This window comes from Indicator indicator, chromosome 1 (assembly GCF_027791375.1).
Source record: "Indicator indicator isolate 239-I01 chromosome 1, UM_Iind_1.1, whole genome shotgun sequence".
NCBI classification, from domain to species: domain Eukaryota; kingdom Metazoa; phylum Chordata; class Aves; order Piciformes; family Indicatoridae; genus Indicator; species Indicator indicator.
In genome coordinates, this window is record NC_072010.1 from 91,307,110 (window position 1) to 91,377,179 (window position 70,070).

Here is a 70,070-nt window from a genome sequence, read left to right on the forward strand (position 1 = left end):
TAAAACAAATAGGCATTTAAAGGTTTAAAAAAATTTGGTTCTGTGAAGGGGTAAGTTATTGCCTATATATGCATCTGAAGTACCTACATACAGGTGTGTTTTGCTGCACTGCTAACTACAATCACTTGTAAATGGACCTCCTACCATCGTGTCACTTGGGCTTTCTTAGCATGGAATGGAGCTGAACCATGCAGTTAGCTTCACAGAGACCAGTCTGTCTGTTGAGAGCTCTGACAGAGGGGGTCCAAATTACCTACAAGCATCAGAGGCTGTTAAGTGATGTTTCAGGTGGTTAAAAAGACCTGCAAAGGTCAAGTAGTTCTTTACAGCAGAACAGGGAGAGGGTTCTTCCTAGGTTTGCTTTTGAAATGAGGCACGCAGCTGTGTAGTCTCCAACAGTGGAGATACTCTGTGGTGCTTTCCAGCCAACAGGAAGTGCAAGCAGTCACTGATGGCTAATTTAAGCAGCTGCCTTTTAAAGACACAGCATCAGTGGTGGCCATCCTGTGTATGCAAGCAGACACTGATCTGGTGCCGCTGAGGTGGCACAGTGTTTCAGGATGGTGCTCGGTGTCCCGCAGGGTTCTGGATGGAGGAGAGCAGCTTCCATTTCCATGTGCTTGCTTGGCTGGGTAACTAATAGTTCACAGTTTAAGTGATGTTTCTGCCTCCTTTGCAGACCTGGGAAGGCTTCGAGATCTTTGTCTGAGACTCAGGGCACAGCCTGCAGGAGGCATTGGAAGTGGATTGGTTCCTGGTCATGCCCGGTGGAAGGAGGGGACCCAGCCGGCAGCAGCTAAGCCGTTCAGCTTTGCCTTCTCTTCAGACGCTGGTTGGTGGGAACTGTGGAAACGGTACTGGTTTGAGAAACAGGTGAGGACAAAGGTGGGGCTGTTGAGGCACCTGCAGCTAGGTTAGCACTGAAAGCTAGGAGCCTTGACCTGCTCTGAACGCCCTGTGGGAATGCAGTGTCATGGTCAAGGAGAACTGGGAGATGGAAACCTCGAGGCTTCTGATGTAGCATCCCCCCAAGAAGGAACATGCCCTGCATGACAAACCTCTTTCAGTTTCTCTTCCCAGCTCTGCTGTGGTGCACACTTGCCTCTGTGGTTCCTGTGGACTTCATGCATTGTGGGGGAGGACTGTGGAAGTGGTCTCAGCCACCCTACACCATCCAGTGTGGTCACAACAGCCAGAGGTGGAAATGACGCAGTGCTCAGTTTGTCTTTCCCTGCAGCAGTTCCTAAAGCGGCAAATCCTAGCAGATGATGAGTACTCTCTCTCTTGCTCACTTGCCTGCAATGCCACAAGGAGTTAGTGTGACTTGTCAGAGCTCAGCTGTGAGGCCCCCTCCTACGTGATAGAAAGGCAGGGCAGGAGGATGTGCCTATATTCTGTTTTAGACCTGCTGGCGGCAGCAGAAGCTAATTCTCACAGTTGGCAAAGCTCATCTCCGTTTTCTGGGAAGTTAGAGGCTGAAAAAGAAATGCATGGTGACACTTAGATCTCCACATTTGGTGTGAAGACTAAAAGGGTTCAGTGTTACTTCTTTCCATACAGAAGTTAACAGATTAGAGAAGCTATTTGCTGCATGTTGAGGCCCTGATCTACTTTGGTATAGGTTCATCCTTGCAGAGTAGAGAGATCCAAGCCATTTAGCTTTCACAGCGTCACGGAATGTTAGGGGCCGGAATGGACCTCGAAAGATCATCTAGTCCAACCCCCCTGCCAGAGCTTTGTCCTTTAAAGACTTATGTGGGTGGGACAGATGGATGGATGGCACAGTCTCAAATTCTTGAGGAACAAGTTGCTGTTGAGACCATGCAGTCAGTGCCCCAGGGGCCAGGGGGAGCATTGTTTATCCTGGTTTCAGTCAGACACAGCATAGTGTATCTGAACTTCCTCATCAGTTCAGTCTGTTGGAGATTTAGTTGTCCTAGCCTCCTCTGAAGGCTGGGAAAGAAAGAAGTGTGAAAACACTTGAGAGGTAAGCCTCTAGGATGTGGTTGAACTCCTTTGTTCTATTTTTAATTGCCCCTCTTTTTAAGAGAGGAACTGAGAGCAGAAAGATGATGGGCACTTTGCAGTACTGGAGAAGGAGGCTGAGTGCTCCTATAACATCTTAGTGATGGGTGGAAGGAAGCGACATTAGGCACTTGGTCTGGCACAGAGTCCTCAGTGATTTGTGCTTGGAGTTGCTTCCTCGCTCTGTACCTCTGCTCCTCCACCTGCAAGTTTACTGAAATATTGCTGGGCATATCACAGCATCTCTGGTAGACCAATCTGTTGTCTAGAGAAAATGCTGGATAAAGGTTTTGTCTGAGCGAAGAAGATGTTGAAGCTCAGCACCAGTACTGTGCCAGAAATCTGAATGTAAGACTGCTGCCATCTCTCCTAGCACTGCTCAGTCCCAGAATTCACATTGGCAATCACTCTTTGTCCTGGAAAATAGTAGAGATGATGTAGAATGTTTACCAAGGAAGTGATATCTGTCTGCTTCAGGAATGGTAGTGCCATCAGCCTCTCTGCGCCTCTGATCACAGCGCTGATTACTCCAGAGCCTGTACGTCACTGCCGGATCCCTGATCTGCCATTGGATGGGAGCCTTCTCTTTGAATTCCTGTTCTTCATCTACCTACTGGTAGCCCTCTTCATTCAGTACATTAACATCTACAAGACTGTCTGGTGGTACCCATACAATCACCCTGCTTCCTGCACGTCACTGGTAAGTCCTCCAACAAATGCCATCACTCTCATTCTGTCATTACACAGCTTCTTTTCATGCTGCTTCAGTCCAGAAATCACCAAGCATTGGACATAATGGGGTGAAGGGGACTTCACATGCACCCCAATCAGCCAGGGCCATGTCATCCCCCATTTTACAGGAGACAAGTTGAGAGAGAGAGCTGTCAGCAGGGCCCCTTCAGTGGAAATTACCTGAAGATACTTGCATGGCCTAGCTAGCCCCTAGGGTTTGAAATGGAGCTGAGATTCCAAGAGCCTGCTGTGGGTGCCCCCCCCTAGTAGAAATGAAGGGTGGTGATGGAAGTTTTCATAAGGACCTCACAGCAGGTCAGCATCAGAGGAGTTGGGGAGGTGGTCAGATCCTCAGCATATGTAAATGTTCCAGTCTCCTCTGTTCCGGTCGTCTTCCTGACCCAATACGCCACACAACGCGGCAGTGCCCCATACTGGAGTCAGCAAAGCTCATCTGAGTGAAACTAGCCTCTGAAGAGGTCCTTCAGGTTAGGCTGTGTCCTTGCTGCTTGGAAATACAGGGTGGTTCCTCAGTTAACTATGCCGACAGGTGCTGCTGGTGTTCTAGCTGTCCAGCTGTTGGTTTCAAGTTCACAGAATCACAGAATGTTAGGGGCTGGAAGGGACTTTGAATGATCACAGAATCAATAAGGTTGGAAAAGACCTCAAGGATCATCAAAGTCCAACCTGTCACCCAAGACCTCATGACCACTAAACCATGTCACCAAGTGCCACGTCCAATCCCCTCTTGAACACCTCCAGGGATGGTGACTCTACCACCTCCCAGGGCAGGACATTCCAATGTCTAACAACTCTCTCCGTGAAGAACTTTCTCCTCACCTCAAGCTTAAACCTACCCTGGTGCAGCTTGAGACTGTGTCCTCTTGTTCCTGTGCTGCAACCTCCCTTCAGGTAGTTGTAGACAGCAATGAGGTCACACCTGAGCCTCCAGGCTAAACAATCCCAGCTCCCTCAGCCTCTCCTCATAGGGTTTGTGTTTGGGCCTCTCACCAGCCTCGTTGCCCTTCTCTGGATACGTTCAAGTATCTCAATGTCCTTTCTCAATTGAGGGGCCCAAAACTGGACACAGTATTCGAGGTGTGGTCCAACCCCCCTGCCAGAGCAGGATCACCTATACCAGATCACACAGGAATGCATCCAGGGGATTCTTGAATATCTCCAGAGAGGGAGATTCCACAACCCCCCTGGGCAGCCTGTTCCAGTGTTCCGTCACCCTCACAGTGAAAAAAATTTTCTTCATGTTTACATGAGCTATGGACACAGCTTGCTTTGAAGAAAAACCCTGGTTTAGGCTTCCTACCTGAAAGGATTTAATATGTCTCATGTTTGCTCCCATCAGAAGTCAAGCACCTTGGTTACCCAAAATGGCCTTGAGGTCCCAGACAGGGGTATTCAGAGTACACTAACTGTTTTAGCCAGAACACATTGGATAGCTTCACTGGAAAATCACAAGAAGTTCAAGAGCTGTATCTAACTCAATACAGCCAGAGGCAACATTAATTTCTAATACAGATCTGTGGCTCCTGAAGGTGACATCAACCTAATATTCAGGAAGCACTAACCACTAACAGCTCATCTCTGAGACTAAGAGCTAAAGTGAGCTGGTATGCTCACAGTGGACTCCGGCTTGGCTGTCCTTGCTCTGGTTGCTCAGTTGCTTCTCTGAAGAGAACTTGCAAGCTCTTCTCCACAGTAGAATCCTGGTCCTACATCTCCCTTTGAACCCAAACTACTTACCCAAAGTGTGGGTTGTGAGTTTGTTTTGGTCTGTTTCCAGTGGAAATCTGCAGGGGAAGGAACCTCCATGTGGGGAAGACCTTCTGGAGACATTTCCTGCATTATTCCCTTCCCCCTCATCCTTAATAGAGAGACTTAAGGACACAAGGCCCTGATACCCAGCACACATCTTTCCGGTCCCACCTCACCTGGGAGGTTTGAGAGTCCCTTCCCCTGGTGAAGACCTTTTCTTTTTCCTCCTTCAGAATTTTCACCTCATTGACTACCACCTGGCGGCATTCATCACAGTGATGCTAGCACGGAGGCTGGTGTGGGCCCTCATCTCTGAGGTAACATTCCCACTGTTCTTTCTCCTGCCTGTAGTACTCATAGCAGAGCGTGACCGTGACCACAGCTTGAGAAACTTCTGCCATTTGGATAGCTGGAGAGTTTGTTCACCCAGCACAAGTCTGGGTGTGGGTGACTAAGATTTTGGGGATGCCTTTCTGCCTTGGAGATTTTACCTTGAGCTTGTTCATGTCCTGCGCTATTGGATAGCTCTGTTGCCTCTGCAGTTAGAAGGAGATGAATGGTCCCGCTTACTTCTTTGTCCCTGTAGGACCAATACTGTTCCTCACTATCTTGTGCCAGGGAAGCAGCTGTGAGAATTGCAAGTCAGGTAGCAGACAGGCAAACAGGGAGGTTGGCTGAGGCTGGAAGAACAAACAAATTGGAGTGGAAAGGTCAGGGGGATGCCTGAGTGAAATAGGAACTGCCTTTCCAGTCCTGGTTACTCAGTAACTCTGAGACTATCGTCATACCACCTCAGATTTTTAGACCCTGTGTTTGTGAGGTGGAACCAGGCCACATACATACTTAAAGGTCGTTTTGAGGATAATGGAAATTCCATCCTCTGAAACAACTCCAGGCTAAGCAATAAAATCAAAAGGAATAAAATCAAAAGCAATAAAATCAGAAAAGGAACAGTTATGTTCTGTTCAATAGGTGAACAGAGAGGATGGGATCTCTGAAGTTCTCTTTTCATCTCCCGATTCCTGCCATTTCATTTATATTCACATCCTCTATAAAACTTTCCATAGACCAAAATTTCTGCATTGAAACCTTCCATGCAAGTTCTGGCACATCACATCTACTGGCTTTAACCCCTAAGAATCTTTTCGTAGTTCAATTGCCTTCTCCCCTCAGGAGATTGGAACAAGCTTTCTTGCAGTCCTTTTGAAGGTGGTGCCTCCTCACATGACTGCAGTACATCCAATAAAGATGAGTGGTGGAAATCCAGTTTGGGGATTGCTAAAGTGCACCATCTTGTCTTCCCTCAGCTGAGAACTGTGACGTTCCAATTCTTTAGGAAAATGAATGCTGAGACCTGATCATTCTAGAGGGAAGAGCAATAGGCCATATGTTTCAGACTATCCTGGGCTATCAACAGAGCAATAAAACACTTGAGCAACTACATTCTCTGCTTTGTAGCTCTGGAATTGTTTTGAAGGGCCTTGTTTTAATCATGCTGTATGACTTGTGCTTATTTGGGTTTTGTAAGAGAGTCAGTCTCTGAGTTCTGGGAAGAGGGCAACGATCCATCTTACAGTGCCTCTTGGCACCCCTATCTCTGGCTTCTCCTCCCATGTGCTCACATTCTAGCACTACTGTTACAGGGCTGATGAATGTTTCTTCTCCATTTGCAGGCCTCTCAGGTGGGTGCAACATCAGTGGTTCACTACATGGTGCGCCTTGTGCTGCTCACTGTCTGCGGATGGGTGCTCTGCTGGACTTTGGTCAACCTCTTCCGCAGCCATTCTGTTCTCAACCTTCTCTTCCTGGGCTACCCGTGAGTGACATCATCTTGTACCTTCAAGGTGGAGGGAGCATAGTTGCTTGGGGGTGGGATGAACCACCAGGGGAAGAAAAGCTGTTGGCTGTAGCCTGTCTCCTTATCTTATGATTAAAGAGGAAGCAGGAATGGTTGGGGGATGACTTGAGGAGGTGGTGCTAAGCTGATGAAGCAGATTGCCTCAGTATGTGACTGAAGACTGAGCCATTGGGATCATTGGTTCCACAATGATTTAAAGAAGCTTCTCTGCGTGGTTGTTGAAGCTGCAGCCTCTAGCCTTTTATGGGGAAGAAGAGTTGGCCACTAGCTTCTGGAGTGAGGGTTCCCATGTGGTGCCCCTGTCATAAGGGCCAACATCTGTAGAGAATCATAGAATTGTTTTGGTTGGAAAAGACCTCTGAGATCACCAAGTCCAACTGTCAACCTAACACCACCTTGACCATTAGACCATGTCCCAAAGAGATGTGTCTGCAGCCTTTTTAAACACCTCCAAGGATGGTGACTCCACCACAACCCTGTGCAGCCTGTTCCAATGCTTCACCACTCTTTCAGTAAGGAATTTTTTCCTAATACCAAGTCTAAACCTCCTGTGGTGCAAGCTGAGGCTGTTTCCTCTCATCCTGTCACTTGATATTAGGGAGAAGAGGCCAACCTCTCTCAAACTAACCTCCTTTCAGGTAGTGGTAGAGAGTGAGAAGGTCTCCCCTCGGCCTCCTCTTCCCCAGAAGCTGTTGAGAAGGTGCCTCCTGCTTCATGTTGGGATGGTTGTCATTTCAGCCCTTTCCCCCCCCGCCTCTTTCTTTCTTTCCCTGCAGGTTTGGTGTCTATGTTCCTCTGTGCTGCTTCCACCAGGACAGCAGAGCACAGCCCCTACCTGCAGACTGTGATTACATGGTACAGGACCAGATGGTGGATGATGGGGCTTCAGCTGTCAGCAGCCTGGTCAAACCCAAAGATTTCCTCTCGCTTCTGTGGGAGTCCCTGAGAGAACAGTTCAATAATCCTACGTCTATCCCCACCCACAGCTGCCCCCTCTCCCCAGATCTCATCCGCAACGAGGTGGAGTGCCTGAAAGCAGACTTCAACCGCAGGATCAAGGAAGTTCTCTTCAACTCTCTCTTCAGTGCCTACTACGTGGCATTCTTGCCACTGTGCTTTGTGAAGGTAGCTCTTGTCTAGCTCTCTCTGTGCCCCTGCCAGCCGTCTCCTTCTGACTGTTGTGTGACCTGCTGCCAGGCCAGACTCCTGGCTAATACTCCCCTTTTCTCTGTCTCCCCTTTGGCAGCCTGGATAGCGGAGCATGGCTGCATCCGGAGGGCACTAGTACTGCTCCTGGTTGGCGGATAGGTATTGCCATAAATGTGATGCACCTCTAGTCCCATCACCCCACTTACTAACTCCCCTTCTCCCACCCCGTGTCCTAGGCAGATGGATAGTTGTGTTCTTCCTAGAAAAGGGAACCTGTTCTTACCTGTCTCAGATCCAACATCCTGGCCCGAGTGCTTGGATCAGAGGCCTTGGTGGTCAGCCTGTTAGAAAACAAAGCCAAGCAGGATGCTTGGCAAACTAAACCCAAGAACCTCTTGTCATTGTGGGGTTTGTGTTTTTGGGTTTTTTTAATCTGTTATTTTTCTAACTTGAATGAGCTTCAGCTGCTGTGGTGAAATGGGCAGGGCTCCACAATCCATGTAGTAGTCCTGGTGCAATTGGTGCTCTTGGGGCAGTTCTGTTACAAGCAGGCCCCTTTCTTATCTGCTGCTGGGAGAGGAGATGCATCAGCTGCAGCATCATCCCCCTGCTCATCCTCCTTCAGGTCAAGGAGAAGGGAGCCTAGAGTGTTTCCTAAGATGTAATCCTCTGAAATCACTGGTCCAAAAGAGCATGCCTGTGATGTGTGGTGTGGGTCTGCTGGATATACACACAGTACATCCCTTGTCATTCCTTTCTCCACTCTAGGGCAGTGGTGCCAAGTTCTTGTCTGGTCTCTTTGCAGAGCACCCAGTACTATGACATGCGCTGGTCCTGTGAGCACCTCATCATGGTGTGGATTAATGCTTTTGTCATGCTCACCACGCAGCTGCTGCCTCCCAAGTACTGTGACCTGCTTCACAGATCAGCTGCCCACCTTGGCAAGTGGCAGAAACTGGAACATGGTTCCTACAGCAACGCTCCACAGCATATGTGAGTGTGGGGATGGGGAGGGGTTGGCATGCCCAGTAAGGGGCTGAGAAGGCATTCTAGTACATAAAACAACTATCAGCAGTGCTTCTCTACTGAGGACACTTCATTCCCCTTGGAACTCTGCTGGTTTTTCTGTTCCCTAGAAATGGAATTGTCTCCTACAGAGAGCTCTCTGAGCTCCGCTGGTTGGTGCTGGTTCCTAGAAACAAATGCCAAGATCTTGGCCACTGGAGAAGTAGCTTGTCCAGGGGCAGGATGTGGCCTGCTCTGATGCGGTGGGCTAGGCTGGGATCCATTTGTTTGGTCCCTCTTGTGATCACCTCTCTGTGCTTGTCCAGTGGGAACTGGGACATGTGCTTGTGGCAGAGGCTTTGGTATTTTTCGGGATGAACTCTGTTCCTGTGAATCCACGCTCAAGCAGCTGGGAGCACAGATGCTAACACTCTGTCATTCTATCCCCACAGCTGGTCAGAAAACACAATATGGCCACAGGGAGTTCTGGTGCGACGTAGCCGATGCCTGTACAAAGCAGTTGGGCCTTACAATGTAGCAGTGCCTTCAGATGTGTCCCATGCCCGCTTTTATGCAAGTATCTCTTCTCTTGCTTGACATGTTATGACTGTGGGAGGGAGGAAAGGCTCAAACCTAGCTGCAGCAGAGCAGATCATGCAGAACGGAGTTCAGTTCCTGTTGCTGCTGAACAAAACACTGATTGCAGCAGAGGGGCTTTCCTGTTGCAGTATTGTGGTGATGTCATATCATAGAATCACAGAATTGTTTGATTTGGAAAATGCCTCCAAGATCATAGAGTCCAACCGCAACCCAAGATCACCATGGCCATTAAAACACGTCCCAAAGTGCTGTGTCCACACATTTCTTGAACACCTCCAGGGATGGTGACTCCACCCCCTCCCTGGGCAGCCTGCTCCAGTGCCTGGGCAAGGTGGAAGATCCAGCTGCCTTGTTAGTGTTTTCTCATGGTAGTGACACAGCTCTCCTGTCAGGCAGTGCTGTATTCTTAAGAGGGTTCCAGTTAGCATCTTCAAGGGAAATGGGAAAGTATGTCAGCCAGGATAGGTTATTTTATTTCACCTATCCTCCTCAAGTGAAATGACACTTCATAGAATTGCCTTGTTGGGAAAGACCTTAAGAACACAGTCCAACCATAACCTAACATCTCCTTGCACACAACTGTTACACTGTGGTCCTGAGCACCTCATCCAGACGTCTTTTAAACACCTCCGGGGATGGTAACTCCACCACTGCCCTGGGCAGCTTTTTCCAATGTTTGATAACCCTTTCTGAAAGAAATTTTTCTTAATATCCAATCTGAACCTCCCCTGGTGCAACTTAAGTCCATTTCCTTTTGTCCTATCACTTGTTACCTGGGAGAACAGGCTGGCCCCCACCTCGCTACAACCTCCCTTCAAGGAGCATCCTCTTCTCCAGGCTGAACAACCCCAGCTCTCTCAGCTGCTCCTCACAGGATTTATGTTCAAGACCCTCACCAGCTTTGTTGCCTTTCCATGGACCTGCCCCAGCACCTCACTGTCCTTCTCGTAGTGAGGGGCCCAAAACCAAACGCAGTACTCAAGGTGCAGCCCTACCACTGCAGAGTACAGGGGACAGTCACTTCCCTGGTCCTGCTTGTCACACTTTCTGACAGAAGCCAGCACGCTGTTGGTCTTCTTGACCACCTGAGCACATGCTGGGTCACGTTCAGTTGGCCTTATTTCTTACACTGCTTTCCTCAGGTGGCAGCTGGTGGTGGTTGGAGTACAAACCTTTCTTCTGCCCAGCAGAGTGGTCGCTAGGCAGCAAGGTGCACCAGCCTCTGCCCACTTCAACACTGCAATTAATCACAGAAATCTGCCCTTTTTTAACTCTTTCCCTGCAGTTCCTTTTCCACCGTCCGTTACGGCTGCTCAACCTGCTGATTCTCATCGAAGGCAGTGTGGTCTGCTACCAGCTCTACTCCCTGCTGCGCTCAGAGAAGTGGAACCACACCCTCTCCATGGCCCTCATCCTTTTCTGCAATTATTATGTCTTATTTAAGCTCCTCCGGGACCGGATAGTATTAGGCAGGGCATACTCTTACCCACTTAACAACTATGGACTTAAGGCACACTAGGCCGGCCAAGCGTGTACCCCCTTCCTTCTCTTTCCTTTCCCACGGGGGAGGGAGGGGAACCTCAGAAAAAAAAAGAAAAAAAATATTTTCGTACAGTTCTATTTTTTTTCTTGCGGCGTTTATAAATATTTAAAATATTTTATATTTTGTATACTATTGTGGTTTTTTTGGTGGGGTGGGAAGGGAACTGGTGGCAATGAAATGTCGCTTTATAAACAAGGTGTTATTTTATATATATTAAAAAAGAAAAACAACGGTGTGTATATATCTATACCCATACATATATTGATGTGAAGCAACAGGATTGTGTGTGTGGTCACTGTGTCTGCTTTGCTCACACAACTGCCTTGCTACTGCGTAGCATCACAGGGGTTAGAAAAGACCTCTGGAGATCAGTTCATCCAACGCCCTGGCTAGAGCAGGGTCACCTAAAGTAAATCACATGGGAACATGTCCAGGTGGGTTATGAAAGTTTCTAGAGAAGGGGACTCCACAACCTGTCTGTGCAACCTGTTCTAATGCTCCGCCACCCTCAAAGTGAAGAAATTTTTCGCTATTGTTTACGTGGAACCTCCTGTGTTCCACTTTGTGTCCGTTTCGTCTTGTCCCATCACTGGACACAATTGAGAAGAGCCTGGCTCCATCCTCCTGACACTTGCTCTTTAGATATTGATAAGCATTAATGAGATTGCCCACCTCAGTCTCTTCCAGGTTAAGGGGCCCCAAGTCACTCAGCCTCTCCTTGTAAGACAGGTGTTCCTCATCATCCTAAGTGGGTCTCTGATGGATTTTCTCCAGTAGTTCCCTGTCTTGAAGCAGGTAGCCCAGCGCTGGACAGAGTATTCCAGATGAGGCCACACAAGGGAAGAGAAGAGGGGGAAGAGAACTTTTCTCAACCTGCTGCCCACAAATGCACTCTGGGATGCCACTGGCTGTCTTTCACCATGAGGGCACATTGTTGGTTTATGGTCAACCTTTTGCCACCAAAACTCTTTTTCCCCTTAATTATGTACTGTGGGGATAGAACTGCTGTTAATTGGAAACTGGTCTGCTGTAGAATTTGGATAAGCAGACAGCCAGAGGAAGAAAGGAAACCAAGAGGCCTTTCACCAGGATAAGTAAAATTTATCCTGGTAACCTCAGCACCAGGGAAATCTTGCACTGGAGATGTGCAATGATGAGATACCAGTTTAGGGAAAGAGAGGAAGCAATGTGCAGGAAGTTCCTGTCAGTCAGCAAAAGCTCTCAATTCTTCCCACTGTTAGCAGGATGCAAGTATTTTTTTAAAATAGCAAACTCTTTAGCTTCTATCTGTCTTCCTAGTAACTTGAACTCCCTCCCTCTGGCTAGAGAATGAACTAAAAATTATTATTTCAGGGTATTGTATCATTCAAGAGGATTTTTGAAATGAATAGGCTTTACCTAGCAGGACAGTAATTGATTAAACATCCATCTATAATGCCTTGAGTAACAGCATTAAATTAAGGAATATTCAACCATTTCCTTCAAGCAGTAATGTTCTTGGCAGGAATTTATTGTTCTCAAACACTTCTCAACTCCCTTATTGCCAAACAATACATTTCAGCAGTGGCTTGCTCCAAGTACATTGCTAGTGTTTAATAACTTACTATTACTTAGAGGAAACACTTTGTTTTTAAACTGTTCTTCATAAAGCTGGACTACACTAGAATATAGTAGAAAAAGTTCTGGCAGTATCATATAGAGGAACTGAAGATAAAAGGGAACATCAACCATGTGGGTGCTGGTGACAGCTGATGGTAGAAGCTGACACTTGTAACTCAAATAATGAAGGAGACAGCAATGCAATGTTTTTCCAGTCAGGTGCTATCTGACTTAATTTTGGTCATTAGTAAAGTGCTAGCTCTGTTTAAACTTAGGGTGTGTATGTACAGGGGAAAAACAAAACCCAAATTGTATAGAGTTTGGCAGAAGCTGCAGCTACTTTCTGTTCTTTCCTTCTAAGTAATAATACAGTGATCTTCTCTACTCCTGTCTATATAAGACAGCTTCTCCAGCAGCCTGATCACAAGCCCAGGATACCTGCAGAGGTAGGCAACAGGAGAGGCCTCTGAGCATTAACCTCAGGCAACTCCAAAATTAAGAGAAATGCTTAGCTTTGGTTACTCCTAGGTGTCCTCTGAGCTTTCATGTGGCCCTACTGCTGCTGGCAGGTCACAGGTACTCAAAGAGTTTACAGTCTGGGACCTGTGAATGAAACTAGTGCGGCTTGGGGCCTTTGTTGTAGGAGTATAGTGTTCTGTAGCTTCTCCTCTGGCAGAGGAGATGTAGCAGAGCCTCATCTTTAATTCATGTCTTAATTCCCCCTTAGTTACTTAAGGAAGTGCAGTTGGGGTAAGAGGGGATTGGCTTCTTACGTAGAGCTAAAAAGTCTGTCCCCACTTTTCTTCTATGGCCCCTTTAAGTATTGAAAGGGCACAGTAAGGTCTCCCTAAGCTCCTCCAGTTGTTCAGTAGAGCTTTCTACTTTCAAAACTCTGTAATAGTTGGCTCAGCACCTCTTGAGCAGCACTTCACAGCACTACCAGGTAATTTCTTCCGTTTGGCTACTTCAATGACAGCAGACTTATGCTTCAGCAACCAGGCAGGGAAAAGAGGCTCCCCAAGGCTTAGCTTGAGAAATAGAGAGGTGCAACTGAAAGCCAGAATCCTGAGCCAAGGCCCTTGGGTCAGAAAGCTGACAAAGGTTCATGCTCTGCTTTTTCTTCCCCCTGCACATAAAGCTGAAAGGGTAGAGGTAGGACTGTTCATGTAATGAGCAGAGCCGTACTTTGTGAAACAGACCAGCTGACCTTACAGTGATTGCAGCACAAGGGACAGAAGCACAGTGACACTTCTGCAGCTTTCTAGTTTGCTCTGAGGGCTTATCTAAGTAAGGGGCCACAACACACACTACCTAACTTAAGATCATTCTCCTTCCAAAGGAGCCAGGTGTTATTTATTAATGAAAGCTGCCTCTCCCCCTCAAAACAGGACCTTTGTTCTGTCCTGGATCAAAATGAGTTCTGTGAGATGGTTTGAGGTCTAGGGGTTATACCTTTCCATACACAGTCATATGAATTGCTCACATGCAGTCCTGTAGATGCACCTGCCTTCCATCTTTACACAGGACCACTACATGGAAAGAAGTTGCAGAAGATAGATGCAGCTTCCCCTGCTAGCAAAAACACAGCGAGGAACTAGCAAGCACAGTTGGTCTCCCCAGTATAAACTGGACCATCAAATAACAAATGGAGTAAAAATTACGTCTGCGTAGCATCAGTGCCTGCTCAGATCACTGTTCCTCCCCTTCCTCAAATGGTCTGCTACTAAGGCCGTATGCAGATGAACACTGAAAAAAGTCCACTCTAATACTTGGTCAGGTCAGACTAGTACAAAAGGGAGAGAAAAAAAAAAAGTTGTTTCCCATCTTGGTCACATCCTTATACGAGGATGTCATAATAAATGGATGGCTTTTTGGTCTGATAACGAAACTGCTCTAGCTTCAGGCCGACCCTCAGAAGAACAGCTTCGTCCCACCATTTTGCCATGACCTGGGGAAAGATGAAAGAAAGAAAAGGGAAAAAAAAAAAAAAAAAGAAGAGAGAAGAGTAGTATCATCACATATGGACACTCTCAAAAGCCCTGCAAAACAGCTCGTCCCCCTCTCCCCGCAACAGCGCCAAAAGGACACACGCTCTTCCCTTTTACCCTATTAAGTATGGCACCAGTGCAGCTGAGATCAGGAAGACTCATCTCAAGAAGAGCAAGAAAGGACCTAAAGAAGTTACAGAACTGAGAAATGAGGAAAAGAGAGTAAAGAGTAGTGACAAATAGTGGGTCCTGATGCAAGTAGACAGGGAGACAGAGAAATCTATCTCCCAGATACCCAAAGAGTTCCTCGTTCAGGAATGAGTTACCCTGAGTCAAGTCTCTTCACTTGCCAAGTAAAACTTTACCAGCAGTACCTGTCAAATGTGCTGTGTGGAACAGCAGGCTCTGGCTATAGTAGTTCAGGATAAAGCCAAGCTGGAGATTTTGTGACCCAGCATGCACAAAGAGTCAATACTCACCTGGAAGTTGATAGGGAGCCCAGCAGTAGAATATCCAACTGGCACCACAAGGCCTGGAATCCCAGTGAAGTTACCAAGCTGCATGAACCTGGGGGAAAAGCTGTCATCAGTGTTTCTGATTCCTGGCTTGGGACAGCAGCAAAGTCATCCTTTTTTTGGGAAGGGCAGCTAAGATCAAGCTCTCTTGCTCTACAGCCTGAGTTCCTTCACTTAGTACAGCTAGCCTCCAGATGTTCCCAAATTTTTGCTCCCTTAGTGCAAACATCACTCTTCTTACCTCATGGACTGGACTGTGAAGGCCAAATCACTGCTTCCAGTCACAAGGTCAGATTCATAGATTCTTGGGGCAGTGGAAGGAACAGCTGTGGAGGAATCAAAAAACAACTGTGAGACTGAAAAGGACCTCAAAGGGTCATCTTGTGTAACCCTCTGCCTCAAGGAGAGTTAGCTAGATCAGGCTGCCTTAGACTATGTCAGAGTGGCTTTAGAGTACCATAGATGCATAGAATTGTTTTGGTTGGAAAAGACCTCTAAGATGACCCAAGTCCAACCATCAACCAAACACCAGCATGGCCAGTAAATCATGTCCTGAAGTACCATGTCCACACATTTCTTGAACACCTCCTGGGACAGTGACTCCACCACCTCCCTAAGTAACCTATTTCAAATCCTGAACACTCTTTCAGGAAAGAATTTTTTCCTAATATCCAATCTAAGCCTCCCCAGCACACTTTCAGGACATTTCCTCTTGTTCCATTATCTGATACTAGGTAGAAGAGACCGACCCCCACTTCACTACAGCCTCCTTTCAGGTACTTTTTGAAAGCAATGAGGTCTCTCAGCTTTCTTTTCTCTGGAACAATCCCAAGTCCCTCAGACACTCCTCATAAGACCTGTCATCTAGAGCCTGTACCAGCTTTGTTGCCTTTCTCTGGACACACTCCAACACCTCCATATCTTGTAGTGAGGAGCCCAAAACTGAACAGAGTATTCCAGGTGTGGCCTCACCAGTGCCAGGGATGGAGATGCCACAGTGTCTCTGGGCCCTGGAATGCAATCAAGCCACTGGGATTTATGAATTAAGTGGTTAGTTTCTATTTAGAGCAAGAACATCTGCCTGCATAAGGAGATGTCCGGTCCCTCCTGTGTAAATGTGCTGGCTCTGCATCTCCTGTTTCAAGTACCAAGGAGGAGTTTCTCACTGCCATGGGACCAGGCAGTAAAAGTCTAGAAATACATAGCAGCCTTTCTAACCAGGCCGCATCTTCATCTAAAGGCTTGAGGCAGAGCAAAGTCCTTCCTTAAAAGATGGCAGGGAAAGCGAACAGCCTGGCTGTGGTTAAACTGCACCATGCAGCCGACGGAGATCAGCTCTTTGGCCAAGACTGCCAGTACCTGGTGTAAGGATACAGTTCACAGTGCTGAAGATCTCTCGCAAAAACGTCATGCTCCGAGTTCTCTGTCGGTTTGCCTGCAAGCAGAGAGAGGAGTGTCTGACCAGGGCCTTTTCATTCACGAGGCTCATGCTTGATGTTGACAGCCTCTGCTAATCAGAGCTTATGCCGTTGCAAAAGACGACACCATTCCTGCAGTTTGGAAGGATACCACTCCAGGTGGTACGTCCTCTGTGGCGCCCCACCACTCAGCCACAGCAGAGGGCAGTAGTCCCCAGGAGTATGGGGAGGTTAAGAGAATCCTCTACCCCATCTTTACAATTTCACCAGGTGTCTCCCTTCAGCCTTCACCACTGTGTGCTCTTTACCGTAATGTAATCCAGAGCTGAGAACTGGGAAGCCAAGGCCAGGGTAGCCCGAGTCTCCAAGTTCTGAAAGAAAAAACAAACACCATCAGTCATGGCTCTACTCACAAGAAACTAAGACCCAGGACTTTCCTTCCAGGTCTGCTATCCTGCATCAGTAGTCATCCAACAGGTTGTTTGTCATAGAAAAAGCAGAAGAGCCTCAGGTTTCTCACTCACATGACACTTCATAGAATCATAGAACAATAAGGGCCAGAAGGGACCTCTGGAGGTCAGCAAGTGAAACGTCCCTGCCAAAGCAGGATCACCTAGGGCAGGTCATCCAGGAACACATCCAGATAGGTCTTGAAAGTCACTAGAGAAGGAGACTCCACAACCTCTGGGCAGTCAGGTCCAGTGCTCCACCTCACTCACAGCAATGTTTTTACTCATGTTGAAATGGAATTTCCTGTGTTCCAGTTCGTCTGCACCACTGAAAAGACACTGGCCCCTTCTTGACACCCATCCTTCAGATATTTGTCAATATTAATTACATTAATAAGATCCCCTCTCAGCATTCTATTCTCCAGACCCAGGTCTCTCAACCTTTCCTCAGAAGACAGATGCTCCAGTACCTTAATCATCCTTGTAGCCTTCCACTGGACTCTCTCTAGTATATCCCTGTCACTCTTGAACTGGGGAGGATGTGGTCTCACTAGGGCAGAGCAGAGAGGGAGGAGAACCTCCCCTGACCTGCTGGACACACTCTTCCTAATGCATCCCAGACACTTGTTCTTTATCAGCCAGGACAACAACTGCCACTGGTCCAAGCTGCAGCTACTTACCATTTCATGGAAATGTTTATTGAAGTCAGGTTGCAGGAAGTCCCTCATCTCACTGAGAATGCAGGTTGCATGTGCTACTCGCACTTCCTCCATCTCTGGAAGAGACACTTCAACCACACAAGCTCCCAAACTCTGCAGGTGCCACACAACTGCATAAAGAACAAGCAAAGCACAGACCTATGAGGAGAGGCTGAGAGCCCTGGGGCTTTTTAGTCTGGAGAACACTGAGAGGGGATTTAATAAATGTTTATAAATATCTGAGGGCTGAGTGTCAAGAGGGAGGAGACAGGGTTTTTTTCCGTTGCACCCTGTGGTAAGACAAGGGGCAATGGATATAAACTACAACACAGGAGGTTTCACATCAACATGAGGAGGAACTTCTTCATTGTGAGGGTCACAGAGCACTGGAACAGGCTGCCCAGAGTGGTTGTAGAGTCTCCTTCTCTGGAGGCTTTCAAGACCCATCTGAATGCATTCCTGTGTGACCTGTGCTAGATTCTATGGTCCTGCTCTGTCAGGGGGGTTGGACTCAACCTTTGGAGGTCCCTTCCAACCCTTAACATCCTGTGATCCTGTGACTGCATCCCTGAGTTCATCAAACTTCACAGAAGGGCTACAAATCCCCACCCTCTCACAAAGTGAGAGAGCCCACAAACCATTACAAGGCAAGCATCTTCAGTGCATCATGTAGCATGCAAACTCCTACAGATGCTTCTCCTAGCTAAAAGCCTTCAGCCTAACTGGATCTCAACAGTCCAACAGGGCAGGAGTAGGGGCTTCCAGACAGGTTTCTAACTTACCCACTGCATTTCAGGCAACTTCATCTCCTCCCTTTAGCTCCACAGTTAACAGAGTAAAGGTGAACTGACAATGCTTCTCTGAGCACTTAACATGACCGGTGTTCTACCACCACAAAGTGTCTACTTACTATCATGAGATTCTCATTCTTCTGAATTGTAATGGTAGAGGAACCCAGGGGATGCTCAAGAGACCAGGTCAATAGTACAGCTTCACTGAATCCTGATGCGCTTCAGCAATGCTGAACACCAAGACGTTGGGAAAAGTGAATCTTTTTCAGTTTAAAAAGAAACCCCTTCTTTGTTTGACCCCAACTTCTTCATAAATACACAAGCTTGCCTACTTCACAGCTTTATGCTGCATCTCTCCCAGAAACACTCTACGCACGTAGAAACATGTCTATGGAAATAAAGAGGCTGAAGTAAATACAGGCTAAGAAAGCCTGAATGCTGTGAACTCTCCCAGCTCCAATGTGTAAGAGGCCAACTACTACACCAGGCATTGTAGAGTCTTCCTCCCCAATCCCTTAGTACTTGCCAGGGTCAGTTTTGCTTAGTCTAAAACCTGACAAAGGCACCCTAAAGGCATCATTAAGATGATTTCAAGGAAATCCCAGAGGACTGGATAAATCAAAGACCTAACCCTGTCTTTCCTGCTGAACATTATGCTGTGAAACATGTCCCTCCCTTAAGTCTTTCATCATTAAAGCTTGAAGAGAAAGTATGACTGAGCATAGATCTGTCTTTATGCAGACAGAGGCTTAGCACACTGGACTCCATTCTTCCATTGTAATCTGAAAAGCCTGGAACTGCTGAGCTTTTTAACCCTCAGCAGTCCAGAAGGCTACTCTAATACAAAGCTACTGCTACTGCTCTTTGTCCAGCTGGACCTCTTCCACAGAATCACAGAATGTTAGGTGTTCAAAGGGATCTCTGGAGATCAAGTCCAACTCCACTACCAAAGCAGGATCACCTGCAGCAGGTCACCCAGGAACACATCCAGATAGGTCTTAAGTCTCCAGAGACAGAGACCCCACAACCCTACTGGGCAGCCTGTTCCAGTAGTCTGTCACCCTTACAGTAAAGAAGTTTTTCCTCATGTTGAGGTGGAAGTTCCTGTGTTGCTCTTCAAGGACTTTAGGCAGATCTTTCACGTAACAGGAGCACCAAGTGACACCACGACATTAGGCAGAATAAGAGATTTTTCCTCTTTACCTTTCTCACAGATGGACGCGACTTCAGCATCACATGCCTAGAGAATGAGAGGAAAGAACGAAGTAGGCTTTTGAGCACACCCACCAGGACTTCAGTCCTTATGGAGCTTTCCTTGTTCCTGTCCCTAACCTTAGTGAAACAGCCTTAATTGCCTTAGGCCACTGGCTGCAAAAGAATAGCTTGCAGGTATACCCCTAAGTTAGAGGAAAGGTAGTTTTTTCCAGAGGAGAAGATATTCCTCCTCTGCACAGAGGCAGAGCCAAGAAGAGCCTTTGTTTTCCTCCAAGAAAGAAGGGAGGCTGCATTACAATTGCCAAGCATATGATCTTTCAAGCCCAGTTTCTACACTGGGATGATGAAATCCCACTCAGCACCTACAGCATTGTCACCAAATGGATACACTGACTTTCCTCATTTGATTTTAGCCTTTTGTAATCAGTTCAGAAACTCTGCTTCAGATAGAAACAGCAATATAAGGAAGCATAGTGTTTGTTATCCACTGTACAGTCCTTACCTTTCCTCATGCCCCCAACAAGCTTTTAATCAAAAGGTTGCCTTATGGGGAGGGGGGGGCGGAAATCTAACCCTGTCAAGTATTTTCACCCAGGCTATATTCTCTTCCAGTTAGAGAGCTAAAGAGAAGATGCTCTAATGATGACAGACAAGAGAAGAGTGAATGCTCTGAATTCCTTTAACATTTCATTTCGCAAAGCAGCAGAAACAGATAGAACAGGCACCTTAAAATATGTCCAGTCCACTCCCAGTTTTAAGCCTTTCAGGTCAAGAGCACACATATCAGTCAGGGTTGCTTTGGGCTGGTTCAGTCCTGCAGGGAGCAAACAGTTCACACTGTTATCTAGGAACAGATAACAGGAAAGCACAGCACCAGGACTCCAGGAGGAAGAGGGCTCACCTACCATATGGATAGAGCGGATCTGGCTCAGCAAGGACACTGTAAACAATGGCTGCATCTGTCACTGAAGTACAGATAGGGCCTGCAAAAGAGACAGCAGTTAGAAAAATGTGACAAAGGGTAAATAGCACCTTCCTTCCAAGGTGTTCTGTGGGTACAGACTGCCTCCCCTGTAAGAACACCACACAGCAAGGTCCCTGTAGTGTGGCGCAAGTCCTCTTACCTACACTGACTGTGGAGTAGGAGAGTGGCAAGCAGCCATGACCACTGATGCGCCCAAACGTACCTAGAGAGAAGGAAATGGACATTTAACTAAGGTACCATCAGTTGCTGCTAAGATCTGATCCAGAACAGTGCTGGTACACTCAGTCAGTAAGCAAAATACCTCTGCCAGTCACTTTTAAAGCTGCCATTTCAGAGCCCAGGCACTCACCTTTCAGTACCTGTTCTGCTGGCCACAATCTGTTCTAGGGAGAGAGAGGCCTTCAACAGCCAAACTGTTCCCCCCACCTCCAAGAAACTAGTTGAGGGGAAATATGTGCAAGGATGTTTTGAAATACAGGACTTTACATATGCAGAAGCAGCAGTATGGAGTACAGAGAGGCAGGAGCAGGACTATCAACAGCAGGAGATACCACCACCTGGGAGATTTCACCCACGTCACCAGTGATACTTCACGCCTAACATCAGCTGTCTTCTGCAAGCATTCATACCACCTTCCTGACCAGTTACAGAATCACAGAATGGTAGGCATTGGAAGGGACCTCTGGGAATCATCTAGTCCAACCCCCCCTGTTCACCGAAAGCAGGCTGCAGAGGAATGTGCCCACGCTGATCACATGTGAAGAATGGAAAGAGATTCACAGATGAGTATCTGGTTTCAGCTGAAGCAGCCAAGATACTTTGAATTGATAATCCATCCTCAAAAGCTGGCATCTCTTTCCAGCTGACAACCCTGCCTCACCACCTTCCATGCTGTGGCCACTGACCTGTCCATTTCTTGACTTGTGCACATTCTTCTTGATTACATTAATCCTGTAAAAACTGCACTGCTGTTTCTTGTAACACTGAGGTAAGAAGGAACAGCTATATCCTGGTTCCATCCAAACTTCTTACCAGGTTTAACTTATCAGATACAAATCTGAGCAGCATCAGCCTCTCCATGTAATTGGGGTGATGGCAAACCACCATGGGTAGAGATGCTTCTCACCACCTCCCTACAGATACCTAACCATGTTGCGAACACCTCCAGGCAAAGAAAGAAGATTGAAGAGGGACAGGCCAGTGGGCAGAAAGAAAAGCAGCCTTCATGGTTTTGTTTAGCATTTGACTCAAGTAAGCTAGGTTTTGTTGAAACTCTCTTCAGTAGCCAGTACTGAGAATACTTCCATCTGCCAGTCCAACCCACAGGACTCCATATTCCAGAGTTTCCCTGGTCAAGTTTTGCTTGACAGGAATTAATGTATTGTGCCTGGGTTGACTGTGGCATTCTGTCTGATACAGCAAATGACACCCCCCCAGGCCCCCACTGCTCCCCCATGCTTAAAGAGCTCTACCTTTCAGTCCCACCACACCACAGAACGAAGCAGGAATCCTCACAGAGCCGCCTCCATCTGTGCCAATAGCCACCGGGCAGAGACCTACAAAAAACCCCACACATTTGCCTGTGGTCAGAGAGACATTGTGTTGTCCTGTCCATTCGAGCAGCAGCTGCAGCCAAGACAGCACACATTGTGCTCTGTTCAGCTAGAAGTTCCCTCCAGCTCCTAAGCTCCCTCATAAAACTAAATGCCTGAGGTACTCTGGCTTAGAACCTTCATCCCACCACCCTTGAACTCTGTTTAGAACCACCTACCTGCTGCTACAGCTGCTGCTGACCCACTGGAGCTCCCACCTGTGAAGCAGTTAGGCTTGTAAGGATTCCTAGGGATCTTGTGGTATCTGAAGCAGACAAATAGCATTGAATGTTTTCCTAGGAAGGACCACATGCACTACAGGGCAGGAAAAGATCCAGAAGCGCAGCTCAGGGATTCTGATCTCTAAGAGATACCCCAGAGAGCACTATGTCCCTACAAAACAAAATGCAATGACTATCCAAAAGACAGGGACTCAAAGCAAGAGAACAGATGCCGCTCCAGCTCTTCTGTCTGCAACAGCACTGTGCCATTACTGCACAACGCAGTGCAGCAGGCAGTTCCAACAGGTGGAGCACTTGGTGGCCAGCAATTCTTAAAGACAAGCAAATCAGCATCCTCAGCTCTGCTCTTTATCCCAGAGCAGCAGCTCCCAAAGCCTCCAGTCTGACCACCAGACACCAGAGACCTGCCAAGTGGCTGGGTATCCAGCTGACCTCACGCACTGAGGAAATGCCCTGGCACGTTGTTGCAGCTGAAGGGGAGCCCCAGTCCCATCCAGCTGCATGTGCATGAAAGCTGGGGCTGGGTTACCAAAGAAGTTTATCTCAAACAAGCTTCTTTGCTGCCACAGAGGGAGGTTTGTCTCAGACTGCTTTTCTACTCCCTTCTTTGTATTCAAGCAGCTGTGACAGCCTACTCATGGAACAGGATGTTGTAGTTCAGACACTGCTTAGCTGTCTGCATCTGTGCCAACTCGAGGGGTCCCAAAGCACCTGAGCCATCACACAAGAAGGGCATGATCCACCCTGCTGTAAGACCACCTCTGCCAACCACCCCTAGGTGAGGAATGAAGGGGAATTTGGAAATAAAAGGCAGCACCACTAATTATTGGTGTGCACCCACCACAAAGAAGACATTGCCCACACAGGACACTGCTGGAGCTGGGCGTGGTGATACTTTTTTCCCTCTTACTCTTATCTCACTTCTCTCTCCCTCCTTCTCTAGTACATACTAGGTAATCACCTGGCCTGGAAGAAGAGAGGGGAAAGGGATTTTTACCTATTAGGGTTGCATCCAGTTGTTCCAGTCCCTAGTTCATGCATATTTGAGACCCCAATAATGATAGCCCCTGCCTCTCGCAGCTTCTTGGCCACAGTAGCATCTTCTGTTTCAGGCTTTGTCCCAAGATAGACTGTTCCCACACGGTGATGGTAAGGTACCTTAGCAAGAAGACACTGTATTATTCATCCTACAACCCTGGCAAAGTAGGCAGGCATATGTGTGTGCTTCACATGAACACAACTTCAGAACAGACCCCATCAGGGCCCAAAGAGGTAAGGGCCAAGATGCTTCACTCTTCAACTTGTCTTGTGTTGTTTCTGTTAGGAGGGATGCCCAACCCTTCAAAATTTGCTCCTTCTCCCATGCAGAGGAGTCCTTTTAATACCATGATACAGAACAGCTGAAATATGTAGATGGTTACAAAGTCTGCCTCCCTGCAGCAATGTAATTGCTATGTCCAGAAATTGCAGAACAGTCACCTTGGCTCCACAGCACACAGGAGCTCCACTTTCCACTTTTCTAGGGACAGAGCTGCAGTGGTTCAGATCCACACCATTTGAAGCAAGGCACCATGATTAGACACAGACATATCTCAAAATGCCAGATGGACTCCATGTCCGGGTAAGCTAAGTACTCTTCATTTTGAGGCAGCAATGTGGAAGAACCTGTACACAAGCAAGACACCCACCTGTGGTTGTCTCTGCAGAGCCTACAACAGGAGCATTTAACAGTAGCTGTTGCTGGCCCCAGGCAAAACTCATTGAGAGCAGAGATTTTTCCAAAGTAAGCTGCATATTTCTGACACATGTCCTTTAGGGTGAGAGAGTTGCTTTGCCAGTGGAGCAGAGTCAGTGCCTGAGAAATACACCCACCACTACAGATCCTTCTATACAGACTCATTTCATCATACCAGGGACTGTTTCCATCCCCCACCATCTACTCCCCATGCATTAAAGAGATCAGTACAAGGTAAGGAATACATCTGCTGTACCCAAGATCTGTCTTCACCTGGCAAAACTTGTTAATCCTACTCATTACAAACCCCTACTGCAAACACGTTCTCAGGCTTCTGCTGAGGAGTTAGCCTTAAAACCCTGTTGCAGTGAGTTGTCCAGCTTGACCACCTGCAGCATCAACTGCTGCCTAAACAAGGAAACTCACCACTTTGAACTCTTCTTTCAGACACACTGGGATACCATCCAGATAAGACAGGGTACATTTATTCCTGTAACGAGCAGTGGAGGCCTCAGCCATCTGCACAGAAGGGGGAAAAAAAATACTTGTTATGTTATATATATTTAGTTGAGCTGAAGGTCATTACCAGTACCAGAACAGATACCAAAAATGGCTCTCAGCCTGCTACTAAGCTGAACTGTAAAAGTTTCTTTCTTCTCCCAACATATGCTGATGGGAAACTGCTACTTGGACGTATCTATGCTAATGGATACTACATAAGCACAGAATTCTTGTTTTAAACAGTCATCTAGCAAGAAACAGATTGCTTTAATGCTACCTCTCTTTGCAGGAAAGAAAGCAAACTTGTTTGTAGTTCTCTACACAAGGAGGAAGGAAAAATGTACATATTTTTCCATGCAACATATCAGCAAAAGATCTACTGCCCCTTCTAATGGATCCTACTGCCCCTACTAATGGATCCTACTGCTCGTTACTACCACAGGCAGACTTACCAGCATTATTTGCTCCCGGTCCCATTGCACTATTGCTCTGAGGGGGGGTGTGGATTTGTCACAGTCCTCCAGTGTGGCAATGATGTTTTTTGCTACTTGAGATGGTGTCAGCTTCCCACTCCTACAGGACAGGATAGCAGTCAAGACCTTGCAACAAGACCCCCACATCACACCCATGCATAGGCTTTTGTATCTCATGTAGCAAGATGGCAGCTGTCATGACTGTAAGCAACAACTGTTAAGAATCTGTGTGTGGTCATAATTACAACACAGTTGACACCATCAAGATAAGAGACTCTCTTCCTCAAGGGGAGAATTTGCCCACACAGCACCCCCACAACCCTTAAGAGTAGGGGCAGGAGCCAGGAGAGTTACCCAGATATTCTTGAACCACTAGATAACCAGGGAAGGACAGCCGACAGCTTTAAAGAGAGTCCTCAAGCTCCTGAAAGCCTGAGGCTATCAATCTCCTATTATCATGAGCTAAAACCAAGAGGCCAGCCCCCTTCACACAGGCTTCCCCATTACAGAGGAGCTGTCCCCAGCAGTACTGTCACAACCCACCCTTATCAAACAGGCCTTCTCTCACTCCTGGCAAAAGGCATCATCTATGTTTAGCTGATGTGAAAGCCTCTCAGTCAGGATACACCTGTAACACCAGACTGCAGAGTCAGCCTTTTGCTCCAGGGCCATGGCCTGCTGGCAGAGGTAGCCCTTGAGGAATGAGTGCCAGGAGTGCAAGAGGATTTATCTGAGCACTCCACACATGGCATATGTCCCAGAGGCAACTACTAGGAGTTAACTGAGCAGCCAACAGCTTGCAGAACCTCAAAGCATGGGATGTGCTTCTAGGTCTGAGTTGGACATATTTACTAAGCGAAAGCAGGCAAACTGCTCACAGGAGCACAAGCAGCTGGGAAACCAAGGGATTCTTCAGAGCCACAGTATGTGCAACTTGTATAATCCAGATAACCTTCCTCTCCTTCTCACATGTTTGGGCAAACAAGATATGCAGGAATCTTTCAGAGATGACAGACAATAATCCAAGGAAAACAGCTTTTCATTATCCTTGTAGGGCTTGTAAATGTTGTGCCACCTCTCCTAGTTGGTTTTTCTTTGTTATTCTATTAGAGGAAAAGGATTGCAGAAAGTAATGCTAAACAGTGGTACCTCAAGGACAGTCCTAACAAAGAGATGCTTGAGAGCTTGCGGAACAGTAGCAGCCCCACTGCAGCAGAACATGCAAAACAGGTTGTTTCCAGACCATAATTTCACCTACCGGTAGCAGTCCAAATAGTCTTTGATCCCTTTGAAGCTAAACCCGTTTTCAACAGAATCAGACCTGCAAAGAAAGAATTAAAGGGGCAACTGTGAACCATCAAATCCACCTCTGTTTAGACCTGTAGACTTCAGCATCGTAGTCCAGTGGAGGCATCCAAGTAAGTACTCAAGAGTAAACCCGCTGGACACTGTTTGGACTGCCAGCCTATACATTTCAGCTCACATTGTCAGACTCCTGGCACACATGCCAGCTACACTAAGTGTGCCACAAAAATAACAGGTTAAGTCTTCTTGACATGTTCTAGTTGCTTTGTATTTCTACTGCAATACAGTAGTCATAAAACTGTTCAAAATTTACTCCAGGTTTACATTTGCTACACACCAATACAGAACACCCAGAATATACTGGTAAGCTTATTCCCAGGATCTCTTGTCACAAGTTTGGTCCAAAAGTATCCACCAGCACACACAGTGTGTGGTACAGGCAAGTGAAAAGGAACTATGCAGCACACATAAGGACATACATCAGCACATTCCTTGAAAACTAAGTTGGTGGCTCTAGCACATAATAGATCATTTTCTCATTGCAACAGGATGAACATAGTATCATCTGAAGAGCTAACTACAGTTACTACTCCTGTGATATCTCCCTATCATCACTCAAACCAGTGGCTATCTCTTGCAATAGGATGGCTTAAGAGCACCGTAATTTGCTATGAAGGGAAGGGGGGACGGCTCCAGCAACCTGCCCTGTAATACTCAGCAAAGGAATGGTGGAGCTGAGGACACAAGAACAAGATGGCAGAACCTGCAGGAAATACATCCCTCCCTCTGAAAGTGAAGGAGCTGAAAATTTTTCCTTGCTCTATCTTAAGACTTCAAGCAGGGAGTAAGCTTAGTCCTGCTAAAAGCCAAGGCACATACAGAGATGTGATCAGCATCTCTGAGATGATGATGAAGGGCAGCTCATAGACATCTTCAGTAACTACTGACCAGATCCACAATTAAGAACCAAAAGGGGAGAGCATTCATAGCAGCACAGCTGCTCTCACTTCAGCCAGACACACCAAGTGAGTAACGTTTTGCCTGAAATCTAGTGGGATTTTATCAAGCACAGTCTGCAAACAAGAAGCTGAACAGGCTTTTATCCAAACGACCTAACTAACAAAGCCTAATTTCTTGCAGATTGTTTTCTTTACAAACCTGTGATCCTTCTCTTCTCCAAGCAACCCCTATGTTCTCTTTGAGAGTCTTTGCAGGCAACAAGCAGCACAGCTGCAAACTCACTGAAAGGCCTGTACACACCAACTAGCCAACCACTAAGTGTACGTGTTCTTGCAGTGCAGAGCCCTGACAAGGGCAGAATTTATTCTCTCCCCAATAAGCAGGCTCCCCGAAGCTTCTAGAAACTTCACAATGCTTGTAACTACTGGTGATTTGTAAGTTACAAAAGGAAAGAAGATTGACAGTAGTATTTGTTTTGTAAAATAGCTGAGTGTGGAGAAAGATTTTAATCCAGATTACTGACAACAGCTTCTCACTCACACAACAGTGCCAACAAGTGTGTTCCTTTGCTCTCAAACTGACCTTGCATCCAGCAGCTGCTCTATAATATTTGAAGTGTTTTTAGCTTCAGACTTGTCTTCTCTACCCTCTGCAGCAACCTCTGGGATAAATGTGGGATCTTCATGAATGTCAAGTGAACGCATAAGCAAGAAGTTGTTCAGCCTGAAAGAGAGAGAGTCACTGCCAGAGACTGCAAGCTCTACCATGACTAATTTTTCAGACTCTTCAGAGGGAACTTTACCCAAGAACATTTTGTCTAAGCAGTCTGCTTTCACAGCAGGGAGTTGCAACATTTACAAGATAATCTCTCCCACCTTCCCCAAGGGCAGCATCAAATCTATTCTTCTTGCTTAACAAAGCCTCCTACCCCTTGATTTAAGGCCAGCCAGCCTCTATCAACGAAGCTAGAAATGAAACAGTGAAAGTTTGACACACTTTTATATTAGATATATTATCTATAAGACCAGTAAATACAGGAATGGAGAGGAAAAGAAAAGCAGAAAGCAGTATAAACCATGACCTGCTTCAACGCAGTTCACTTGCAATCTCATACAAAGGACACTGCAGCACAGGTCCAGGGCTTGGAACACATAAAGCAAGGGAATCAAGACCCTGTCACAGATGTCAAGGAATGATCTGCTGTGTAACAGCAGTGACACTTGTCTGGGTTTGATTCATTCAAAAAGTCTATGCCTCAAGTAAAGATTCATGGGTACCAATTATATTTAATACATTTCCCAGTGTCCTGGGTTTACATACAGCTGACCTATCAAATGATGGGCAAACCACACCTCAGGACATAGTTTAATGGCCATGATGATCTTAGGTTGATGGTTGTACTTGATGACCCTGGAGGTCTTTTCCAGCTGAAACAATTCTATGATTCTATGAGCCTGAGGTTCCTGACTTCTCTTATCTGAGTAGCTCTTTGTGCAACATACACCTGAGAACACAGTTTCTAAACAAAAACATAAGTGCAAGAGAAGGAGAAAAGGCTGACTGAAAACAGTGCATATCCTTAAAAAGAACATACTATAACCTCTGAACTTCACATCTGGCCTCATTTCCCCATTGCTACTATTCTTTTACCACTGTGGGTGATTTACCAGTGTAGCAGATTTGTGCATCCACAATCTTTGAAAGAAAGATTGCTCTTTAGCAGAGGCATAGAAAGACAAAGAGGAAAACTGGGGATTTTGGTTTCTATGCACCTGTCTGAGGGTGCAAAAAAAAGGTCACACAAACCAAAGTAGTTATTAAAAAAAGAATCTAGTAAAAAACATCTATGAAATAATCTTTCTCACTCTCCAATAAAATTCGGCAGCATCCCTCTTAAAAACGGTTGTTTCAGATAACCTGTTAAGTGGTATGCAATGCAAGCACTTTAAAAAACAGACAAACAAACAAACAGACAACCTTGGAGGGGAGAAAACTCCCTGCTCTTACCTCATTAAGAATGGCAGTAAGCAGACCTGTCCAAAAGCCTAGAAGAAAGCAAGCAGAAACATTGGTTTGCAGTAACTTTGACCTGAACACCCTCCTTGCTAGACAAGGAATGCTGAACATGCTCAAAATTGCTGCAGTCTCAGAGCACACTAGAGAGCATGCAGTGCTATGCAGTAAAAAAAAAAACATTAAAAATGAAGAGGCACAAATACTTCTATTTCAGGCTGCAAAATTGCCTTGAAATACTTTTCTCCCACCTCTCATATTAGTATAAGGAGTGTATTCTTCTGGTTCTCCTGCCTTTGTCCTTCCCTGACTCAGTCCAGAAAGCCTGCAGCTGGTGGCTGCAACACTGTTAAGACACCTACACAGCTCCCATCCATTACTTTTCTTCATGCTCTGCAGACTATGCAAACATTAGCAGTAAGTTTCTACCTTATCCATCTTGTTTATCCCGCTGTTAGTCTTTCCTGTTGCTCAGTCAGATCCTGTACTAAATCAAGTCAACTTGGAAGAGCATGAGAAATTGAAAGATTCCATGTCAGAAGACAGCTGAAAACACTCTTTGAATAACTTCTTTCCCAGTGCAGCAACACGAGTGGTCCCAGTTCACAGCAATACCAACCTTGTTCTAGCCTGTCTTAACAGCTCAACAATGGATTGCAAAAACATGTTATGTCTGAAGTAAGGCTCACATTTCTAGATCCAAGAAGTGATGTTGCTTCACACATTACATAAGAATTACAGTCTCTTTTTGAAAGGGCATCGCTCCTAATCTACATCTAATCTAAACCAGTACAATCCCATAGGAGGTGGATAACCTGGAGAATCTCATGTGTCCCTCTCCAAAGTGGATGTCAGAAAAGGAAACAAGCTCACGACCACACACCAGAAGCCACAACAAAATAAAGGATAAAAAGGTATTCAGCTTGTTATACCCTGGAAGAAAGCCATTTGCAAGGTATTATCACAAATTAACAAAGCCCACTGCTAGCCTTCACTCCAGGCCCAACGAGCTGCTAAACTAACAAGCTCCTGAAAGGAGATCATAGCAAGGTCCAAGTAACTAGCAACCGGATGAGAAGAAATGGCCTCAAGTTATTCCAGGGGAGGCTTTGATTGGATATTATAAAAAATTTCTTTACTTAAAAGAGCATTCATGCATTGGAACAAGCTACCCAGGAGCAGAGTCACCACCCCAGAGATGTTCAAAAAACGTGTAGACACATCACTTTGGGACATGGTTTCATGGTCATGGTGGTGTTGGCCGATAGTTGGACTTGATGGTCCTAGAGTTCTTTTGCAATCTTAACGATTCTATGATTGTAATAGGACACACTGTTGAAATGAGACTTTAATGCCTAACCTAGACACCGGCTCAAAAGGAATGCCAAGCAGCAACAACAAAATCCACTTGTTTTTGGGTGGACAATGCCACAAGGTCTTCACCGCCAAGAGGATGCAGGCTTTTCTGCCCCAGCAGTCAGGTCTCCTCCACAACTGCCTCAGCACTAAATCAACCTGCAGGCTCACAGGCACACCAAAGCCTAGCAGAGGAGGAAAGCTCGAGAGGGGACAGCTGCCTTAAAAGCCAAAGCTCACCCGAGAAGAGCACTGGGGGGACAGCTGCCTTCAAAGCTCACCCAAGAAGAGTGCCATGAGGACAGCTGCCCTCAAAGCCAAAGCCTACCCGAGGAGAGCACTACGGGGACAGCTGCCTTCAAAGCCAAAGCCTACCCTGAGGAAAGAGCACTGCGGGGGACAGCTGTCTTCAATACCTTTCTGAAAAAAGCCCGGGGACTCAAATCCCTTCACGTCTGGGGAAAGCTGTCGCCCACTGCATTCTACGTTTGATGAGGGCTTCTGGCTGGATGCAGCCGAAAACACTCTGACATCCTCACCCCAGAAGCCAGCTGTCTCCCCCCACAGCATCCCACCTGGGAGACAGGGAGAATCTGAAATCACGCAAAGCACCACAATTTCCCTCAAAACGTGAATGTTACCTTCACACCGAGATCCCTCTCCCTCGGGATCTCCCATCAGTCTTGGCCTCGTCCAGGTTTCCCCAAGCAACCTGAGGTTTTACTGTCTTGTTTGCCTCAGGCAGCGAGCTTGCCCCTGGCCCCTACTCACCGTGTTGGCCACATGGACGAACAGCCGCAGCCCAGAGCCGCACAGCCGTGGTGCCCACTGCGGAAAGGAGGCGAGATGTGAGCGCTGGGCCCCGGTCCCCGTCACCGCTCCCTACCCGCCCGCCGGCCCGCAGCTCACGGGTTCCTTCGGTGGGTTGTAGCCCCTCTTCTCAGCCCGGCCCGGCTCCCGACGACACAGCGTAGCCCCCGCACTGCCTGTGTGCCGTCGTACGCAGCACAGGTAAAAGGCGGCGGCCGGCAGTAGCCACAGCAGTAGTAACAGGAGCGGCGCCATGACCAATCCTTCCACTGCGCCCGGCAACGGCTAAAGTCCTCCAGTTCCCGGAGCGCTGCCGCCGGTCTCTCCCCGCCTGCGGGCCGGCCCCGCCTGCCTACCAAGGGCGCATGCGCCCCGCTCGAAATTGTGGGGCAAGTAGTGGCGGGAGTAGCGCGGTGTTTGGTGGCTCCCGGCGGGCTGAGGCTAGCCGGGCTTCTCTTGCTATGTCCCGCTTCTCCCAGGCACTTCGCCGCGCCGCCAGCGCCCGGGCGAAGGATCTGGGTGTGGAGGAGGCGGAGGTTTATCGGTGGGGTCTGACAGGTCAGCGGGCCGCCGTCGGTAGCTGGTCAGGCCCTGGGCTGTTCGGGGAAAGGGTGGTGACGGTGCTGTAACCGGTCTCAGGGGTGGGTTTGTGTGGGAGGGTTGCGGGAGGCGGCGGGGAGCCCCTGCGGCTGCATGGTGCTGCGCAGCTATAATCGTGTGGGCTCTGTTAGCAATTCCCATGTACCAGATAAAGGAAGGTGTAAACAAAGGCGGTTCCTGGGCCTGTAAAAGCGGGTACTGCCGCTGCAGAGAGCCGTGATGCCGCAATGCTCGCTGCTCCTTGCAAATCGTGCCCGGCGGCTTCAGGCCCAGGCTCCTTGGCTGTCAGGGCCTTAGCCTGCTGAGCCCGGCTTTTACTGCAGCTGTGGCTCAGCACTGCCTTAGGCTTCAGGAGTATTTCAGCCTCAAAGTGGGTCGATGTTGAGCATAAATCGGAATGCTTTGAGTTGGAAGGGACTTTAATGATCATCTAGTTCCAAACCCACCCCTGATCCCTTGGCTATGGGCATGGATACGAACACTTCTGACTGGACCAGGTTGCTCAAGCCCCTGTCGAACCTGGCGTTGAACACTTCTAGGGAGGAGGGACATCCACAACCTTCCTGGGCAACCTGTTCCAGTGTCTGACCACCCTCACTGTAAAGAATTTCATGCTAATATCTACTCTAAATTTACCTTCTTACAGCTTAAAGCTATTCCCCCTCATCGTATCACTACAAGCCCCTATAAGAAGTCCCTCCCCGGTTTTCTTGTAGGCTGCCTTTAGGTGATGGAAGGCTGCTATAAGGTCTCCCTGGAGCCTTCTCTTCTCTGAACAATCCCAACTCTCCCAGCCTGTCCCCATAGGGGAGGTACTCCAGTGCTCTGATCATCTTCATGGCTCTCCCCTGGACCCATTGCAGCAGTTTGATGTCCTTCTTGTGTTGGGAATCCCCAGAATTGGATATAGTACTCCAGGTAGGATCTCATGAGATCAGAGTGCAGGGGAAGAATCACCTCCTTCATCCTACTGGTCACAATGCTTTTGATGCAGCCCAGGATACCATTGGCTTCTGGGCTGCAAGCACACATTGCCAGCCCATGTTGAGTTTTTCATCAACAAATGCCCCCAAGTCCTTCATCTCAAGACTGCTCTCAAGCCATCTTTGCCCGTCCTGTAATGCTTTAAAGTGCTTTCTAGCACCTGAGGGGTAGATGCACAAGAGGAGAGCCTAGGCTTCCCAGCCTTCTTTGCCTGTTTCTGTTAGCTGTGGCGAGCCTTTATTTCAGTTCTGCTTAGAATGTCTTTTTCCTGTGGGCTGGTGAGTTTTTTCACATGCTCATCTTTCCCCAGGAAAGAGATGAAATGGTGCTGTGTTATACATGGCACTTGAATCCAGGTACAAGGAATAATCTTGAGAACTCCAAATTGGCTTGTTTTGATATACTGTGCCCCATAATAAGGATTGCAATGATGGGAGTAGCTACAGTGACCTACACCTGAGGTCTATCATAGCTGAAGTGTAGGAAAGTTTAAGCTGGATGTTAGGAAGAATTTCTTCACAGAAAGAGTGATTTGCCATTGGAATGGTCTGCGTGGGGAGGTGGTGGAATCACTGTCCCTGGAAAAAAAAAGACTGGATGAGGCACTTAGTGCCATGGTTTAGTTGATTAGATAGTGTTGGGTGAATGGTTGGAGGTGATGATCTTGAAAGTCTTTTCCAATCTGGTTAATTCTGTGATTCTGTGAAAGCTGGAGAGTGCCTTGTTGAGAAATGGTTATTATACAGCCGAAGAGTGTTACAGATGTTTTTAGTAGTATTAAGAATGTCCTTGGTTGTAGTACTTGGGTATTTTACAAAGTACCTGAAGCTGAAAATCAATCCACCTTTTAGGAATGCAGAGTAGTGGCTTCATTACCAGATTAGGTTCCTTGTACATGCCTTTGTAAGAGCTTGGGGCATTTGTGTGTGTACAAGTACCTGAATATGATTTAATTTAATTAATTTGCTGTAACTGGTGCCTCTGATCTCTAAACCACCTTCTGAAAAATGGTGTGCTTTTCCTGTAATGCAAAGTTTTGGGAAGGCCTGTTCTGGGCAGGACCTTCTTTCTGGTGGCTTCAAGGTATAACTGTATAAACGGTATTGGATGACTCTATAAATGCAATAAATTGTTTTTATTTCCAGACATTACGCTTCGTCCCTATCAACTAGAAGGCGTAAATTGGCTGGTGCAATGCTGTGGTATCCAGCGTGGCTGTATTTTGAGTGACGAGATGGGTCTTGGGAAGACTTGTCAGGTGTGTTGTCTTCTTCTGGAGAATGATCTTTACCAAACTTGTGGTTTTTTAGCCCAGAATGAAAAAAGAATCAGCACCCTAATGACTGGTGAATTAAGGAGCCTCATCCTGAAGTCCATATTCAAAAGAGAGAGCTCATTGTTCTTTTGTTCCCTAATCATTTAAACCACCTGTTAAGTCCTGAGTAACACTCTAAAAAGGTTTCAGGGTTTTGTAAAAAGTGATCATCTTTACAGGCACCTTAATGCATAATTCGTAGTGCACAGAGTTGCAGGCACAACACACAGCCAATACAGAGAGGTTGATGTCATTTCATTCACCTGCAGTAAGATGGGTTTTGAATTTGTCACTATATGAATTAAGATTTTTTTTTTTTTGTAAGTTGTTCAACAAGTTTCAGTTTTGTTAGAAAATGAGCCTGCTAGTATTCAATTTCTCTAAAAAAACCCAAACCAGTAGTTTTAGAAAGTGATGGATGGTAGATCTTCTTTTTTGTGACTGTGAGAGAAAGGTTTTTGGAAAGGGACTCCAAATATTGAGGCCATGATTTAGGATCTGAGCTTTTTTGTCATTGGTGATGGATCTTATTTGATATTTCCTGCTTTGTGCTAGGGAACCTGTGGGAACTGACTACAAAGCTCTACAAGGAGATAGGATTCAACCCAATAGCCTGAAGCTAAATAAACTTTCTTTGTTATTTTTTTTCTTTGCTTTCTAGACTATCTGTCTACTTCTTTATATGACAAAAAAAATAACAAGCAAAGAGAAATTTTTGATACTTTGTCCTCTGTCTGTTCTGAGCAACTGGAAGGAAGAACTGGAGAGGTAGGTTTCAACAGTTGTCTGGCTCATATTCTTACACAGCAAGTTACAAAGATTCTGTTCAGATGTGCTCAGTAAAACATTTTTCTTCCTTTCAGAAAAAAAAATCAAATGGGAAGATACTAAACTAGCAAGTTAGTGCAAGCTATGTAGTTAATGCAGTCTTTACACTGCTGTGGTATGCATGAATTCATTCAATTTCTAATATTGGCTGACTTTCAGTCCAAGTGTCTGCACTAGCTCCTTGCCTTTTACTGATCTGTAACCCTCCATGCTCAGCCTCTCTTAGGCAAAATCTGCAGAAGACAGTCAGGATTCTGTATGATGAAAGGTAAGACCCGAGTTGAATAGTATCTTCCTTGGCATGCTCACATATGCATGCAAAATACATTACATCTGTGCATGCAACATATCTTCACTGGGGTGCAGTGACTAGGCTGATGACACATTTGCTATTTCTGGAATGTGTACATTTTTAAGCTGGAGCCCAAAGATTCCATTTAAGAAAAGAAAGTTAAACGACTAGAACAGAAGTCTGTCTGTGTAGCTATTGGGTGATGCTGTCTCAGCATCAAAGTCATCGAGGTTATGTTCTGAGGTGAGCTGGCCTGATTTGGGTAGCCTTGTGGTTGGAATAGTTGGGGGGAAGTGCATCTCTTCACAAGATCAGCAGTGAACAGCTACCCAGGAGGAAAATTAGGCAAACATCAGTGATGAAGTCAAATGAAGAATTTTATGGTCCAAACTGTTCCTCTATGGAACTGTTTTTATTTGCTTTTTTGACTAGTCCCTTCCAACCCCTAACATCCAGTGGTCCTATGACTAAGAGGATAGATTTTTGAGACCCTGATATGGACCTGTTTGCTGTAGACTTTGTTTGCATTTATTTTAGCATGATTTAGGCCAATTCTTTGGCACCAACTGGGCAAATTGTGTTCGTTCACTTGCTTCTCATGGGCTTTTTCAGCTCAGACTAGAGACAGGCCATAGGACTGTTTTTCAATCAGTTGATTGAAACTTGGGTTGCAAGACCTAGGAGAACACAGTTTATTTGGGTCTTGTGTAGACCACAACCAGGAGCTGAGATGCCAACCTGAGAAACCGAACCCTCAGAAAGGGTTAGATTGAAAAGCTGAGATCCATCCACATTTCACAGGAGGGCAGAGTGCTGGGGTCAGGGCTTCTCATTATCTGTGCAGTAGTTGTTTGATAATGGCATCCAGGGTCATAAGCACCTGAAAGGCTTCGTTTGACTCAATGGATTATGTTCCTCCTTTTGACAACAGGTTTGCTCCAGGTCTTTCCTTTGTGACATACATAGGCAGCAAGGAGGAGCGACCTAAGCTGCAACAGAGACTGAAAGAGCAATCTCACTTCCAAGTGCTTTTGACTACGTACGAGGTATGTGATATCTTTGAAAGGAGGGATCAAGTTTTAAATTGTGTTTTCCATTCCTCTGTACCACCCAGCTCACACCTTGTCCTTTGTACTCATCTCTGACTTCTATCTTTACTGTGTTTGGACTTTGTGTGAGCTGGTCCTTAGTTATCTGGAGCGGTGAAAAAGCCCTTCTCTGAGTCATTTCCACTCAGACGTTACTTCATGCCAGCACTTTGATTTTATTTTAACAATCTCTTAACAAACACATCAGCTTGAAATTCAGTGCAAAGCTCCTTAACCCCACCTCTTCTGATCTTCTTTTCCCTTTGTCCTTTTGCATTTGCTCTCTTCAAGTATTTCACGTGATCCCGCTGAGAGCCTCTGACCACTCTGAGTCTGAATCTTCTTCCACCTTGCAGAAGCAGGAATGGGTTAGCAGTGATAAACCTTGTCCTAAATATCATAAATGGCAATGCTCATAATCAAGCAAGTCTGCCATCAACTGTGTCAAGATACTCACTTAGCTAGGATTTTTCTTGTCTCTATTTTGGATGATAAAATTCAGTACGTTTTAGGGATTTCTCTGAAGTGACCTGATTGAATCTGAAGCTGGTCAAGCAATGCCTGCACTTTAGGATACTATAGGGTCATTTTAATAGCTTAGGGTAATCCACAGAAGCATATCATATGTTTGGTTAGAGTGAAAATGATTGTGATGCTGAGTGTGCATAGTGTTTTTACGGAGTGAGAAAGATGAAAAAATTCACAGGGGTAAAGAGCATCTATGGCATGTGTAAATTTCCATTAATTCTCTGAGATTCTACTGCTTGTGTTTTGCCAGACAAGTTAAAACGTAGGATCATAACATCTTGTGGTTCTGATAGATATCATGTTACTTCCCTTAGGTAATAAGTGGCTTCGTTCCACTCTCTTCCATTCCACCACAGTTTCCAAGTAGATAAAAAGATGTTCTGTTTCTTAACAGGTGTATTTACATATGTCATAAATAATTTCTTTTCATTGCAGATTTGTATGAAAGATGCAGCATTTCTAAACTTGTGAGTGTGATTTACATTTTTTTCAAGTATAATTCTGCGTATCTGTCAACAGTTTAAGTGTATGTTTCTATGTGTGAGATCCCATCCCACTCTTTTTTTTTTTCACGAGTCAAGGCTGTTCTCTGCTTGTGATTAGAGCTTTGCCTTGTCCAGTTTTCAGTGAATAATCTCTAATGTCAGTTAAGATGTACATGAACTGGCATTTTTCATGCCAGTTAAGTGAAAATAATATGATACATAGTGGCTGATAGCAGTACACTAAATATCAGTCCAGAAGATTGCTATTTATAACACAGGATATCTTCAGAAGTTTTGGTTTGCAAAAGTATTAGATGCAAAATTTGCTGAAATTGACTTGCATTGTACTCAGGTGATGATGTGCTGATACCATATCCTGAAGCTGACTGCCTCCTGCCTCCAGTCAATTGTTCATGGACCATTACACTTTCTAGTAAGACTGATTGTACAGCTGAAACTCAGCCTGTAGGACTTTTACAGAAGCCTATCCTTGAAATGGGGAGGCATGTTTGTATTTTTCTAATAGTAGCACCAATGCCTTGCTATAGTGGTAAGTGCTGTGACAAATTCTGGGGGCAGCCATATATCATGAATGCTTTAGGATCTTTGTCGGAGATAAAACTCAACAGCCTCCACTGAAACAGTTCTGGATATCCCGGGGCTGGTCCTGTTGTCTTTCTGCAAAGCATGTGCCCTTGGCCTCAGGTGGAACTAGCATGTTTTGCTGGATGAATGCATTATGGTAGAATCAAGGCCTTGTGAAAGGTAGACAGTTTCTTACCATGTCCTGCACTGCTGCTTGTGATTTTGCTTATTTTGCAGCTTAGCCTTGAGATGTAGCAGTTGTTCTAGTTAGATGCTGAAGTGGGTATGGTGGGGCCAGACACAGGCAGTCACACACACACTCATATAAGCAAAGCGTTCAGCATGTCCCTTTAATAATCCCCAAATACGTACTGGCCCAAATGTAATTACAGAAGTGAGGGTCCAGGTGCTACAGCTTTTCCTCATAGAAGCTGTGCTGATAGGCATAAGACTTCACAGGTGTCCCTGTATTGGCAGTGTAAGCCCTCAATCTTACAGCTGCTCGAGCTCCTGGGGAGAAGTCTCCCCTTTTATTGTATGGTGGTCCAGCCCCTGTCCCTGCATGTTTGGCCAGAACGTGTGGGGAGAGGTGCCAAGCCCTACCTCCATGTACATAAGAGTGACGGTTTCTGCACATGCATCTGCTGGGTTTGGGGGCCCACAGGCACCTGTGGGGGTACTGAAGTTCCAGCTGTTGTTTTCCCAATTGCCTTTGCATGCTTTCCTAATCAGCCTTGCCTTCAAGACTCCCTCCTGCCAGTTCCTTATCTCTGAGCAGTGTCTTCTGCTTGCGCAGTCAAAAATATTCATGGGCCAACAACGGACCATTTCCCAGTTAACCCATTCTAATACATGCCACGTTAACATGTCCTAATACAGCAATGTAACACCATCACAAGTCAATTGAGCAAGAGCCTTGTTCTAATGTAATGTGAGAATGTGGCAATACATCCAAAACCCCTTGCCCCCCACAAAGACAGGATGGGGGGGAAGCGGAGAATCTGGGATAGAGGGAGCCAGGGGAAGATACGTCCCCCCACCCAGGGCTGTGGGTCAGTAGACACGTATGAACCCTTCCCCCAAGCCATGTGCCAGTTTCTCCTTTTCCCCCCATCCAAGCTTTGAGGGGAGGGGCTTTGGATGTACTGCCACACTCCACCCTATTGACGTTTCAACAAAAATAACTTGGCCCCTTGGAGTGGTGGAGCAGTCATCTCTTGTCTCCAAAGTTAAAAGGGGATGCAGTTTAGTAAGGTTTCTTTTGTGCTCCTTGTGGATCATCATTTTCCAGTACAGAGCATGAGTACCTTTAACCTAGGGCTTCATGTACAGTACATGCAATGAGCTACTGTAGGACAAGACAACGAACATTGCAATCACATACAACAATGTACTGATGACTCTGCATAACCAGTGCAATCCTGATGGAGCAACAATTGCTCTGAGTCCTTGGCCTCAGGGTATGCATGCAGAATCACACACAAAATCAGTATCTCAATCTCCACCCCATGATGTGCGCTCATCACTGAAGACTGAGTCTTCATCCTTCTGGGTGATGGTTGCTTTGCTGGAAACAAGTCTTCAATGTGGTCTCTGTCCTGTAAGGATATAAAAACTGGCTGCAGTGTAGAGAAAGGGCTGAATGTTTTTTTTTTTTTTTTCCAAATGGGCATCATACTGTGAGATATTCTAGAAGGGATCAAAAGGCTCAAACAGGCCCCTATTACTTTCCTCAACTTTGTTTAAGGACACAGAAAAGGTGTTCAGAACGGGAAAAGAGACTCCTGTCCGTAACCAGGGCTGTCAAGGAAGCAGAGAAACTGTATACTTCACAAGCCACTGTGGTGCAAGGCCTGTTCCCTCTGCTAATATCAGTCCTCAAGGGTGGAGGTTGAGACTGACATATTGATCCTGCACGCAATTCTGTACGCATATCCTGAGTAGGTTACCTCAGGCAGAAGAAAAGCTGGAGAGTCATACTTTCCCTCCTCTGCCTATCCTTCAGCCATACCTGACTCTGTGATGTGGGACTTGAATCCCCAGTGGTAAGCAGGCACAAGCACTGAGGACTGAAAAGGTCTGGAGTTTTTATTAAGCCTGGTGGTGGTACTAGGTCACCAGTGATTCTGTAGCCTACTTGATGAGACACTGCATATAGCTGTATCAAACCCAGAACAAGCTAAAGCTCTTGTCTTGGGTGATTTGCAAAAGGCTGTCATCACTATCTGATTCTAGTTGGTGAGTTTTTGCACAGGTGGGCCTAATCTTTCTTGTTCCAAACCGTAGACCTCCTTGAATGTTTGACTGACTTATTCGTATGTTATTTGCCCCATAGAAAGGAGGGTGGAGAGACAAGCAATAAATGCAAGAGAATTTACTTAGTTTTGATTTCAAGAAAACTCATCCAGGCCATAGTTAAGAAGCTATGTTGGCTCTTGAAAAGCAGTACTTGTGCATTCTTCCTGTCCCTGTTATGATGTTTGCTTGTGGGTCATGCAGTAGGACTGTCTCAAGTTCAGCCAAGCAGATCTAACACTTACTTCAGTCTTTTTGTACTGACAAGAATGAATTGTGTACCCCTAACTGAAGATGCTCGTTTTTTTCAGCTTTAGCTGGGCTGCCTTGGTTGTAGATGAAGCTCACAGACTGAAAAATCAAAGTTCTCTGCTTTACAAGATGCTTTCTGAGGTAAAAGAACTCATCCATCTTTTAGTGTATAAAGCCTTTTTTCTCTTCAGTATAGCACACAGGTTCTCTGTTCTTCTGAGTATTTCTTAAGCTTTGGGCCACATCCAATTGCCAGAGTTGGTGAACAGATTTAGTGGCGGGCAGATAAACGTCTATCTTGTTGGCTTTGCATGGAAATGAGCAGTGTGTAGTCCTTATCTCTTACTCTGACTTGTGTATGGGCTTGACACGTTGGGGCAATTTGAGAGACCAAAAAATTAAAGCAGACAGACATAAAACTGAATCACTACTGTGCTACCGAAGTGGTAGAAGTCTGTGTGGTTTAAGATAATGTAAAGCAACAAGAGGCTATCTGCACCTCTGGGAGGATGAAGGAACCCTGGCCTAGTCCATGACTTGAGGTCCCATGAACCCTGGGATTCAATAGAGTTTTTAGTCTGGAGAAAAGAAAGATGAGGGATGAGCATTCTTGCTTTCTATGGCTACTTGAAAGGAGGTTGTATTGAGCTTGTGCTGGTGTTTTCTCTAGTACAGGGGATAGGATGAGAGGAAATGGCCTCAAGTTGTACCAGGGGAGGTTTAGGCTGGATGTCAGAAAACCCTTCTTCAGTTAAAAGGGCTCTCAAATAGTGAAACAAGTTCCCCAAGGAGGTGGTTAAATCCCTGTCCCTGCAGGTGTTGAAAAGATGGAGAGATGTGGTGTTAAGGGACATAGTTTAATACCAGACTTGGTAGAGTTGAAAGTCTTTCCCAGCTGAAACAATTCTGTGATTATCCCTTTTTTAATTGAAATGAGTCGAATTGCTCCAGCTTCCAAAGCATCCTGCCGAAGTACCTGGATGTGCCTGAAGGCTACACTTCTTGTCATGGCAGTGAACCACGGGCATTAGGTCTGGGCTAGCATCAGGAACTGGGGGTTATGTAGTCTAAAGAAATGGAGATTGAGGGGAGGCTTTCTCACTCTATAGATCTAGGAGGTTGTAGTGAGGTGGGTGTTGATCTCCTCTCCCAAGTAATGAGTGATAGGATGAGAGGATGTTGCCTCAAGTTGTGCCATGGGAGTTTAAAGATTGGACAGTAAGAAAAATTTCTTCAAGAGTTGTCAAGCACTGGATCTGACTGCCCAGGGAACTGGTTGAGTCACCAGCCCTGGAGGTATTTAAAAGATGTGTAGATGTGGCACTTGGTTTAATGGTGGATGTGGCAGTGTTTGATTAACAATTGGGCTTGATGATCTTAAAGATCTTTTCCAACCTCAACAATTCTATGATTCTATGACTGTTACACCATACCTTATGTTAGATAGTTTTGGCAGACATTTACATTCTGTGGGCAGTTTTGTGCCATCTGTCATCTTTAAGTTAAACTTAAGATTAGCATGAGGGGAGTTGTGTATAAAGTAGCATTGCATTACAGATATTTTCTCTTCATAATTTTGTGTTGTTGCTGGTTCTTTCAGTTCTCAGTAGGCTTCAGTCTGCTACTCACAGGCACTCCAATCCAGAACAACCTCCAGGAACTGTACTCCTTACTCAGCCTTATTGAGCCTGACATCTTTCCTAGAACAGAAGTGAAAGAGTTTGTTGAGTATTACCAAGCAGTTGAAAAGGACAGTGAGCCAGGTCAGTGATAAACAGTGTGTACTTGAATCAAAAGCAGCTGTTACCTGTGTAGGAGGCAGACATGTTTTGACCCCTTTATTTGCCTTTTTATAATTCTTAGTTTTACGTTGACTATTGTTAAAACAAAGCCACTAAAAGTAATGATTATTTACCATAATGTAGTTCTTACCTATTTAAGGTACAGCCTTGTGGTTTGGTTTCTCTGTAAAAAGGAACTTAAATCATTTCACTAACAGATGTGAAGTTCCTTATGCAGTTATTTTGAAAGTGTAGTGTGAAGGTACTGTATAAATTCCTTATATTTAATGCAGTAATCTTCCCTCATTTTTTTCCCTTGACTCTGTATAGCTAAAGAATTGCACAATCTTCTGCAGCCATTTTTGCTTCGAAGAGTTAAATCTGAGGTGGCTGCAGAGCTTCCAAAGAAGGTGGAAGTGGTTCTGTACCATGGAATGTCAGCCCTGCAAAGGAAGTACTACAAAGCCATTTTGATGAAAGATCTAGGTAATTGAAGGGTTTGAACCCTATTGGCTACTTTTAAAACTAAAATTAATTTCTTTTGTAAATCCATGCTCTCTTGCAGTGAAGGAGAGAATAATTTGGCCTGCAGAATATGCATAAAGCGAACATTTCTTTGGGCTGCTTGATTTTTTGTTTTACCTTGTGCTAAAATATCTAAGAGACACAACAATCTGGAGCTGAGCATTTGCAGAGCTGGGGATGGCTACCTTCAGGATTCTGCTTTGGGCCAGCCTGTAATTAAAAATACTTGTCACCAGGTAACCGTCCTCCTCTCCCATGTTTTTGTGTTCAGATAAAAGGATGGTGCAGAAAATTCTGGATGTGGATTTCTACAAATTATCCAGCATTAGTACAGATGCATTATCTGTAACAAAGCATCCTGAGCAATGAGACAGAAAGTATTTCTTTCAGTCTGAATTCCTCCTCTTCCATCTCTGCATACCACATCATGTGGCTTACTATTGCTTACCAGTTGTAGGGAAAATAAAACTGGGGGGACAGAGACCATTTATTCTTTTAGGGCTAATGCCTAGTGCATCAAGAAGCCAGTGGTGCTTTGCATGTGCATCACCAGGCGGACTGAACCTTGTTCTGAAGTCAGCATATGTGCACATACCTTCTTTGTCTCCTCACAAAAACAACTTCCTGGTTGCCCAGTAGATCTTGACTCTGCTGTATGCTTTTTTTTTTTTTGTTGTTGAAAAAATCAAATGAACTGCATCAGATTTCTTTCACTGTTGTGGTGATTTCTAGTTCTATAATTTAGTCTTGAAAAAATCACAGTGACCCTTTCCAGGGCATTTCACAAGGCAGAATAGTTTTCATCAGAGTAGTTTTCTAAAGACTTGTTCAAAAAACTGTGAGAAGTTTTGTTTGGTCCATGAAAGCACATGTGGTAGTCTTGAGATAAAAATTTAAATGCAGATGGGATATACAGGGAGAGATATTCCAGTACTGAAGCAATGCAGAGCAGCACTCAGTGCCCAGATATTCCTAGTCACACCTATTGATGGAGCATGGCCTTTCCTGCTCAGATCCCTTTTTGTGCTCTTTGTTCTAGATGCGTTTGAAAATGAGACAGGAAGGAAAGTTACACTTCAGAATGTCTTAATTCAGCTTCGGAAGTGTGTTGCCCACCCATACCTTTTCAGTGGTAAGAAAGCACTCCTCTCTCCAAAAAGAGAGAAGTTTCTTGATTTACACATTGGTTTTCTGTTACTGCTTGGCAGCGTAATGCTTAGAAGAAGTAAGGAATAAACAATGTTGTACTTGAATCAGAACCATCTGTGAGTTCCAACAATAATTCATCAGTAATGAAGAATAAGCTTGGGGACTGTGTGAAGTCTCTGCAGCTCTTCACTTGTTTCCTTATCACTGCATCCACTCTCATCTAAACAATGAAATCAATGCTTTGCGAACTGTGTTCTTTAGAGACAGAGCAGGACCATCCCTTCTTAAGCAAGCCTCATAGGGATCTGTTTAGCACTAGGTAGCAGTGCAGACGCACTGAGGTTGACTACCAAGTTGTTACTTGCATAGTATTTGGTCTGCCTTTGAAACTCCTTTCTGTTGCAGGTGTTGAGCCAGAACCATTTGAGATTGGAGACCATATAGTTGAAGCCAGTGGCAAGCTGTGTTTGTTGGATAAACTCCTTTCATTCTTATACGCTGGGTATGTCATACCAGGGTGAGGAAATCAGAGTGAGGTTCACCTAAGGAGAAGTAGTAAACTGGGAATTCAAAAGACTTTATTTAGCCGTGGAATGAGTAGATACTCATTACAACCCAAGCATCACCCTATTTGTTGCATATTATTGACTACCTGAAAAGAGTAATTTCAGTAGAAAGTGCTGCATTGGAAATGGTAGAGGAGCCTCAATGATTTTTGTAGTTTCCCTTTAAACATTTCTTGAAACACTTCACTAACTCTTGTGTTCTTGTATTTGCTGTATTTGGGAACATGGGAGAATAGCCATCTGATAGGTTGAGGTTATCTGGTTTGTGGGTTTCTTGAGAACACCTTCCAAGGCATCAGTTGAGTTTCTTCATGCTGCCATGTCTGTTAGCTTTGGAGGCAGAACACATACCAAATGTGAAAAAGAAAATTGACTGGACCCAAAACCAGGAATAAGCTGAAACTTCAACTTTGGGAATGGCATTCAGAACTCCTGGTGCTGGACTCTGCTGACTTTGGAACCTGGAATCCAAAGACCTTGTGCATTTACCTCCATGTCTCAGCTGGGAAGCAAATCAAACTGCAGTTTGCATTTTGGTGCACACTGCCTGTGAAGCAGTGCCTCCTGCAGGACACAAATTCTACCTTCTTTAACTGCTTCCGAAGAACAGAAATTCAACAGACCTTGTGACATTCTGATCTAGTTGTGGAGGTTTTTCTCCTTCTGCTGTATAGCAATTCATGAGTGCCTCTCCCTTGAAAGTCTTTGCCACAGGACCAGCCCTGTGCAAATTCTGGACTTGAAAATGCCTGTGTTCTGCTCTACAGTGAAGTCTTATTTAAACAGCACTGAAGCCTAGAGCTGGGAGGGAGTAGATTTGATTTCTCACTTATACACAATTGTAGGCAGAAGGTTATTTGCTGGAGGAGGAAGTGCTCTGCTGCCACAGAAATGCTGATACGAATTTTTCCCAGCATTTAAGTGTGTAGTGTGATTTGAAGCTGGCATGACTGCAGCATGGAACGAGTAACAGCAGCAGGTCCAACTCAACCCATGACACGGGACCTTGCTATGTAACTATAATTGGTTAAGCTATTGTAACCTTTCTACCATGCTGAAATGCTGTCACAGTATGTTGAGGCTCAGAATCATAGAACTGTTGAGGTGGAAAAGACCTTCGAGATCATCAAGTCTAAACACTTGCCTAGAGCTCATAGTCCCACCACTACTGCTAAGCTACTACCATGATGTCTTCTGTTCTTCCAGTGGCCACCGTGTCTTGCTCTTTTCTCAGATGACTCAACTGCTTGATATCCTGCAAGACTACATGGACTACAGAGGTATGTTCTGCACACTTTGGCAGCACAGAGCTTATCCTAGCAATATCTGTCATATATTATTCCTCTAATTTTGGTTGATCTGTCTGGGGTGGAAAAGGCACCATGATGAGAATTTATTGCTTCTTAGTATGTAGAAACTATCTTCTTGCAGTGGTGCTGTGAGTTAGAGAGTCTTGATTCAGCTCTTTACTATCTTGATTCAGTCCTTCACTGTGGTACCACCTGCCTGAAATGAGCTGGCACTGAAATGTTGTTTTTCAAAGTAGTTTCAGCTTTGGGTCTTCTATAAAATGGGACTAACAGATGGCAGGGTAGCAATGCTTCATTATATACCTGTGTTCAGTTATGTGCCTGAGTCCTGAAGTAATTGCACTGAAGGCGGTAGGCTTGCTCTAGATTCAGTTTGTCCAACACAAAAAGCAAATCGGGCCACAGTCATACCAGGAAATTAATTTTTGATGGAAACAGTTGTTGGCAGTGGGGCCCCAACATGTCTGCAAGGGCAGGTTGGATCAGACCATTTTTGGCAAGGTTGCCAGAATGTTCTTGGGACATTTGCTTTTGTTTCAATGCACATGGCTCTTTGCCTATTTAGGATTTCTTATGAAAGAGGCTTTTGTTTTGTGTTTATAGTTTTGGACAACTGATAATGCAGGATAAAGCCAAATGTAGGGCTGGATCCCCTACTGCTCACTCACAGGAAAGCACACGCTGAAGGCTATGGGAGTTTGCATATGGAGGATCCAATGGTTGTTGTCCTTTTTAGCGGGGCCAACGGCCAGCACAGCATAGTCTGAAATGGGACTATGTGCTTTGACTTTGGCTCTGAGCTTTCCTGTTGTGTTTCCGAGCAGTAAATTAAATGCTAAGAGTTTCTGCTTCAGACTCAGCAAAATGACCGTTTGCCAACAGTCAATCTGGAAGTCAGGGTCACTATTTCAGTTTATACAAGGCTTGACTGTGAAAGAATGGAGGAGCTGAAGGCAACGAAAGGAGAATTGAGACTGGAGGATTTGGCACAAAAAGATTCAGCACAGCAGAGAATGAGGGAGAGGGTTAAGAGCACAGACAGGATTTCAGAAACATACATGTTGCTTGTTTAAAAAGGCTACAGCTATGAGCGGCTGGATGGCTCTGTTAGGGGTGAAGAGAGACACCTTGCCATTAAGAACTTCGGTCAACAGCCCATCTTCATCTTCCTGCTGAGCACCAGAGCAGGTAAGGAAGGAAAGATAAAGAACCCATCTTGCTTCTGCATTCTTCTTTGCCCTCTTTGGCAAGATTTCAGGGAGTTCTGAATCCTACAGAGCCTGTTAATATGGGGGATTTTTGAGGGAGACAAGACACATCATGAACTTGGGTCTCTCAGCTAGAACATATGGCTTCTGTGCTTTCAGCAGCTGATGCCAACATACTTTTCATATTGCAGCCACTTGAGTTACTTTTTTAGTTCTGCGTCCCTAATGCCTGTCCCCATGCCAAATTGAGCTTTAGGAATCTTGCTAACATCTTATTTCTGCAAGCACCAGACTTTAGGCAGGAACAGACTTCCTTTAAGTAAGCTGGTAGAATTGCTTTTTGAGTCTGCTGATCATGGGCATGCTCTCTACCTGGCAGATAGAATCAAATGAGAGCCTCTTAGTGTCCTGAGACTTCGAAGAACACTGGGACTGCCATCTGTGCTTCTTCCCCTCTTAGTTCCTCAGGCTGTGTCTTCTACACAGTTTCGAACCTTCCTGTCTCTATTTAGACAAGTGCAAGAGGCAGGCTTGTCTCTAGAGGAGGGATCCACAGTGCTTGATCTAAAGCATCAAACTTGAATCAAGTTTTCCTTTGGGCCTTTGGTCAGACTTTTATCCAATGACTGAGGAAAGTGTGTAGAGAGATTGAAGAGAAGCACCTAGTGCTACATGGTAGGAGTAAGTGTGTCTCTCACCACAGTGCCTGAACTCTATTTGTCCATGTCAACCAGACTTAGAGTTCTTTTTTACTGCACTTTGCTATGTCTGGATAAAGTAGGGGAGGGGTGTGCTTAACAGTATTTCCACCAGTGTTAAGAACAGATTTTCAGGTGCATGACTGTTTGTACTTGCAGGGATGTTCTGATTACTGTGAAGAGGTGCTTGGCTTGAGCTGGAAAAAATGTAGGACAGAAGCTCCTTCTTCTAACTACACTATGTAGTCACAATAGTGGGTTTTAAAAATACATAATTATTTATTTTAGAGTGTTGTTATCTTCCCCCCCCCCCCCCTCATTCCATGAGAACCTAAACTTTAAGCTGGAAAACTTTAAGTCCTCTAAATACCTAGGCTCTGGTTGTTGTATAGTTGTGCCTGGTATTTTCCACTGTTTCAGCTTTTCCACTGTTTCACCACTGTGTTTGCCTGTTGCTTCTGTGCTGCTGTCCCTTGTAGCTTCAGTGAAGCCGGTCCTTGCTGGATCAGTGTGCCTGCCAGCAGAAGAATATGTCTGTGTTCATCAGCTGTGACAACCAGTCCCCTTTGCAATGGATCACAGAATCAGAGAATGCCAGGTTGGGAGGGACCCCAAGGATCATCTGGTCCAACTTTTCTAGGTGATAGTGTAGTTTAAATGAGATGGCACATAACCCTGTCAAGCTGAGCCTTAAAATTGTCCAATGCAGGGGACTCCACTACTTCCTATTACAAAGTCTAACTGTTCTCATAGTGAAAAATCTTCTTCTTGAGTCCACTTCCACCCTATCTTTTTTGATTGCATTGCACAGAACAGTTGGATTTGGACTGCTGCAGAAAGCTGGAAGCTGGAAGTGGAAAGCTTACCCATCTAAGTCCTTGAAACACTCAGATTTGGGGTTGAGAGAGAGATCTGACAGAACCTTGCATAGCAAAAATTCTCCAGATTCTCCTTGTTTTGTTTTGGTTGTTTGTTTTTTTTTTTTTTTCCCCGCTGAAAACATATTTTGTGCCCTTCTTTGTTTGTAGGTGGAGTTGGCATGAACCTGACAGCAGCAGACACAGTTATTTTCACCGATAGCGATTTTAACCCACAAAATGACTTGCAGGCAATAGCACGAGCTCACCGGATTGGGCAGCACAAGTGAGAAATGGTGCTACTTCTGGTTTGGTTCTGACTCTCTTGGTCTCTGTATTGCAGTCCCTATCCATAGGTGATGGTGGGGTGAAGGACGACAGGTTGAAGAGGGAGAGCAGAGAGGATCTGATGTCTTTGCTTTTCTGTTGCAGCCTCACAGAGTCTTGTACTTGCCATACGCTTAGAACTTTGTAGATTTGGAGGAGAGAGGATCTAGAGGTTTGCTTCCACTTCTGCAGTGTACATTGCTTCTGTATCCCAGAAGCAGTTGTATCAGCATTGCATTTCAGCTGGTGATTTTTCTTGACTTTCTTGCCTTTTTTTACCCTACCAAAGGGTAGACCTTCTAGTACCTGAAGGGGGCCTGCAAGAAAGCTGGGGAGGGACCTTTTACAAGGGCTAGGAGTGATAGGACAAGGGGGAATGGGTTTAAGCTGCAAAAGGGTAGATCTAACTGGATATTGGGAAGAAATTCTCTACAGTGAGGGTGGTGAGACACTGAAACAGGTTGCCCAGGGAAGTTGAATACTGGAAGTGTTCAAGGCCAGGTTGGATGGGACCTTGAGCAGCCTGATGTAGTGGGAGGTGTCCCTGCCCATGGCAGGGGGGTTGGAACTAGATGATCTTGAAGGTCCCTTCCAACTCAAACCATTCTGTGAAAGAAGTGGGTGAGGAGATGGTGCTCTATGCCAGGAAACAGCTTTAGTGCACCTCAGAAAAAAGAAAACAATAAGAATTTTCATAAACTTTTCAAGGCCTGTGAAAATCATCCGCTTGGTTGGGCGAGACACAGTTGAGGAAATAATCTACCGAAGAGCTGCTTCTAAGCTCCACCTGACAAATGCCGTTTTAGAAGGAGGTCAGTTTGCTCTGGGAGCACCCAAGCCTCAGAGAGCAGCAGCATTACAGGTAAAATAGAGCTATATCCTCAATTTGACTCCAGTAATGTCTTCAGAAATGTTCCAGAGTATTTCTGTCTGATATGAATCTGTCCAATCCTATCCTATGGGACTAGCCAAACATGGAATGCATTGGGGGAGATCTGCAGTGACATGTCAGCTTGTGCATGCCTTAGGAACCAAAATGACATCCCACAACCAGACAAGATCTGATGTTGGAAGACGTTTTACAATTTTGAGGTGCATCCATTGTTAAAAAGGGGTGTGTTTTCTTGGGGAAGATAGAACATCTCTCCTTGATTTGCTTGTTTGTTTTTAATTTTATCAGGGCTAAAGTGGAAGCTGACTCATTGTTTCTATAACTTGTCTGTCCCTGGTGCTTTTTTCTTATAAACAGAGTTGATGATAAGTACTTAGCTTTAGGTTCCTAGTTTCAAACTCGGTCAACGTTCTCTTGACATCTTGGCAAATCCAATGTCTGAGAGTCAGGGCATGATTTATAATTCTGACCTTAAAGTTGAGGTTTGTGCTGGAAACTTGAGTTGAGAACCTCAGCCGAAGTAACATTTATGGGAGTATATCCCCTGTGTGCAATTAAACCTGGGAGAGGCTTGGAATTAGTGTGGCCTTTCCCCCACTGCCTCCCTTCCCTGCCCCATCAGAATGTATCTCTGCAGTTATAGTTTCCAAGGGAGAAGTGAAATTGACCCCATAGGAAATTCCATGCTAATATTTTTTTTCTCCCCATGGATTTTTTGTTTTTGTGGAATGCTTTTGTTTTAAAGGAGTTAGGGGCAAAACCAAGCAGGGTCATTTTGGCTTATAAAGACCACAACTTAAAATGCTGGCTGTGTTCATCATTTAGCCCTGGAGAAAAATGACCTGTTCAAGCCTGGATGAGTTACGCTTGAGAGAGATGTTGTAGGGGCCTGTCCCATCAGGTGTTCAGAGAACTGAGCATGTTAAAGCCTAAATGTTTTGACAGGTAAAATGAAGGCTTAAGATTTCTCCACTTGTACACTCTGCATTTAAGCCTGAGAAGTTCAAGACAGTGAGATTAGCATGGAATTAGGAAATATTAATACTGAACTTCCCCCCTTCTCTTTGTTGAAGCTGAGTGAAATCCTGAAATTCGGCTTGGATAAATTGCTCTCCTCTGAGGGGAGCACCATGCAGGATGTGGAGCTAGAAAACATCCTTGGAGAGACAAAAGAAGGGAAGTGGGTAATGGATGTTGCCCTGTCAAGAGAAAGAGAGAGTGAAGAGGAGGACACAGAGAGTAAGTTAAGCATCTAAATACCTATCAAATGTATGACACTTGGGTACTGGTAGAAAAAGCTTACCAGAAAGGTGGCACTTTTCAAGCAACAAGAAAAGTGGACTTGTAGTTAAGTTACTTTCATTTTGTTTGTGGTCTACTGACAAACTTTATTTTTGAGCCTTTATTGGTCTTTTTCTTCTTTCTGTGTCCTTATTTGCCTATTTGTAAGATAATGGTAACAATACTTGCCCAATTTTGGTAGGTAGGGGACTGAATTCCTTCACGTGCTTTGAATATTTTGATGAAATTAATGAGAAAAGGGGAAATATTCAGACTGCAGCTGCTATTTGTTACTGCAGAGAAATGGTAAGACATGTCTACAGTTTTAGAGATCTAACAGTAATTTAAGGAAAGGCTATATAGCAGGTGTTCTGTATATATCTCTCAAAAAATATTTGCCATGAAAATCACGAGTTGAGATGCCTTAAAAAATCCAAAATGTCAGATAAGAAATGCAAAGTCATGGAGTCTGAACAATTAGAACAAACCTACTCTTTTCTTCAGTCCTTGACCTTCCAGTCTGGACATTACACAATTGTGGTTAGTTTTTCATAGCCCCATGCTATTTGAGAATAAATTCTAAGGATACTTTCCTGTTTCTAGTTTCATGGTGAGAAAGAGACTGATTTTCTGGTTTGAGCACATAGTAGCACTTAAATATAGATCTGTGGCTGAAGCAGAAATAGAGTCCTGCAGGTTAGGTATTATCTGTCCTGCAGCAGTTGCCAGCAGCAAGTAATTACTTGCTGAGACTTAGCAAAGAGTGGTATTTTCTGTTGGTAACTGAAAGAGGAGCAGTGATAGCACACTGTAATAGCTATTGGGAAAATGGCTCACCTGATGGCAGTAACTCTGGGTTGCCAGAGTTCTTATTTTGTTTGGGAGCTCAGAAGAAAACGTTTGGTGTCCATTTAAGAGTTACCTGTAACTAGATAGCACAGCTAAATGAATTGGCTACAGGCAGAGATGGAATGACCAAAGGAGGAGTGATGGAGACACAGCTTAAAATACTTAATTGTCTGAAATAGGTAAAATGTTTCTTTGCCAATGTAAATGACTTAACTGAAAAGCTGTTGCCTAAGGAAGCAAATCTTGATTCTGTTGTTTCTAGACAAAGCTGACACTGGCCGTACAAACAAATGATGAGATTGTTTTTTTCTGCTGAGGGTAGAACACAGCATTACAGAGAAGCCAAATTTCTTTCGATGTCATTGTACACTTCAGGTTTTACTGGCTTTCAGTTCCTTTTTACATGCTATTTTTTTTTTCTTTTAAAGACCACATGTACGTGTACGAAGGCAAAGATTATTCCAAAGAACCCAGCAGAGAAGACAAAAAAGCATTTGATCAGCTTTTAGATGTTCAGAAAGCCTTGACCGAAGAGACCAGTAAGGAAGGGAGAGCTCTCCGGAACAAAGCAAATGTAAGATAAAAGACAAGACACACGATGCTCTTTCATTCACTTGTGGAAAATGAGGCTGACAGTTTTCTCTCTTTACCTATTGCCTGCAGAAGATACGTTAAAATACTTAGATGTCAGCGTAGTAAAGCTAGCTCTTGAATCTGAGAGCTTGACAGTTCAGCAATTCTGATAACAGATAAGAGGAATGATATGCTGGAGACTCAAATAAGCATGTCACAAAACTACATATTAAGTGATCATTGAGACCTGTGGACAAGTAGACAAATGGGAAAGGAGTATAGTTTAAGGTGGGCACCAGACATGGCTTTAAGTTGAGTAGTTTGTTTCCATGGTGCTTCTTTCTTTCTCCAGGCCCTTCTCACAGGCCTCTGGGAACAGTCAACCAGGAGGAAGCACTTGTTGAGTGCAGAGGAGCTGGAGGCTAGGAGGAAGAAGCGCCAAGAAGCTGCAGCAAAGAGAGCACGACTCATGGAGGAAAGGAAGAAAGCAAAAGCAGAGGCAGAACACAAGAAAAAGTATGGTTTGTACTGCACTGACGACTTGTAAGCTGATGTCTGTTATTCTGTACCCTAGAAACGTTTGTCTGTCTGACAAAAACAAGTTGTGCCCTGCATCCACTCTGGCAGCTGGGGCTGGGGATGAGGAGAGAAGGTGACAAAATGGCTGCCAGCCACTCTAGTAAGAGAGTTAGCTTCATACTTGAGGATGTTTCTGTGTTTGGTCGAACTGTGTGATACAGGGATGTGAAGGTGGAAAAATGGCTCGAGTCCCTAGCAAGGGTTCTTCTCTGAATACACTACCTGACCTCCCATCTGATTTAATTCATAGAGAGTGGCTGGAATAAGAACCCTGTGTCTGAATGTACAGTCAGCTTTAGGGAGAAACTTTCTGAAGTGTCATAGCTAGACTGTATGTATTGTTCTGACATCTGCAACTCTGGCATGGTTCCTAACTTTCTTCTGGTTTCCTACATGTTCTTCCTTTTCACCACTCAAAGTAGCTTCTTGCCTTTTTGTCATGCACTCACTTTTTCCATGCCTGCAATTAGCTTACCATCATATCTGGCTCTTTATATCACAGATAACAAGTGTGATAAACCTGGTTCTGGCCCAAAATAGGGGAAGGGAGCAGAGGGAATGCAGGTCCAGGTCTTCAGTGTTTCACTGCAATTTAAAACAAGCTGTGTGCCCCCCCCCCCTCCTCTGGTTTTCATTGACCACCATATTCTCTTGTTTTGTTTCAGGATGGCCTGGTGGGAGGCAAATCATTACACATCTACTTGCCTTCCTTCAGAGGAGAGTGACTCTGAGGAAGAGTTTGAGGAGGATGAGGATGGGCTGAATGCAGATTTAGATTATGAAGATGCAGACTTGAACTGTATCAAGTATGTCATGGGAGATGTCACACAACCCAAAGCAGAAGAGGAGGATGCCATCATTGTCCACTGCCTAGGTGGGACTTAAGATAACAGGAATGTTGTTGGATGAGGTGGACAGGGGAGCTGAACTGTCTCTACCAGCTCAGTAGTTTCTAATTTTCTTCTAGACCAAAGTAATTTGGATTTGAGTCTGATTTAATTTTGAGTGTTACAGAGGCAATACAGCCTCTACTCCACCATGTCTAGCTCACACAAGTACTAGCAAGGCATGCTTGGGTCTTTCTGTGCCCTCTCTGGACTCATGCATGAGCATCTTGAAAGGTGCTTGTGTGGCTTGAAATTTTGGCTGTAGACAAGTGAGGACGGTTTCTCCTGAAAGCAGGGCCTTTTATTCATGGCATGGAAGCTGTAGATTGAACTGAGATATTGAAAATTGCCTCGTTTTTACAGTTAGCAGAGACTTTCAGGCACTTCCAGAGGCTCAGGTCAGAGCTTCTCATCCGTCAGCACTGACAGTACAGAGATTCTAGGCTAGTCTCCTAATTTAAGGACCTCTGTTTAGACGCTGAAGCTGAGGGAGAGAAATTCGGGCTACAGAATTCCTCCTGAATCAGTATGGAGGTGCTCTCTAAGCAGGGTTATAGCAGAATATTATAATCTGTTTTGGTTTATGTTAAACTCTGCACAAAACCTCATGTTTAAAGTGAAAATGCCAAGTAAAAGCAGAAGTCCACAAATAAACATCCAGCTGTGGGATGCCTGATGCACCGATCTGGGGATGTACTAGGTGTACGCTTTATATACCTTTATGCACATATGTGAGGATACCAGCAGGTTCACTGCTGGTTGGCTTCAGTTCATGTGTGGTTCCTGTATCTGGTTTTTGATGCTTCGGTTGCCTTAGTACAGAGCAGGTCCCTTTTCTGCAAGGGTGGTCTTCAACCTGACTTTTTAAAAGCAAGTTAACTTGGCATTTCATTCTAGATGACTCCGGCCGCTGGGGAAGGGGTGGCTTATTTACAGCTCTAGAGGCTCGTTCTGATCAGCCAAGGAAAATATATGAGATGGCAGGAAAGATGAAAGGTAAGAGATTAAAACATAACCGTAGGGCAAGACACAGGAAAGAGCTTAAATCCCACTGACGTTGCAGGAGTGCCTGGATACCTGGATACCCGTGTTCTTTTCAGTTTTCTCTAGATATGTGCATCCCTAGCTCTGCAGGTAGTAATACAGTGGATGCTTTGACTTGACTTGTTTGGAGTGTGAGAACTCTGCAGGGGGTTAGTCATTCCAATTCACACTGCAAGTCATTAAAGAAAAAAACAACAACCAAAACCCAAGTGATCATTTTTCACAGGATGTTTTTTGCTATATAAGACAGAGTGCTACATTGCCTATCAAAGTGCCTTTAAGAAGGATGAAAGCCACCTCAGGCAGTGCTCAGCTGAGCCTTTGGTTCCCTTCAAACACTGATCTTCTCCTGAGCATGTAATAGTAGTTCTGAGTTACCTGCAGCTGGTGAGGAACATACATCTTGCTGTAAGGTGGACCTGTTGTTTTTTTCTAATTTCCTGAGATGCTTCCTTCTCGTTCCAGTCTCTCTTTGCATTTATGGTCTTTAACTGGGATCTCTGTGTATTGGGGGCTAGTAAGACATCTGTCTTGCTTTTCTAGGCAATGGGTCTCACTCTGCTGTGAACAGTCATGAGGAGACAAAGCCAAGGAGAATAGTACAGAACATGACAGTGAAATCACAGCTGCATTGACTGCCAGTTGACTATTCAGACCTGATTTGCTATTTTTTTTTTATTCTTGTTTTCTGCACAGACCTGGAGTTAGGACGAACTCTGTTATTCCCTATTGATGATAAAAAATCCAGGAAAAAAGGACAAGACTTGGTGAGAATCATAGAATCATAGAATTGTTAGGGTTGGAAGGCACCTCAAGGATCATCTAATTCCAACCTCCCTGCCATGGGCAGGGACACCTCACACTAGGTCAGGTTGCTCAGAGCCACATCCAGCCTGACCTTAAAAACCTCCAGGGATGGGGCTTCTACCACCTCCCTGGGCAAACCTGTTCCAGTGTCTCACCACCCTCACTGTAATGAATTTCCTCCTAACATCCTATCTGAATCTACACATTTCTATTTTTGTTCCATTCCCCCTAGTCCTATCATTACCTGACACCCTAAAAAGTTCTCCCCAGCTTTCTTGTAGGCCCCCTTAAGATACTGGAAAGCCACAATAAGGTTTCCTTGGAGCCTTCTCTTCTCCAGACTGAACAGCCCTAACTCAGGATGATAAGCTCCTTCTTGTTTTGCTCTGTCCACATTTTTGAAGCTGTATGGAATGAATGTTTTGTCTTTTCCCGGCAGTAATGGTACTGAATACTAAGCATGGCTAAGCTACAGTTAAACATGAAAGGAAGGAGATATTTTTCTTAGAACAAATAGTAATGCAGTTTTCTAGCAGCTATCACTGTGTCTCTTAGCACTGTATATAGACTCCATTTCAATTTTTTGGTCTGTTTCTCCTTAGTTGGCCTTGATTGTAGCTCAGCACCGGGATCGGTCCAACAACTTGTCTGGCATTAAGCTGTCTGCTTTGGAAAAAGGCCTGAAGAAGATTTATTTAGCAGCCAAGAAAAGGAGTGGTAAGTGTCTGTGCAGGAGAACTGTGAATGCTTAAATGTATAATTGCACCTAAAGATGATGACCAATTTCCACCTCTCCTGTTCTTTTTTTTTTTTTTTTTCACCTGAAGTGAGGCAAGAGTGAGATTTCCATGGCAGATAACTTTGTGTTCCAAAATATTTCTTCTGTTTTTGTTGGCTAGCTTGAAGTTCTTATCTAGATTGCTTTCTGTATATGTATCTTGTCCTAAAGACTGTGCACCCTCTGTTTCCCTCCTCCTCAGCATCAGTGCATCTTCCACGTATTGGGTATGCAACAAAAGGCTTCAATTGGTACGGTACCGAGCGACTCATCAGAAAATATTTGGCAACACGGGGTATCCCCACTCTTATGTATCCTTTTGGAGTGTCTTATTCTGTTCAGAATCTAGTATCAATATGATCCCCTAGATACCTTGGAGCATGTAAAACAAGAAAGCAGAGCAAGGTACATATGCTGCAGTCCAGCTGAAAACTTGATTTCTCTGACTTTGCTGTCATCAAGCTATTCTTTCCACAGCGAGGATGTAGCATTTAGGTGATAATGACAGATTAGTGATTCACTGTGTCCATCAGAAATTGTCATAACTAGGTGCTAGTGACAGCTGACAGCAGTCAACTTACCTGTATAGGCCCCCTGTTTGTGGGGGAGATGACTGGAATTTCAGAATAACAGAAGTGACTCAGAAGCAAAGTGAGAATGTGGAAAAAAAAATAAATCCCATGACAGCGTTGCAAGCAAGTGATAACCTGCTTCCTTGGCTGAACGTGGTGGAGTTGGTGTGTGTTAGGGGATGGGCTTTTGTAACAAAGGATCTTATTGCTTTCACCTTCCAGGAGAGGAAGCAGAGGTTTAAAAGGAGGCTGTGTCTTGCCACTTCTCTAGGAAGACATGTGTTTGCTACGCTGTCAGCAATTCTGTGAAATGGAAAGCCTGAAACAAAGACAATGGTGTTCAGAGCACTCTGCCTCCTTCCTTGGTGAACATCTTAGTGGACATGTTGTCTGGCATTCCTTGACACCACCTCCTTAACGCTTTTTATTAGATACTACTTCCCTAGGAATAAAGGCATCTCCTCAGCTTCACAACCATACTCCTCTTCAGTGACAGTCTCAAAGCCATGAAGATGCATTAATTTCACTGAGAAACATGCGCAAAACATCAGGGATCTTTTCAACACCACGCAGACAGTCTGTATGCATCCAGTTCTGAAACAAGGCTTACAAAACTGTTACTTGCTCCTGCATCTCTCTGCTTCTGTTGGCCAGATCATTTACGTATTGTTAGTAGCTTTGGAGGAAAATGAGACTGCTTCAGTCCAAAGGTCTTTGGATAAGGATGTGGGCCTAGTCCCAGAGCTGTTTTGGAGATGGAAAATTAAACTTTCACTAATGGTCAGTTGTTATCCCTTACATTAAGTTATTGCTTAGGCTTGGAATATGATACTGTTTTGACAGATTTTCCCCACCCCCCTTCAAATTTCATGTTTTATCTCACTATACCTTTTTTCAGTTAGCTTTTTAGTGGTTACGTGGGACTCTGTGTACACATAGACACAGACATTCCACATAGACATCTCATTGGAAAAGATGATGTCCATATTAACAACACTGCATGACAACCACACAGTACAAACTGTTCATACTGTTTCAGGTCCCCAGAAGTCCTTTTGAGTTGCATTTGTTCTGTACCTGAAGGGGGCCTACAAGAAAGCTGCAGAGGGACTTTTTACAAGGGCTTGTACTGATAGGGCAAGGAATAATGGCTTTAAGCTGGAAGAGGGGAGATTTAGACTGGATATTGGGAAGAAATTCTTTACTGTGAGGGTGGTGAGACACTAAAACAGGTTGCCCAGGGAAGTTGTGGAGGCCTCTTTCCTGGAGGTGTTCAAGGCCAGGCTGGACAGGACCTTGAACAACCTGATCTAGTGGAAGGTGTACCTGCCCATGGCAGGGGGTTTGGAACTAGATGAGCTTTAATGTCATAGAATCATAGAATAGAATCATAGAATCAGCCAGGTTGGAAGAGACCTCCAAGATCATCCAGTCCAACCTATCACCCAGCCCTATCCAATCAACTAGACCATGGCACTAAGTGCCTCATCCAGTCTCCTCTTGAACATCTCCAGTGATGGCAACTCCACCACCTCCCTGGGCAGCACATTCCAATGGGCAATCACCCTCTCTGTGAAGAACTTCTTCCTGACATCCAGCCTATACCTCCCCTGGCGCACCTTGAGACTGTGTCCTCTTGTTCTGGTGCTGGTTGCCTGGGAGAAGAGACCAACCTCCACCTGGCTACAACCTCCCTTCAGGTAATTGTAGAGAGCAATGAGGTCACCCCTGAGCCTCCTCTTCACCAGGCTAAACACCCCCAGCTCCCTCAGCCTCTCCTCATAGGGTTTGTGTTCCAGGCCCCTCACCAGCTTTGTTGCCCTTCTCTGGACACGTTCTAGTACCTCAACATCCCTCTTAAATTGAGGAGTCTGGAACTGGACACAATACTCAAGGTGTAGCTTGACCAGTGCTGAGTACAGGGGAAGAATAACCTCCCTTGACTTGCTGGCTACACAATAATATAGAGGCCAGGATGCCATCAGCCTTCCTGGCCACCAGGGCACACTGCTGGCTCATGTTCAGCCTACTATCAACCAGCACCCCCAGGTCCCTCTCTGTCTGGTTGCTTTCCAGCCTCTCTGTCCCCAGCCTGTAGTGCTGCTTGGGGTTGTTGTGGCCAAAGTGTAGAACCCTGCACTTAGCCTTGTTAAATTTCATCCCATTGGCCTCTGCCCACCCATCCAGCCTGTCCAGGTCCCTCTGCAGGGCCCTTCTACCCTCCAACAGATCAACACCTGCTCCTAACTTGGTGTCATCTGCAAACTTACTGAGGATGGACTCAATCCCCTCATCCAGATCATCAATAAAGATATTGAATGGGATGGGGCCCAACATTGATCCCTGTGGGACACCACTAGTGACAGGCTGCCAGCTGGAAGTGGCACCATTCACCACCACTCTCTGGGCCTAGCCCTCCAGCCAGTTCTTGACACATTTCAGAGTGAATCTGTCCAAACCACGAGCTTCCAGCTTTGCCAGGAGCTTCTTGTGGCAGACAGTGTCAAAGGCTTTGCTGAAGTCCAGGTAGACTACATCCACATCCCTTCCAACCCAAAACATTCTATGATTCTATAAAATACAAAATTTGGCTACATAATTGCATGCTTACAATCAAGAAAAATCCTGACCCCAGTGTTCAGTACAAGGGTGTGCAAAGCTGCCAGAATTTGAGTCTGACTTTATAAATGACGCCTTCCTTTCTCCCACAAGTGCTTTTTAATGGCACCTCATTGTAGCAGCTGCCAGACAAAACCAGTTTCTTACTGCTGTCCAAAAAATTCTGTGAAAGGTTCCATGACCCTTTGATTCACTTCAGGGAAATCTTAATACAGAGTTTTTGATGTTGGCTTTACTGCAACAAAGAGAACTTTCCTGGGTTTTCTGCACTGTTTGCTTTAGCATATTTTGAAGGGTTTTTATTTGCCTGGTACAGCTAGACAGTAGCAGCTCTCCTAGTAACTCTTTTGGCCAGAGACTGTAAGATGCCAATCTTAATTAAAAGTTCAATTTCCACCAGGACATCACCTGGTGGGCTCCACACTAGAAGAAGCTTTCTTGAGCTGGGTACTCTAGTTGTTCACTCTGCTCTACCAGAAAATCCCAAGTCATTCGTTACCTTGGTTCACTTTGCTGAAGCTTAGGTAAGCTGGTGCTGCCTAGCAGCTCTGTGGGTAGGAGCTCGCAGGAACAGCCCCATAGTATTTGGCAAAGGGTTTGCAGGATCAGTCTGAAGACTTTCTGGGGTGAAAGGCAGTGAGTAGAGGGCACATTACCTTGTTTTCCCGTCATGTGAACTGGCACTCTTCCAGCAGGCCGGCTGGTGGCACTGTTAATCAGCTGCAGCAGCACATGTTCCTCTTCGGCCTCTTTTCAGGGCAGTGATCTCTAGCTTGGAAAAACGCTCCCTCTTTGGCAGAATTAAAAGACCAATTATGTTTTTTCTCTTTGCCAGCTTGACTGAACACATAATTTCAGTCTGCGACTGAAGGCTCTGTTCATCCATCTATTCTTTTCCTGTATACTTATTGCTCTTCTTTAAAAGGTTTAATTCCCAAGTGTTTCAGTGAGTACAGTCCTGTTCCTCCACACACACCTACAGTCAAATCCCAGCCCACTTACAGGTTCTCTGGCCACCATGGACAGGATTTGCCCTCAGAACAGGTTGCAGTACTACATCTACCACCACTATGGCATTCCTCTTCAAGGCCTCATGCTTTCTTTTGTTTCTACAGGAAGGTGGAGCTCAACCTCTGTTCTGTGCCCCTAACCTTGCTGTAATTCTGATTGGAGTTACAGAGGAGAAAGCATCACTGTCTGTCTGTTAATGTCTATTCCCCTCTAAGATAAGGGGGCTACAAGGTTTCTGGCACACAGAAGAAAGGTATGCATTAGATTCTAGTCCTCTAACATGGGGGCAAGTCAGACAAAAAAAGATACTCTCTTTTTCCCTCTATAGTCCTCTTGGACTATGCAAGTTGAAATCTACCTTCCTTTTTTTTTTCCCTTGTAAATTTACTTAGGAAAAGCTTCTTGGGTGTTTTGTGTTTGCTTTGCCTTTTTCCACACCCTTTTTCCCATTTTAAACAATGATCCTTAAATCTGCTGAACCCAATGAAAAGTCCTATCTCTGTCTGCTTTGAAATGGAAGTTAGATTTCAACTGAATTCTGAACTGGGTTTTGCAGCATCTCAGCCAAGTGAAGTTTTTCTAGTGCTTGCTACCCACCACTATTTTTATTTGGGCAGAAATCATATATTTTCAATAATTAATTCTATAAAGGGCACAGTAGCTTTCCTGCAAGCTGCTATGTAAAATAAATGTGTCATGCTGTTTCTTCAGCTGTGCAATACTATGCATTTTCCCTTTGTAAATAGCAACCACCCCAAAAGGGAAGGAAGGTGTTCTTTTGTAGTCACATCCCTATGGCCTCTCTCTTCCTCTAAACAAGGTTTTTCTGCAGCATGAAGAGCTGAAATATGGCTCCTTGTGCATATTTGTCATTGCACTTTAGATGTCTGCTGCTAGATTGAGGTTTAGTGGCACAGACCAAAATCATACACAGTTTCAGGACCTATCAAGTGGCATCCAGTCTCAGTGAAAAAAACCTCTACACCCCATGCTGTAGGCTCCAGATGATGCCATATAAGAGTGGGCAGTAATTCAGAATTACTTTTGTGCTTGTTCAGATTATGGTTTCTTTTCTTACCTGACAGGGCACTGCCTCTGATTCTCAAAGCATTGTGCAGACAAAATCTGTCTTTGGCAAGGAATCTGTGTGGCTTGTAACTTAGTGGTATTTTGTTCTATTCAGGAAGCAGTTGGGGGAAAAAAGGATGTGTGATTTCTGTCACAGACAAAAATTGTCTGGATGTATCACTGTGTGCTGGGGAAGGTGGAGTCTGAATTTTTGGGGAAAGAAAGAGAAAGACTTGTTTCCAAGGTGATGGAGAAAATCTACAGCAAATTCAATCTCAGTATTTTAACAAAAATATTGTATGTATGTGTCTCCATACAAGATGGAATCTAGTCCACAAAAATGATGAGCAGAAACATACAAGGATAAGTAGATTTATTTAAAAACAAGTGACCTAATGCTTTTGGAGGAAAAATTTAAGCAAAATTTTAAGCAAAGAAATGACTTAGAAGTGTAACTTACATGTCAAGTTGGGTGAAAACTCCCACCACTTTACAATAGATGATCCTAGAAGAGAGAAGATAGACCTTTATTTACCTAATTTGGCTGAATAGCAGATTGATCATGCACTAGAACCAACAAATCAAAATGTAAGACAGAGTGAGTCAAAACCCTAAGGGATTTGTTATAAGGACTATTCTAACAGGTCTAAGATAACTTGAGTTCCACACAACTGTGACCATGTACTTGACCACTTACAAAGCCTTCCTAAAACATTTTCTGCCTACTGCCACCAGGAGTGGGGGAAGATTGAAAGAGAAGGGAACTAAACAGTGAAGGTGTCTTGGATTACATGCATACAGAACACACTGGACCAGAGGCCATCTTTGTTTGACATGGACACGCTAATTAAGTCCAGCATAGGTCCATTAAAACAAGTCAGGGACTTGAGTATTTGACATACCAGGAGAGGCTGGGAGAGCTGGGATGTTTTAGCCTTGAAAAGGTAAGTTTGAGAGAGGAGTCAGCATGTGTAAATCTCTGTGTATAAAATACCTGATAGAAGGGACTGAAAAAAAATGGAGGCAGCCTCTTCTCAGTGGTATCCAGTGAAAGGAGAAGAAGGAACAGACGCACAGTGAAATACATGGAATTTAATTTAAATGTGAGGAAAAAAACATATTTACTATGCAGCTGTCAAACACTGCTCGGGAAGGTTGTAGACTCAGTCTTTGGAGGGATGGAAAACTCAGCTTGGCACAGCCCTGAGGAACCTGCTCTTGTTGACCTTGTTCTGAGTGGAGAGACTGGACTAGATGATCACCTGATGCCCACTCAATTTAAACCAGTCTGTTAATTTGAGATCTGTTCTAGGTAATCTAAGAAAAGCTCTAATATTACCTATTCAGCAGTGTAAAAGAGCATTGCCCATCACAGATTTCTGAACTGTGACCCACCGGAAGTTCCTTGACTCATGGGAAACATTTCCTCATGTCTCACTGGTTTAAACAGATGATGAGAGATAAGCATGTAACAACATCTCAGCATTTTCCCCAGTGCCCATCTTCAGTGCATTCCTCTTTGCCGATATTGAACTAGCCTGATCTAGTTGGGTGCAGGTGGGCTTCATTGCTGGGTCTAACAGGTATCTGTGCCAGTTGGGCCTGCCTGAGGTTTGCATACAACCCCAGCTTGGATTCCTTATCTGTCTCCTTTTTGTGGGGTACTGCAACAACTTGTGCTGCTTTAGACCATGGCAGTAGTAGTTGGAAATGCTTTAAATCTTGAGCAGCTGCTGGGGCAGCCTTGTAGGAGAAGAAATACAGATTTAGCAGAGTTCCTGGGTTGCTTTCAAAGAAGTACAGTTAAAGACCTTTGAAAAAGGTCCCCTGTTGAAGTTTCCCCTGAATTTCCGTAGCCTTTCAGGCAGAGCAGCATCTCCCACTGTCCTCTTCCCCATGCAGCATAGGCAAAAACTTGCTCTTTGCACCAAGTCTCTCCCCAGACACAAGTCCTGCATAAGCTATAGTCTGGCCTTTTGCCACATTTCCATCACCTCTGAGCAAGGATAAAGGAAGCCTCACTGGGACAGTCCAGTAGCAATCAGTGAGGCTTTCTGCTTTCCAGGGTAGGGCCATTGCCTGGAATGCAGCAGAGTACTTGGGCAAGTTTAGACACATGTTGATACATAATACAAGATGGAACCTATCACTTGATACTGGCCTCTTCCTGGAGCTGGGTAAGCATGTATGCTATGCAAAACAGCACATAATGGAACTACCAAGTTGGAGATACAGAAATGTTTCTTCAAATTCCCATTTGACTGTTCCAGTGTAAAGTTACTCCATGTTGTACAGTTTGGTTTTGGAGCCCTCATCGCAGGAAAGACACGGAGGTGCTGGAGCAAATCCAGAGAAGGGCAGTGAAGCTGGTGAAGGATCTGGAGAACAGGTCTTGTGAGGAGCAGCTGTGATTGTTTAGTCTGGAGAAAAGGAGGCTGAAGGGAGACTTTATTGTTCTCTACAACTCCCTGAAAGGAGGTTGCAGGAAAGCGGGTGTCGTTCTCCCTAGGAACAAGTGGTAGGATGAAAGGAAATGGTCTCAAGTTGCATCAGGGAAGGTTTAGATTAGATATTAGAAAAAACTTCACTGAAAAGGTTCTGAAACACTGGAACAGGCTCACCAGGGAGATGGCTGGAGGCATTTAAAAGACACAGAGATCTGATACTGAGAGGGATGGTTTAGCACCAGACTTGGCAGACTTAGGGAATGGTTGGACTTGATTAGAGGTCCTTTCCAACCAAAATTATTCTGTGGTGTTGAATAGGAGGCAGGCACCACAAATAAAACCCCACTGTTATTTTGGAAAAGGAGAGTGAGGGCAAATTGGAACAGAAAAATAAAAGATGCAACCTCCAGCAGCCACAAGCAGCAAGACAGAAGCTGATAGGACTAACTTCAGTATCTTCTGCATTTGTTTCCTTTGTAGACTGGGTTTTTCTTGAGTAATTCAAAGCACGAGACTGGAATCTAGGAGATCTAGATTTTCTACATGCATTCCCAGCTGCTGGTTCATGATGCAGCCTGAAAAATCAACTCTTTTTAAAGGGTAAGACAAACCAGGGATGAAATGACAAAGGAGCAACATCTGAATACAGAAAAGGTGTCTTGTGTAGTATGCAGACCTCTGCCTATTTTTCTTCCCAGCTGACCAGACCCTGGAGACCATCCCTGGAGGTGTTCAAAAAGCATGTAGACATGGAGAGAAGGCTCCAGGCAGTCCTAGAGCAGCCTTCCAGTATTTAAAAGGGAACTCCCAAGAGAGCTGGAAAGGAACTTTTCGTAAAGGCACATACTGACAGAATGAAGTTTGAAGGCTTCAAACTGGAAGAAGCTAGATTTAAATTAGACATTAGAAGAAAATTCTTCCCCATGAGGTTTGTGAGGCACTGGAACAGGTTCTCCAGAAAAGTTGTGGAGGTTCCAATCCTGGAAGTGTTCAAATCTGTGTTGGATGGGGCCATAAGCAACGTGGTCTAGTAGAAAATGTCTGTGGCAAGGGGGTTGGAACTAGATCTTTAGCATCCCTTCAACCCAAACTATTCTATAGCACTTTGGGCATGGTGGTGTGGGTAGATGGTTGGTCTTGATAATCTTAGGGGTCTTTTCCAAGTTTAATGATTTTATGACCAATCAGTCTAAGGAATTTAGTGCCCAAGGCAAGCTTCAAGCAGCCTCTTAGAGGCTTCAAGCAAACCAGGTCCTCCCTGGGGGGCAGGAGGTCTTCCTCACCGCAGACTTCTGACCAGGGGTAAAGGTAAAGTGCACTGCAGCTGCAGGCTATGGGTGGAGGAACAGAGCAAGCAGTCCTAAAGGCAAGGCAATTTACAGTGCCTAGCAATACATTTAGCCTTGGAGAAAACCGAAGAACATGGTTGGCCTGGATGGGAAAGCTCAAAGGAATTGGTGTTCTTGCGTTAAGGACAGGTAAGGGGCGAGGCTGGGAGAGCCTTAAAGCCGAAAGGGCTCAGCCTTGGAGGCGCTGCGGGGCTCGGGAGCGGGGCACCCGGGACCAGGGAGAGGAGCGATGGGTAGGTCGGGCCATAGATACCCGCCGGGCATGGCCGCAGCAAAGTCCGACTGGGAGTTGCCAGTGCCCGGGTCTAGCGGGCCAGCGGCCTGGCTCCTCGTGAGAGCAGCCGCTGCCCGCGGAGGGAAGCCCGGGCCGGGGGGCGGTGGCTCCGGCGGTGCGGGGGCGGTGCGGCTCTCGGCGGCGGAGGGACGGCGGGGCGGTGCCGGGCACAGGAAGCGGAAAGCGGCGGCAGCGGCAGGAGCGACGGCGGCCGCCGCCGGGGGAAGGCGGCGGGTTGGTGCCGGGAACGGCATGGAGCGGCCGCGGGAGGGAGGTGAGTCCGTCCCGTTTGTGGGTCTGTTTTCTCGGCTCTATGGTCGTCTGTGTTGTGTGTGCGGGGTCCGGTCGGGTTCGGTTGCAGTACAGGGGCGGCGGTGCTGCTGTTGTCCACCACACCCTCCCGCCGTCAGGACCCCTGCCACCGCTCTGCCCCGGGGTGCCCGGTAGCAGTGATGGGGCAGCTTCTTCTGCTCCCGCCCCTGGTGGCAGGGGTTCGGCCACGGCTGGGGCTGAGAGCCCGACTGGGCTGCGGGGGGAGCCCTCCGCGTCCCCGCTCCCCGTGCCCGGCGCTTTCCAGGTCGGACAGGCGCCGGTTGCCGGGGCTTGGCGGCGGGGGAAGGCTGGCGGGCCTCCCTCCTGCCGGCCGGGACTCCGGCTGCAGCCCGCGGGGAGGCTGCCGCGGACGGCGGGTCTCGGCTCCGGTGCCGCGGGTGAGAGAGAGTTCAACTTCCCGGCGTAAAGCCTTTAAAAGCCGACGGGGGCCGTAGGCGTAGTCCTTGACGGTAAAAGCAGCACTTTCTTTGCCCACCTTCGCCTTTGAAAGAGCCTGCGGGCTGCCAATTCCCGCTGGTGCGAAGGTTCCGCTGATCCCTTCTGTACCCAGGCCCTGCTGCTTCTGTGGCTGCGCTCACCCCGCTGGGCAGCAAGGCACTGGCAAGGAAGCTACAATTGCCGCTTCTCTGCTTAGAAGCTGGTTTGGTCACTTCGAGTGATGCCCAAACTCACAGACTCGCGGGGCTGAAGGGTTGCTTTTCTTTCAGCAAGTTACAGCCTGGGGAAGCTCCAGGCTTGTACGGCCAGAGACAAATCTGCTCAGTGACCGGGAGGTGAGTCGTCTAATTCTGTACCTTGGAACCGCTGGCCTTGGGGTGCAACACTTGAAGGCTTCCAAGCACCCTCAGCTGAGGGCAAAGCTGGTGCATTTACAGTTTGCTCTCAGTAATTGCATGCTTTTTTGTTTATAGAAGACCGTCAGGGCTGTCAACTAGCTCCCTTGTGCTGAAGGCTGAACTCTTCGGCTTGCAGGGGTCTGTGAAAGCATAAATGATGAGAGCAGGGGTTTTGATCTGGAGAGGAAGACTTAGCAAGTCCATGGCTGTTTGAAGTAGTGGGATTTTTTTGGCCCTGGGTTTGTTGACCCTGACTTGCCTGCAAGAGTTAAGAAATTAAATCGTACTGGCTGAAAGAGCAAATTAGCATATGGTGGAGTGTATCCTGTAGTATTGTTACCTGTGAGCCCTTCATTGGAGCTTCCTGACTTTGAGAAGAGCTGTGGAGAGAGCTTCAGTAATGTTTTGCTGCCTTTGAAGAGCCTCATTTTGACCATGCTTGGCTCTTTTCCCCCTCTGAGATTTGGCAGTGGTCCAAAAACATGTTGGCCCTCTGATCATTTCGCTTGTTAATTTTGAAAAATAAATGGTGAATAGTATTACAGAAAGTCTCTTTTAAGAATGCTCCTTATGAGATGAAATTTTGGAAGGATCCAAGCCTGTGTTGGAACCACACTGGCCCGTGGTCATTGGCCAGCAGCTCCTTGTAGCTGCTGCTACCTTTTGGTTTTGGTTAGTAGTGGCAGTGTTCTTGCTGGCCCCTATGTTATGGACATGTGCAATAAGGAATAGCTTACTTGCTTACCAAGATGTTCCGCTAGGAAAATGCTACCACAATGAGTGCGGTTGTTCTAGCAAAACTGCATGTCATATTGTTACCATAGCCTGCCTGCCTTCCGCCCCCACCTCTGACAAGCAAAGTGAAGAATGGCATCAGAAATGTGGCTTTGCTGCTATAGGGTGAGTTGTGCTCTGCAGGGACCTGAGAGGAGAGCTGTGGTGTCCACTTCTGCTGATGGAAAGCAGTATCATCTGTATCAGGTACTGTCACTGGGGAATTTGGCAGGAGGAGAAAATGAACCCTTGTGAAAACTTTCTGTTAGTTTCTATTTAGCCTTCCCTTTAGAATGATCTGTTTTGAGTCAAATTAAAAAACAATGGCTATTTCCTCAGAGGTCAGTGCCCTTGCCCTTTCGCTTTGCAAGATCAAAATGGCATTGGCTTTGTAGAGGAGGAGGGAGATAGACAGAGACTCCATACTGTGGAGCTCCACTGTGTTGTGTGCTGGTGATTTGATCAGGGTCTGTAGACTTCTTTTTTATTTTGAATCCAAATAGAATGCAGGAAGACATGCAGTATTCTAAAGGAGGGAGAGTACTTTCAGTAGAGAAACATTTCTCAGCTTACAGCCTTTAATGTGCTTTTAGTATCCAAGAACAGTGGCTAAAATAAACTTTGAAAATACAGTGGGTACAGTGCCTGAAGAGTCTTACAAGATTCTTTCCCCTCTTTTTTTCAGTAAGGCTATAGGGCTTTAAATGTCAGTTTGTAATCAGAATCATAGAATTATTTCAGTTGGAAAAGACTTCTAAGATCATGGAGTCCAACTGTCAACCTTAAATCACCATGGCCATTAAACCATGTCCAAAGTGCCATGTCCACATGTTTCTTGAACACCTTCAGGGACAGTGACTGCACCACCTCCCTGGATAACCTGTTCCAATGCCTGACCACTCTTGGAAAACTGTGTTCCTTTGTTCAGACTTGGGCACTCTAGTATCATGAGAGCAGTGCCGCAATACCTTCTACCATGTCACATGGCTCTGGGATTAAGGGGTGCACTTGAAGGTCTAACAACTCAGAAGAGATGTATGAGCAAGGAAACACAAGTTTTCACCAGGATGGAGGCTGAAGTGTAATTTGCACAATAAACTGAAATTCCTGATTGTACTTTAGAAACTCGGACAGCACAGCTGTGGTTCTTGGAGTGGGCAAAGGACATCTGCCAGGGAGTTGTTTCATTGATGGATCTCATGCAGAGATCCTCCCAGCTTCCAGCTGTGAAACAAGGAGGCAAGAAGCTAGGACTTAATGCTTGGTAACAGGGCTTGTTTATCTGGTTTTGACTAGGCATTGTTATTGTCAGTTGAAACAGCTTTGCTGTGTTTCCAGACCTGTGTTCTGCTTAAACATGCAGGTGTATTTCTTCAATAAACCAAGTGACTTTTCATTTTGAGATATCCATGTCATGGACTAATGGTTTTCAGCCTAGGGGCTGGAAACTCCTGGGGGTGTATGAAATCTTTCTAAGAAGCATCTGAAAAGCAAAAGAAAAGAGAAGGTATTGCTAGAGGGTTTGAATTTGCTGGCTTCTAAACATTTTTTAGGAGGAAGGGGCTTGCAAATCAAGACTAGCCACCATAGAGTAGAAGTCCTGGTTTATCTGTGTAATGAAGGCCAAAATTATTTAAAGTCATAATATGAAAGCTAAAAATAAAAACCTATGAATGGAAGGCTTTTGGAAAAACCTTGTTTCCCAAAGCTCATTGGCCATTACAACCGAAAGCCTTGACTCTGCAAATAGATCAGCATGGGTGAACTTTCGTGCTTACAGATCAAGTTGCTGGATTGGGGCCTGCTAGCAGGAAATTTAAAAGCAAAAGGTTCCTGTGGCATTGCTCTTAGGTCTTACCATATATGCAGTTGAACAGAGCAAGTTACATAACTTGTCAGTTTTCTGGAGTGAGTGGTAGGAATACCCTGCACCCGTACTGTGCAGCCGAGTTCATGCCAGAGCTGGAAGACATCCTCCCTGCTTAGCCATCTTTTAATTATTTGTGCTCTTGAGCCCTAATGCTATCCCATGGCTTAGCTTTTGGAGTTCTGCATGCTTAACTTGTAAAGCGCTTCTTTTCACTAAATGAAGAAAAA

General features: G+C 45.4%; 3 protein-coding genes across 3 annotated transcripts; 2 read left to right on the plus strand and 1 right to left on the minus strand.

The window, feature by feature from the left end:
• The first annotated feature begins 745 nt into the window (after positions 1-745).
• TMEM39A (transmembrane protein 39A) lies at positions 746-10,658 on the plus strand. The gene is made up of 8 exons (XM_054383210.1): positions 746-873; positions 2,503-2,725; positions 4,761-4,844; positions 6,201-6,343; positions 7,162-7,510; positions 8,340-8,527; positions 8,992-9,112; positions 10,425-10,658. The coding sequence occupies exons 1-8, from the start codon at positions 761-763 to the stop codon at positions 10,656-10,658; spliced, it is 1,455 nt and encodes a 484-aa protein (XP_054239185.1). The 5' UTR covers positions 746-760.
• A 3,460-nt stretch (positions 10,659-14,118) lies between these two features.
• On the minus strand, positions 14,119-31,582 carry LOC128971970 (uncharacterized). The gene is made up of 20 exons (XM_054387768.1): positions 31,427-31,582; positions 31,289-31,345; positions 29,156-29,193; positions 27,731-27,871; positions 26,142-26,204; positions 24,863-24,983; positions 24,336-24,428; positions 23,172-23,332; positions 22,112-22,197; positions 21,813-21,896; positions 20,480-20,542; positions 20,261-20,338; positions 20,081-20,169; positions 19,344-19,380; positions 17,332-17,480; positions 16,511-16,573; positions 16,144-16,219; positions 15,026-15,110; positions 14,749-14,836; positions 14,119-14,229 (listed from the first exon to the last, which is right to left on the minus strand). The coding sequence occupies exons 1-20, from the start codon at positions 31,580-31,582 to the stop codon at positions 14,119-14,121; spliced, it is 1,839 nt and encodes a 612-aa protein (XP_054243743.1).
• Positions 31,583-34,130: 2,548 nt separating this feature from the next.
• On the plus strand, positions 34,131-57,772 carry CHD1L (chromodomain helicase DNA binding protein 1 like). Its single transcript, XM_054383222.1, has 22 exons — positions 34,131-34,169; positions 34,888-34,994; positions 36,278-36,392; positions 37,398-37,429; positions 40,639-40,720; positions 42,180-42,342; positions 42,691-42,846; positions 43,925-44,017; positions 44,440-44,536; positions 45,807-45,880; positions 46,988-47,098; positions 48,845-48,959; positions 49,709-49,862; positions 50,966-51,131; positions 52,451-52,596; positions 52,948-53,111; positions 53,840-54,048; positions 54,959-55,057; positions 55,802-55,872; positions 56,515-56,629; positions 56,893-57,001; positions 57,694-57,772. Exons 1-22 carry the CDS (start codon positions 34,146-34,148, stop codon positions 57,770-57,772), a joined length of 2,481 nt encoding a protein of 826 aa, XP_054239197.1. The 5' UTR covers positions 34,131-34,145.
• The last annotated feature ends 12,298 nt before the right edge of the window (positions 57,773-70,070 follow it).

Bases quoted from the DNA above. Each gene is read 5' to 3' on its own strand.
- LOC128971970 (XM_054387768.1), bottom strand. From the start codon at position 31,582: ATGGCGCCGCTCCTGTTACTACTGCTGTGGCTACTGCCGGCCGCCGCC. The intron at 19,381-20,080 runs GTGCCTGTTCTA...CTCATTCTCTAG, and splicing joins TGGACTGGACATATTTTAAG to GCATGTGATGCTGAAGTCGC. The intron at 15,111-16,143 runs GTACTGGCAGTC...ATTCCTCCACAG, and splicing joins GAACTGTATCCTTACACCAG to CTGTTCCTTCCACTGCCCCA.
- TMEM39A (XM_054383210.1), top strand. From the start codon at position 761: ATGCCCGGTGGAAGGAGGGGACCCAGCCGGCAGCAGCTAAGCCGTTCA. The intron at 7,511-8,339 runs GTAGCTCTTGTC...GTCTCTTTGCAG, and splicing joins TGCCACTGTGCTTTGTGAAG to AGCACCCAGTACTATGACAT. The intron at 9,113-10,424 runs GCAAGTATCTCT...CTTTCCCTGCAG, and splicing joins TGTCCCATGCCCGCTTTTAT to TTCCTTTTCCACCGTCCGTT.
- CHD1L (XM_054383222.1), top strand. From the start codon at position 34,146: ATGGGTCTTGGGAAGACTTGTCAG. The intron at 34,995-36,277 runs GTAGGTTTCAAC...TTTTGACAACAG, and splicing joins TGGAAGGAAGAACTGGAGAG to GTTTGCTCCAGGTCTTTCCT. The intron at 48,960-49,708 runs GTGAGAAATGGT...AAACTTTTCAAG, and splicing joins CACCGGATTGGGCAGCACAA to GCCTGTGAAAATCATCCGCT.